This window comes from Populus alba, chromosome 5, assembly GCF_005239225.2.
Source record: "Populus alba chromosome 5, ASM523922v2, whole genome shotgun sequence".
Lineage (NCBI taxonomy): Eukaryota > Viridiplantae > Streptophyta > Magnoliopsida > Malpighiales > Salicaceae > Populus > Populus alba.
Window position 1 is genome coordinate 11,874,065 of NC_133288.1, and position 56,872 is coordinate 11,930,936.

The 56,872-nt window shown below is 31.3% G+C and overlaps 4 protein-coding genes and 1 long non-coding RNA gene across 10 annotated transcripts in view; 3 read left to right on the top strand and 2 right to left on the bottom strand.

Annotated features, from left to right (window-relative positions):
- LOC118045831 (floral homeotic protein APETALA 2) overlaps positions 1-2,890 on the top strand; it is a 3,714-nt gene extending 824 nt beyond the window's left edge. For 3 of the 5 annotated variants that reach the window (XM_035054552.2, XM_035054553.2, XM_035054554.2), the window contains 10 exons: positions 1-418; positions 526-551; positions 697-727; positions 866-953; positions 1,134-1,279; positions 1,381-1,425; positions 1,563-1,645; positions 1,731-1,900; positions 2,032-2,241; positions 2,344-2,890. The exon at positions 1-418 is cut by the window's left edge. In XM_035054552.2, the coding sequence (XP_034910443.1) occupies positions 1-418; positions 526-551; positions 697-727; positions 866-953; positions 1,134-1,279; positions 1,381-1,425; positions 1,563-1,645; positions 1,731-1,900; positions 2,032-2,241; positions 2,344-2,490 (1,364 nt within the window). In that variant the 3' untranslated portion in view covers positions 2,491-2,890. Of the gene's footprint in view, positions 419-525; positions 552-696; positions 728-865; positions 954-1,133; positions 1,280-1,380; positions 1,426-1,562; positions 1,646-1,730; positions 1,901-1,981; positions 2,242-2,343 lie in introns of all 5 variants that reach the window. The other 2 variants (XR_004687051.2, XM_035054556.2) reach the window with 2 other exon arrangements.
- Positions 2,891-23,096: 20,206 nt separating this feature from the next.
- Positions 23,097-28,336, top strand: LOC118045832 (CBS domain-containing protein CBSX1, chloroplastic). Its single transcript, XM_035054557.2, has 8 exons — positions 23,097-23,493; positions 24,114-24,201; positions 24,288-24,352; positions 24,995-25,043; positions 25,257-25,309; positions 27,496-27,611; positions 27,752-27,809; positions 27,897-28,336. Exons 1-8 carry the CDS (start codon positions 23,272-23,274, stop codon positions 27,969-27,971), a joined length of 726 nt encoding a protein of 241 aa, XP_034910448.1. The 5' UTR covers positions 23,097-23,271; the 3' UTR covers positions 27,972-28,336.
- On the top strand, positions 28,186-31,850 carry LOC140955613 (CBS domain-containing protein CBSX1, chloroplastic-like). The gene is made up of 4 exons (XM_073409305.1): positions 28,186-28,326; positions 30,728-30,840; positions 31,009-31,066; positions 31,154-31,850. The coding sequence occupies exons 1-4, from the start codon at positions 28,318-28,320 to the stop codon at positions 31,226-31,228; spliced, it is 255 nt and encodes an 84-aa protein (XP_073265406.1). The 5' UTR covers positions 28,186-28,317; the 3' UTR covers positions 31,229-31,850.
- Positions 31,851-32,770: 920 nt separating this feature from the next.
- Positions 32,771-34,017, bottom strand: LOC118045833 (ethylene-responsive transcription factor ERF011). Its single transcript, XM_035054558.2, has one exon. It carries the CDS (start codon positions 33,589-33,591, stop codon positions 33,028-33,030), a length of 564 nt encoding a protein of 187 aa, XP_034910449.1. The 5' UTR covers positions 33,592-34,017; the 3' UTR covers positions 32,771-33,027.
- A 14,299-nt stretch (positions 34,018-48,316) lies between these two features.
- On the bottom strand, positions 48,317-51,567 carry LOC118045811 (uncharacterized). Of its 2 annotated transcripts, XR_004687047.2 has the most exons (5): positions 51,448-51,567; positions 50,598-51,039; positions 50,414-50,483; positions 50,185-50,303; positions 48,317-49,685 (listed from the first exon to the last, which is right to left on the bottom strand). It is a non-coding gene; the product is annotated as an uncharacterized lncRNA (long non-coding RNA). The 2 variants fall into 2 exon arrangements; XR_012169796.1 differs by having other exon boundaries at positions 50,414-51,039.
- Between the last annotated feature and the right edge of the window lie 5,305 nt (positions 51,568-56,872).

Genomic DNA, 56,872 nt, shown 5'->3' on the forward strand with positions numbered 1-56,872 from the left:
AGGATGGATCAGAAGAAGAGGATGATTGTGGTGAGAAAGGGGATAGAATAATCAAGAAGCATAGCTTAAGCTTCAGCAGCAGCACTAGCAGCAAGATTTTCGGGTTCTCGGTTCCTTATGATCAAGACTCCATGGACACGAGTGATCCACCTGTGACCCGCCAGTTCTTTCCCTTAGAGGGTCAAGAAATGGGGTCCACATCGAGCGTTGGAGGTGGTGATGGAGGTGGAGTTGGATTCCCTCGGGCTCACTGGGTTGGTGTCAAGTTTTGCCAATCGGATTCATCACTTGTTTCTCAAAAATCCATGGAAGTCTCACAGCCATTGAAGAAAAGTAGGCGAGGACCGCGGTCCAGGAGCTCTCAATACCGTGGTGTTACCTTCTACCGGAGGACTGGCCGATGGGAATCTCATATATGGTTGGCGTTTTTTGTTTTGTTTTTTCTTATTGCAATGGTTGTGGTGGTGGTGGTGGTTTTGAAAATAAAAAAAATATGATATAGCTTTTTGTATGATATTGATGCAGGGATTGTGGGAAGCAAGTGTATCTAGGTATGATTTAGTCTAGTTTGAATGTTGTTTGTTATTACTATTATTTAGGCTTGGAAAATCATGGCTTATTTGTCATCTATTGTTCAAACGTTTCTGATGCGGGTAAGATTGGTTTCTGCTTCTTGCATCTTTTGTATCTAAACAGGTGGATTTGACACTGCACATGCAGCTGCTCGGTGAGTTCTCATAGTCCCTTGTTTGCTAAGCGTGAAAGTTTTGCTCGTCTTCTTTTGGAAGGCAAAATGGCCACTAATTTTCATGTCCAATCCAGACTGGGAGATTGAAAGAGTCCTTTTCTTCTCTTTCTTTTGCAGTGCATATGACAGGGCAGCTATCAAGTTTCGGGGAATGGAGGCAGATATTAATTTTAGAATTGAAGACTACGAGGAAGACTTGAAACAGGTGGGGGGGTTAGAGATTTCATCTTATCTTCAATAGTGTGCTTGCAAACCTTATCTCGTACAGTTTTGTTTTTTATATGCTTTTCTTTCCTTTGTGTTGCAATTGAAATCAAAGAAAAAGAGAAACATATCATCATATATTTGGGTTTCACAAAGGGAAGATTCTTGTGTATGGTAACAGATGACCAACCTCACCAAGGAAGAGTTTGTTCATGTGCTTCGCCGGCAAAGCACAGGATTTCCTAGAGGAAGCTCCAAGTATAGAGGTGTAACCTTGCACAAGTGCGGGAGATGGGAAGCTCGAATGGGCCAGTTTTTAGGCAAAAAGTAACCATTTCTTTCTCTTCCTTGGACATTTCATACATCAACCCCAAATCTCATTTCCTTGCTTCAATCAATATTTGTCGTGATATATTTTTTATTTGAAGGTATGTTTATCTAGGCTTGTTTGATACTGAGATCGATGCTGCAAGGTATGTGCGCGTGTGCCCTCGCTATAGGTTTTGTTTTGTGTACGCCTTGATCGGGCGATATAGGGCCAACGGGAAATCAATCAATGTTATTTGGTGGTGTTTGGTGGAGTTTTAAATATTCTTGAACTCTTTTATAGGGCCTATGACAGAGCTGCAATGAAGTGCAATGGCAAAGAGGCAGTGACCAACTTTGATCCCAGCATTTATGAAAACGAGCCTGGTAAGCAGTTTAATTCGGAGGATATCAATCATTATTCAATTGATTCATATTTACTCAACTAATTAATTATGTATGAGTTGATTAGAATCATCAGGGAATGCTGCGGCTCACAACCTTGATTTGAGCTTGGGCAATCCAGCTTCAAAGCAAAGTAGTATAGAATTTGGTCAGGATAGGCACAACGCTGCCATGGAGCAACTTTCAACAGCAATACCACTTGAACCCAATTGGCAAAATCGGGGGTTCAGGCCTAAGGTACAACATTAAATTGACACCATTTAATTTGATTGTTGCCTTCCGCATCCTATGCTTCACTTGTGTTTTGTTTTTGGTCAGGTTTTACTGTTTATTTTGCTCATGGTTTCTCATGTCACTGTAAATACCAGCTTGACCTGTATAGGGGTGACAACTATGGAAATGGAAGAGATGGGTATCGGGAGACTGAAACGACTCAGCTTCTTGGCAAAATCCACATTCAATCTCTAGCATCACTCAAGTCTAGTGAAATGCCAACATATGTGCAGCTCAGGAGATCGCATGGAGATGGTCAGATGCTTCGTGTTCTTCCCCCGCAGTTCAATCCACCAAATTATCAAGTGAGCTTCCATTTAGTTAAAGCTCATGTGATCAGTTCTGAAGCAAACAAAAAGTTAAAAGGTCTTTCTAGCTAATAAGTAGTCGTGTTTCAATTTCTCCAGGTCCAGTATCCAAGCAGCAGTAGTGGAGGCCGAATCGGAAGTGATCTTTCCCTCTCTTCCACCGAGCTTCATCATCGTCATCATTATCAGCAATGGCAAGCAGGACCTCCCCAGTTTGCAAATGCTGCAGCATCATCAGGATTCTAACAGCAGATTAGGACCCCACAAAACTGGCTGCAGAAAAATGGGTTCTACTGTCTCACGAGACCCTCTCAACCCGTCTATAAAGTAGCCGTTCATCTTCCTTGCGAATGCAATCTTTCAATCCTTACCATGCTTGCTCGCTGTGAGATGCAAAGAGCAGGTTTTTAACTATGAGGCATATTATCTTTCTTTTCACTGTCCAACCATTCCCAAGAGAGCCACCCCCGACAAACAAGAAATTGTTGGCCAAGAAAGAACCAAGAGATAACAAAGGTTGGTCATCAGGTTGAACTAACGAAGGGACGAAATCTTCAGCTAGATATAAATTTATTTCTGGGTTCTGACTAAAACTGTTGGCTTTGCTTTTCTTCATTTTTAATAATAATACTGTTTTGTTGCTCTTGCTTTGCCGCCCTATGTGCCATATGGCATTTCATCGCTGCTTTTCCTTCGGGGCTACACATCAATACATATGTGTGGTCTCCTGACCTCATCTTGGTCGCCTGATGCTATTTAATTTGAGTCCCAAAGAAGTATACATGGACTAGTGGGCATTTTTTGGTGTCTCTTTTTAGCTCTTTACCGTTCTCCTGGTCTGAAAAAACTGTTTCAAGACTAATTCTCTAGTTCCCAAATTGAGTAATGCCTTACAGAGAACAAGCACGATACAAGATATAGCCAAAAAAGTGAAACTGTAAGCTTCAGTTTCACCATCAAAAGAAGAGAGAGTAGAGAAGTAATTCGGGTATGAAAAATGGAAATTGTTTTTGTGCCTTGGAAATGCCACAGGATGGTGATGAATAGTCACAATCTTTCATGTCCTTGGAATCAGTTCTCTTGGCCAAAAGCAGTCAGACATGGCTATTATGACGAGAGGGACCTGTCAATATTAACCCCAATCAAAGGACAGAAAAGGGTTGAGATTATTTGCAGCATGTAGAGAGGGAGAGAGGGAGAGAGAAACCCAAAAAAAAAAAAAATAGTTTCTTACACAAGGGCACAAAACTGTTCTTTCTTCTTGTTAAAAAGAGAAGCTAGTGCAAGGTAAACGCAAGGTAAAGCCACAATTATTATAAAAAAGAGGGGGATTTATGGTTTTTTTTAGTCTCAAAGTGAAGAGTAGAAAATTCGACGTGCTAAATTAACGTGTAATAATAAAAATAATAATAAAAAAAAGGGCTGAGAGGACGTACTGTTAAAGTTGTGTGGCCTGACTGATGCCGAGAGGAGAAGGGCCAATGACTGCGACGGAGACTCGACTGTAGGGTGTTGGGTTGCTGCTGTTTTTCACACATAAATTAGAGATAATTGTACCGTTAAGTGTTAGATCGCTTTCATCATTCACGGAGCAAAACTGGCCCTTGGTTTCCCTTTCTGGACACCGACGCCCTTGCCTGTTTGCTACTCTCTCTCTCTCCCGACACCGACCACTCCTTGCCTTTTATGGCATTGCTTTCAGTTTCGAAATTGTAGCATCTGATTATATTTATATTTACTTGTTCGAACCTTTTCTTCTAACCTTTCTACAGTAAGCATTTAATTAAGTTTAGAAAGCGAGTCCCCACTTCCTGAGGATGGCATGAGTATCACGCTCCCGTTGTTTCTTTCCTTTTCTTCTCCTTTCTCCCTCTTTTTTCTTCTAATATGAAAGGTAAAAATAAGATAAATTAAAAAGATTAAAAACAAAACATTGTATAGCATGTCAGAAAGATAATCTGGGGATTAAGGGGTGAGCTGTATCATGTTATGCCCCTTAATATCATGCTCTAAATTATAAAATTAGAATAATTTGATAAAAAAATTAAAAAAAATTTACAAAGTCAATTTATTTTATAAAAAATCAAAGTCGAACAATGAAGTCACTAAAGAAAATAAGACAAAAAAAAAATAATGCATGGAAAAATCACAAAAACCAATCCAAAAAAAAAAAAATAATGAAGGATAAAATCAGAAAAAGAATCACACAAAAAAATTCAATTATATATATATATTAAAGAACTCTAAAAAGCGTGGGGAAAACACTGTAGCTTCCCCACGCCTTTTAATTATACTTATATATAAATAATAATAATAATAATAATAATATTATTATATTATAATATAATTATTTTTTGTTTTCATTTTTTTTCTGTTTTATTTTTGGTTTTTTATGCCTTTATGGGTTTTTTTTGGCTTTTTTCTTAGTTTTTTTTCTTTTAATTTTTTTTTGTTTGATTTAGTTTGTTAATTGATTCTAAGTTTGACGGGTTAACCTGGTTTGACGGGTTAACTAGACATTTTATTGTTTTTGCTTTTTTTTCTTTTTAATTAATTTTTTTTATTTAGTTTAGTTTGTTAATGTTAAATTTCTTTCTATTTAATTATTTGACTTTCATGACACGTATTCCAAAACTTGACAGGTTAACCCATCAATTGTTTTTTTTTCTATTTAGTTATTAAACTTTCATAATGCGAATCTAAGGTTTGACGAGTTATCCTGGTTTGAAAGGTTAACCCAGTTAATTCAGATTTTTTTTCTTTTTATTCATTAGTTCTTTTTTTCATGTTGTTTTTTTTTTTTTTAATTAATTTATTTAATTATCATACTTTTATGACATGATCTTGCAACCAGACTCATATTCAAGGCTCTTGAGTCTGGTGTTACAATCAGACTCACTTAAACTTGAGTCATGTAAGTTTAATATTATTATAAATATTACTCTTGGGTCAAGCGTTGTAGTTAGACCAAAGGCTCTTAGGTATATCTTTGCAGAAAGACACAACACTCTTAGATCTTATTATTTTTTTGATATTTTTTATGCAAGAAAAAAAAAAACTCGTGGCGTATGCCTTTGTTTTGTTTTTTTATTTTTCCTTTTCCTTTTTAAGCCTTTTACTGTGGACTGCACAATGTCTTCCACAGTGAAAAAGCTGATGCTTTATTTTTATTTTTTTTTTAATCTTTTTATCTTCTTTTTTTGTTTTGTAATTATTCTTTTAATTTAGTTTTTTAATATTAAATTTTTTGTGTTTAATTATTAGACTTTCATGACACGGATCTCAGGTTTGACGGGTTAACCTAGTTGATTCAGATTGTTTTTCTTTTTTCTCATTAGTTTTGTTCTTTCGATTTCATTTTTTAATATTGTATGTAGTCCACGGTGAAAAGGCTGATGTCTTTAATTATTATTTTTTCCTTTTTTTATTTTTATGCCTTTACTGTGGACAGTGAAAATGTTGATGCCTTCATTTTTTTTTAATTAAATTTTTTTTTATTTAGTTTGTTGATATTAAATTTTTTTTATTTAGTTATCAGACTTTCATGACACGAATCTCAAGTTTGACCCCAGTTAATTCAGAATTTTTTTTCATGTTGGTTTTTTTTTTGTTTTTTTTTTAATTAATCTATTTAAGTATTACACTTTTATGACACAACTTTGCAGCTAGACTCATATCCAAGACTATTGGGTTTGGTATCACAGCCAGACCCACTTAAACTTGGGTCTTTCAAGTTTAATGTTATTATAAATATTACGTTTGGGTTAGGCGTTGCAGTCAAATCTAAGACTCTTAAATATAACTTTGTAAAAAAACCTAATGCATTTAGATTTTAGTTTTTTTTAATATTTTTTATGCAAAAAAATTGATATGTAACTAGTATATATATATAATTGGAGCTTCCACCATTCCTTTCTCACGTGAATAAGGGTAAACCTCGTTATCTTAAATTAGGTAGTTATGAGGGTTCAAACCAATGATGGAAGATTTGATAAGCATTGGGAATGCGAGAGAAAGACTTTATCCTAAAATAATATCTGATACTTAAAAAAGAAAAAAAAAAAAAAGAGCCAAAGCAAGAGGCAGAGCTTCTATAGATTATATTGACCTAGTTTTTGCTGATGATATTTTCTATATTTATTGATTTGATAGATAATCATGTGATGTATTGTTGATTAATTAACTTACAAGTTGTCAATCTTCTAATTAATTTTGCTACTTGTTAATTGTTCTTTCTTTCTGTCATAACCCAATTCTGGGTTATTCCTAAAAAATCAATTGTTTTTTCAAAATTAAAAAAATAAAAATAAAATAAAGGCTAGCAACATGAAGAAAGCAAATCAGGGAATCAAGCTGCAATTTTGAAGGAAATTCAAGGCCTAATTGTACCTTATTATGCACAAAAATGAAGAAAAAAAAAAAGCAAATTCAAGGTCAAATTAAATGATTATTGAACGAATTTGCATAAAAATTAAGTCCAATGACATAATTAAATTTTTAATAGGCCATTTTGATTTAATCATGGGTCCAAATTAAATTTTAATTATGTTTAAGAATTAATTTGGGTCCAATTGAAGGATTTAATTAAGTGCAAGGACTTAATTATACTTTAAATGGGTCAAATTAATTTTATTTGGGGCTTAACTGGTGAAAAATTAAGTTTGGGAGCTTAATTTGGGTTTAATTGAGAAGATTGGAATTTTAAGAGACCAAATTTAATTTTTACCAAGATAATTGATTGAAATTAAGGGCTTAATTGCATTAAATAAAAAAGGTTTATGGTCAATTAGGGTTCAATTGAAAGCAATTGAAAGAGAAATGACTGAAATGAACTTTGGCCAAAAACAGATTTCATCACTGTTCATTATATATTTTTTTTCCTCTGAAAAAGCTGGTCTAGTTGACTACTTTATAGCTGCATTTAATGTACCTAATATCCACCAAATTTGACAAATCTTATACTAAAATGATCATCTGCACTTTTTCTGCAACACCACGTGATCAGTTCAGGCTAAATGACAATATATTAGCATTGGTGACAGCCTAAAAAGGCCTACTCAGTCAACTTTTATTTGCAGATTTGCAACTCATGATACCTACTTTGAGCCAATGGTTTGGATCCTTCCCAACTGAATCAGGGGCTGAAAATTTTTTCCAATATAGACAAGATTGCCCTCTTCCACCGCCTATGAATAGAGGTGGATTTCATAGCCTGAGGGAGGAGAAAATCGGGTCCAAAATAAGCCAAAAAATAAGCTTTTTCCCGGTTTCTGCAACTTTCTCAATGTTTTTCTCTCTCTCCCCGCCTCTTCCATAACTGCCTTCTTCGGCGAGAATACCAACACACCCGGCCTACACACCACCAAAAATACCAGCTCCACCATAGAAAGCCGGCACAACCACCAAGCAGTCATTGCGACTCCCTTTCTCTCTCCTATAGACCTGTTTCATCCTTCTTCTCTGCTACTGCAACCTCAACAGTAGTAGCAGAGGCAACAACCACCTCTTCTAGGGGCTTTAATCCTTAGAAACAACAGCAGAGGTGGTGACTCTCTCGTCATAGTGACGACTTGAACAACTCCAATCGTTAGCAACTCTAGCACCGACCACGGTAGCTCCTGTAATGTGAGCAGCAGCCACTCTTTGGAGCGCCACCAACTCGTCCACCGTCCTCAGCCGACGCCCCTTGAGCCACCGGCCAAACCACCTCATCACATCAGCCACGACCCCTTCAGCTAGGTGAGCCTCCATTTCCTTCTTCTTTTTCTTCCTTTCCTACTGTTCACTACATGAACAGTAGGCGTGAAATATAATTCACGTCCTACTGTTCATGCAACACATGAATTATATATATATGTGTGTGTGTGTGCGCGCGCGCGCGCGCGCGCGTGTGGGCGTGTGTGTTATAATATTTTTTTAAAAAATAAAAAAAACCCCAAATCATTTTTTTTTAAATGTGATTTTCTCGCATATTTTTCTACCAATTTTGCATAATATTGGGTTGTCTATTTACACTGTAAAATACATATCCGGTATTAAAATATCTAGTTGTCTCCCAAATATTTCATAAAAAATAAAAAAAATTCAAAACATTTTCAAAAGAAGAATATTTGGTTGCATACGGCCAAATCCTGAAATTTTTCTAAGCACATTTTTCATATAAAAAAAATTGCATCTTTTTCATGTTTAAAAAATAAAAAATGAATATCATAACCAGTTTATGATTATCCATTAGGATTTGACCAACATGTTAAAAATCTTTTTTCAAATTATTTTTTAGGATCCAGAGGTAGACTTTAATATTTGTGGGTTGTAAAATTACACGATGAAATACACCCTCAAGTATTAAAGATACAAGGTGTAAATAAATGCGATGCTAAAATTCAGACTTTAGAATGGTTAGGATTTAACCAGATAAGGTAGAGACTTTCTCATGAAGAGAGATCTGTCTTGAGCCTTAGAAAAGACCAATAGAAACCCGACTCAGAAAAAAAAAATCAAACAACAATGCAACTTACCTTAGGTAGGGTGCACTGTAGGTGATGCGTCTTCTCCTTGCATAACCAGTCCCTTACTCAGACTCTCGCAGACCATAGGTTCCTAGTGACCATAATACTAGGTGGCAACTCCTTAATCTTAATCATAATTTTATGATTAAATTCAAAAAAACATTCCCAACATACCACACCTCACACAGGAGGCATGATAGTAGCCTTCGCCGTCGCGTTGCTCATACCCCGCAACACTTTCAATAAGAAGAAACTACAACTAGGAATTGAATCTTTACTGGAGATATGTTACATTATAAAACTAGATGGAATATGGGGTTTGAAGATGTTAAACTTTAAGAAAGGTATATTTATCTCAAATAGCACCACATGAGAACAATAATAGGTAAAAAAGAACAAGAGTTTAAAGCAAAAAAGATAAATTAAGTATAAAAGTAAATAAGTACTCATAAAATAAAGCAAATAAAAGTTGTAAATAAAGGTGATATTGAAAAAAGGAAAAAAAAACTATATATTGAATAAATTATAGAAAAAATGCATATGTGGGGTTGAACATTGTTTCTAGCTATTGGATTGCCTACTCCTCTAAAGATGAAATAACTCATCTCATAAACCTTATATTCTCAAGCTATATACTCCTCTAGAGATGAAATAACTCATCTCATAAACCTTATATTCTCAAGACCCTTATGGACTGACCTATCTTAAAGGATAACTACTTTAATTCTCAATTCAACCATCCTATTTATAATCTCTCTAAACCTCAAGTTCCATCATCTTTAATATTATTAAATAGCTAAATAACCCTATTACTAATTATTCTTATCACTTGGCGGTGATGATCCATTTTTGGATATTGTCAAGATTTGAAAATCATGTTAGTAGTATAAAATATATTCTCACACATTTCCTCACGTGTTTACAGTCAATAAATGTCATTACTCTTATGTTTCACATAATTTTTTAGCTTTTTACTATAATAAACTCACTTTACACCTTTTACCACTCAATCTAGAAAACTCCAATTCTTTAAGGGGCTAATTCACAACAAATCAGAAAAAAGTATTAAGTTAAAGGTGCAATCCAAAATAATATAAAGACTCAAGAAGCAATAAAAAATAAAAAACTATCAATATGAAACCAAAAATACAAAATCATGAATAACAAAGAGAATTCATGCAAAATGAGAATGATATTAAGGTGCACAAGAACAATTATGAAATTATAAAAAAACTAATTAAATAATACTCAAATAACTCAAGCTAAGTAAAGATAATTTTTTTTTTTTTTTACTTTAGCTAAAACTAACAAAGAAAGAAAAATAGTAATGGAAAACTACCAATTATAAAATATTTTTATTTTATTTTTAGAGATATCTCATAAATAATGTCTAAATAATCCCAAAATCAAGATATGACACTAAGATACCCTAAAAATAAAGAATTTTCAGATTTGAGTTGTTGAATCCAAGATTTGATAAAAATTATAATTTACAGCTACACCCTAATTGTTCCTTTTGTGATTTTTTTCTTTTTTATCTTTGATCTTTTTTTTTTGTTTGTAATTGGGAACAACCATATCACAAATAATCTTTCAAAAAAAAAAAACGTTTTTTACAACTAGGTTTTAGATGATGACAATGATAAAATAACACGAAAACCAAAAGATAAAGGTTTATAACTTGATTTTAGAGTTTTACTTTGATACCAATTGATATAAGCCTTCTGAAAATAAAGATCCAAAAACTACAATTAAATCAACCTTTCCCAAAAACTATCAATTCGTGATTTTTTGGTTTATAAGACAATATAATGATAACTTGTACCAATACATCAAGACTATAGAAATTGAACCCCCGCCCAATATCCATGCAGAGGAAAGAATGAATAGTATAGAAGACATCATAAAGCTTAGTTAACACTTTAATAAGTTAGATTAGTTCATTGAATAACCAAAACAAGAGATTTCCTCTCTCACACACATAATATATGTGGCAATAGTGTATTAATCAATCTAAAAAAATATTGTCTTACAAATTAATATTTATACTTGAAATAAAATAAACCCTAGTTGACCTAATGAGTTAACATCAACCCAAATTAAAATAAGCCCTAAAGTATCTGGCCCTTTGTAATCCAATACAATTAAGGAGAACTCTTGGAATTAATTCTTATTTATTCTCCTATCTTTCCATATATAATAAGAATCTCTCTCGTAGTTTGAAATATATAAAACACATGGAAATACATATTATCATAGTTGTCACTCCTTTTATATATAGCCCATTATGCTAAAATTAATTAAGCCCATGAAGTATATGGATTAGACCCCTACCCCTCTTGTACATAGATTAGGTTAACTAAGGTCTAATCATCACTGTTAAAGTTATAGTCTTTTTAAAATTCATCTTCACCTAAATACTCTAAATAAGCCCATTGAATGCATTTTTGAGCTTTTTTGCCCTTAATCTTTTAATTGGCTCATCTGAGACTTCTGTTGGATCTTTCGGTGTAGTTTGGATCATATCAAGTTTAAAGTCGATGAACTTGAAATTTTGTTTATATGAAAAAACTCAAATAAAGGTTTATGACATTGTATGTCTTTATATGGATGATATGATAATTTTAGACAACAATGATTATATGATCAAGTGTATTAAAAAAATACTAACCAATAAGTTTGATATGAAATACTTGAGTGTTGCAGATGTCATACTACGAATAACAATTTCTAGGACATTTGATGGATTGATATTGTCTCAATCCTATTATCTTAAGAAAGTTCTTAATAGATTTTCTAAAAGTGACAATAGCACTGTTAAAATATCAATTGTATAAATATAAATATGTCTAAGAATAGAGGTAAAAGAATAAACCAATTGGAATATTCTTGAATAATTGAAAGCCAAGTGTACGTATGAACTGTATAAGGTCTGCTACTATATACTCGGTTTTCAAACTAAATGATTTATAAGTAATCCAAGTATGAATCGTTATAAGGCAATACAAAAGATACTCAAATATTTAAGGTACACCTTGAACTATAAGCTATAATATATTAGTTACCAAGTAGAACTAGAAAGGTATATTGATGTTAATTTAATGCCCAACATTAAATGAATATGTCTTAATACTTGGTGGAGTAATTTTGTCATGAAAATCCTCCAAACAAAGGTGTATCACAAGATCATGATGAAATAAAAGTTTATTTCTCTTGATAAAGTTAGAGAGAAAGCTAAATGGCTTTGAAATTTCTTAGATGATATTTTTTGTTGGCAAAAACTAGTGCCATTTATTTGTGACCATTATGACAATCAGTTAGAAATTAGTAGGGCATAAATTACTGTGTATAATAGTAAGTCTAGAAATATATAGCATAGATATAATATTGTTAAACATTTGCTCTTGAATGAAATTATTTTCATTAACTATGTAAAGTCAAAGAAAAATAGTGCGGATCCGCTAACCGAATGTTTATCGAGAGAGCTTGTGTATAATTCATAAAGATAAATTATTTAAAGCCTTTAAAGATAAAAGAGTGTAATGATGATAACCATACCTTATTGATTGAAGATCCTAAGATCTAGATTTAAATGAAAAGCTAAGTTATATAACAGTCTCATAACACTTAAAAAAAATTTATATTATTTCCTATTTATTCCCATAATGAAATAAGTATTAGATGCAACATGATGAAGGGTGAGTTGTGCTTTTAATGATTTTTATATTTAGTTATATCCTGTGTATTATAATAGAATACTTTTAATCAAAGATCACATATGAGTAAGAAATGTGACCATTTCTTTGAGAATTTTGATAAAAGTTGGATTCTCTAGAGCACTTATAAATTCAAGAGTTGCTTGGAGCCAAAATGAGCACAAAAATAAGAACCAAATGAAATCTTTAGGTAAAAAAACTATATGAGTACTATTATCTTGGTTGAATTATGTGAGTATACAAAAGACTGAATAGCTTAAGACATCATGTTTGCTATTTATCTATGTAAATCTAATGGTATTTCACTAAGGAATGTTCAAAGTCAAAAACTATTTATCCTGATGTAGTAATTTACCAAATTAGTATCTCTCAACAAATCTTCAAGAAGTTTTTAAATTAGTTAAACAATTTCCATTCATGTGGGGGTTTGTTGGAAAATTTGTTAAAACATGATTAATGGAAACAATTAAGACCAAGTTAACAGCGGGGTCCACTCACCTTTTGGATTAGAACTTTGTTGAAATCTAATCTCCAACATAAGCTCTTTAATATAGAATATTGACATAATTTAAATAAATTATGGGTGAATGAGAAATTGATCTGAAAGAACCAGTGGTTGAGAAGTTTTGATGAAACCCAAAACTTCTAAAAGAATTCTATAAATTGATCTGAAAGAACCAGTGGTTGAGAAGTTTTGATGAAACCCAAAACTTCTAAAAGAATTCTATCCCACATAGAAAAGATACAAAACTTTCTTGGTGATTATAAAGTGAGAAGTTAGAAAGTTAATATTGGGCTAAAAGGGCTCGTAAACTTTTAGAAGGTAGACGTCTTAAGCAAAGTGGAATTTAGGCTTAAACCCACTCACTTGCTCCAGATTTAGGCCAGGATGGGGTTTGGGTTCGGGTTTATTAAAAAATAATATTTTGGTACCTCTTAAAATCTGGACTTAGACCTAGTCCATAAAGAACTATTTCTTTCATCCCATTATGTGTTCATTCTAGCCTATGAATATTAAAAGTCTTTTCTAGAAGCTTTTGTTGTAAATCTAAATATTTTTTCAACTCACAAAATTTAGATTTATGGCCACCATGTTCAGATTTAATCCTTGATTTATGGTGGCCAATCAAATGTTGATAATAGTAGGAATTAATTCTAATTATTACCAAAAGTAATTCTTTAACTTTTTAGCTTCTAAAATCCACTATAATAATAAGGTCAACGAAGAATTTTACATAATTATTTTTCTATACTTTTACACTCTCTTTCTCACCCTATTTTAGTGTTTTTCCTTCTCTTTTTATGCTCTGGGTTTTCTCTTATATTTAGAGGTTATGTTTATATTTTTAAGAGATATTTGATTAAAATAATTTTTGGTTTAAAGACTTTGTTTAGAAGTGTATCTAAACTAAGATGAGAATATTAGAATCTTGGTAGGTATATTGCAAACATCCTAGTTGTAGTTGCATAAGGATGAGCTATAAAGCTTTAAGGACAAAGAATTTATCATTTACAACAATAAGTTTAATTATTTTAAAGTGTTTCAACAAGTAGCTTCATTTGTTTTAATTTAAATATAGAAATTTTTATTGTTAATATGCATGCTAGAAATTTAAATTAATATTAATTGCAAATTTGAATATATGTTTAGGATGCATGCTAGAATTCTATTATTATATTTGTATTGAAAGCATGTTTGTTATGAGTTTTTTATTTTTTTATTTTGCATGCTTATATATTTATATGTTTTTATGAACTCTAGGCTTTTCTTGAAATATTTTTATGTTTATCATGCTTCTTTTTTTTTTTTTTTGTTAAACTAAACAATCCTTTTTAATTGCTTAAACTTTTGGAATACAATACATTCTAGTTCAATCTCTTGTAGAGCTAGGTTGTAGTATAAATTTGCAGTAGATATTTGAAAGCATGCAATTACGGCAGCACTTGAGGGATCGAGTGAAGCTCCTGCTAGGCTTAAGGTTTATGATCAATTGCTTAATTGATTTAAGTAGTATAAATTTATTTAGTTTTTGTTCATCCATGGAAAACATGGGTAGTTGTCGTGTTTATCACCTAAATGCATAAAATTAGTCTACGTGGGACGTTTGCTTACACGTTCCCAAAAAGGATAGTCAGAGCCAGTAGAGTTTTAATTAGTTTACCAAAGCAGATTGCGTTCGTCCACCGCAGCTGAACTGCAAAACTTCCTTGTATTTGAGTGGTTGTTAAGAAAAACTGAGAGTTTAGTGTTACAGCTTTTAACGTTAGTGCTAGGCTGCTAGCTATCTTGATTTGAATTGTCAAACTCAAATCGTTTTCAAGGCTAAAGATGGTTTTTGAAGACTTTCCATCCTTTGGGAAGATAGCAAGGATCAAGCCAGCGATCGAGGTTAATTCCAAAAGCAATCATCTGTGGCCACTGGTCTGCTTTATAAGCAAGTGGGAACTTTAAGGGCAGCAACAAGACATTGAAGAATCAGAGGCCTGAACGTGGACGGCGTGATCTGCGAGTAGGATCGTTGATTCTTGCACAGAATTTGGATGCTTGAAGAATTTGTAGCTATTTCTTTTACTTCCTTATCAATCTTTACTTTCTTGCCATGGATGATGGTAGATGTTTTTGGAGTATTCGTTCCTGTAAAAAACGTTATGAAGACCCCTTCTTGCCATCCTTGATTAAGGAGAGGATATATCCAGGTTGCTCTAGTTAACGGGTAGAAATCAAATTAATAAAAAGAAAGACTTTTTATTAGTCTGCTGGGTATAGAATCCATGGTAATACAGACGTTATCGACGAAGCTTTTTTTTTTTTTTTACCTCTCGTCACGGTGCTTGTTAAAAGTGATTAGATTCTTCGAAAAAAAGGAGATTTTCCATTGATGAAGAGAGATGGATGGTAACGTAGTTTCCATAATGGGAAGACGACTTTGCTTTATTTCTTTCAAACGATAATTTTCACTTAAGAAAGGTCGGTGTCTTGTCAGTAATAGTCGTGGCAAGCACCCATAAAGGAGTAGTGCTGCGACCCACTTTTCCAAATTAAGCACAAGTGCTGGATGTGAGCGCGTCGAAGGGTTTATTCTAGATTGAGCTAATCGACTGTGATTGCACTCTTGCTTGCCATGGACTTTTAATTATTATTATTATTATTATTATTATTATTTTAAAAAAGAGGACTTTTGAGTTACACCCAAATGTGGAAGAAGCTTGGTGTTTAACATAGTCTTTTTATCTTAAAAGTAAAAATGCATATGGTTTTTAACTGCAACATTAGCATAATATTTTGATCTCTCCTAAAAGGGCTTAGGATATTTAATCAATTGTGGTTTATGTAAATTATTATTAAAGGTCGAATACTTGGACAGCTTATAATTTATGATAACCCATCCTTGAAGCAAATATTCAAAGCAAAAAAAAAAAACATTTGATCTTTAAATAATCATCGCATAAACCCTAAATAATTCTAAATCTATCTAATTGGATTCTTGGAACTATTGAAAAATTTTAAGTTCACCATTTTTATGGTGTATATATGTTTTGGAAAACCCAACACTGGGTTACAGTCCCGACCATTCAAATCAATTGGTTTTATTTGAATCATGTGAAAAAAGGCAATGGTAGCAAATGGACCAAGAATTTTTTTATAAAAAAATAGTGTTTGATTTTTTTGAAAGCTCAACACAAAAATAAAATATAAAAAGTGCTAAATTTTATAAAATGGCCATACTTTTAAAAAGAAATTGACCAAATTTAAAAAAAAAAAGCATTTAAAAAAAAAGGTTAGGAAATTAGGGCAAAAAAGGATGAAGACAAGTTACATTAATTCTTTTGATAGAATCACACACGTAAAGAACAACATCATATCTACCAGGTTTCCATAACTCTTAAAGCACACTTATATAAATTACAAGTGTAGGATAAACTTTGTGCTTATTGGGTCTAAAAATAGAACTCTCAAAACCTTTTCAAGTCCCTTTTAATCCCTATATTTGAAAGATTATGCATCATATAATGATGCTAAGGGGTGAAGACAAGTTACATTAGTTCTTTTGATAGAATCACACATATAAAGAACAACATCATATCTATCAAGTTTCCATAACTCTTAAAGCACACTTATATAAATTACAAGTGTAGGATAAACTTTGTATTTATTGGGTCTAAAAATAGAACTCTCAAAATCTTTTCAAGTCCTTTCTGATCCCTACATTTGAAAGATCATGCATCATATAATGATGTTGAATTAGTGGTTGTTTGGTGCAAGTGATGAAGATATCAAAGAAGAGACGGTTAGAAGAAAATATAGAATATGAAATTATCAACTAAATGAAAGAGAAGAAAAGGTTGGGGGTTGGTGGGTTAGGGCTTTATTTTATTTATTTATTACCATATTTATTATATTTAGCCTAGGTTATGAGTTGGTCGGGTCAACTAGCAAGTATATGGGTTAACCTTAGTATATCCCAAAATGACATCATCTTGGACAAAAAAAAAAGTTAAAAAACCCTAAAATGTTGTCATTTTGGATGAATAAAAATAAACAATTATCATTGGAGTTAACATGATTGTGTTAACTTGCCAGGTTGGACTGAGGTTAATCAGGTTATGGGTTGACCTACTAGATCACTCGAGTTTGACTGGATCAACTTTCTAACTGATTTAAATGCAAACCCATCCTGAGCTAGACTTCGAGTCAGCATATATTACGTTAACTTGCCATGTTGGAATGAGTTTGATAATTATATTTATTACTAGTAACTTGGGAGGGCTACGCGAGCCCTCTAATTATAAAATTAATAGGTTTAAGCCTAACTTGATTAGATACCAAATCAGGTTTGTGATCCAAATATTTTTATTAGACCTGTCCATTATGAGTTAGGTTCGCCCTTAAATAGTTTTAAAAGTCTTATACCATAGAATATATATTCACAAGTTATATTCCTTCTCACTTTGGAAAACCTATTTAATTCTAGTATTTTTAAAAGATTTAAGCACACTAAATTGTAAATCTATACCCTTTATTTATATACTTTTATTGAATGTATTTAAGTATCTAGGAATGAATGATATTTGGCATTATTGTTGGAAGAGTTTATGGTTACTTTGAATTTATATTTATTTTATTTATTTGATAATTGACATAGTAGGATGTGAGTTTGGTATGCATTTATAAATTTGTAAACTTTTAGAGTTAGTTTTCATTCATGGGTTTGGTTTTAAATTCGTGTAGTTTGAAGGATATTTTATTAAATAAATTTGGTATTTTTAATCTATCCTAAGTTCATGCATTATTTGCATATTTAATTTCAATCCTTATATATTAAAATATAAGCATATATCCATACATTTTATTTAATTAATTGAGAGACTTTTATAGTATACTCTTCATTTCATACTTATTATTAGTTGTCATATAGCTATTAAGATTTATGTGTTAATAATTATTTTTATAATTAACTCCAAAATATTTTTAAAAATATTTTTTTTAATATCTTATATTTTCTACCTTATAATTACTATACGCATAATTTTCCAAATGCCTTGCTGGTTATATTTTCTCATCTTGAAAATAAGTAGTTGATAAATTTATTTAATTATCTAATATCTTTTTGTATTTTAAAATTAATTTTTCATAATCTATTATCATCATATAGATTAAATGGTAAATTGGTTGATAGTATATTAGAGTATTTATGTATGCACGCGAGGGTTGGTAACTAGTACATGTTAAAGTTGAGACATAAGATGCAAACCAAAGGCATAAGATGTGATAATATGAAAATTTATTTGAGATAAATGGATTAATGTTGTGATAATATGAAAGTTTATTTAACCTATTATAATCAATGGGTTAATATTGTGTTGTTGCGTTCATATTGTATGCCCAAATTTTGCCTCACATATATATATATATATATATATATATATATATATATATATATATATATATATATATATAATGAATAACAAGATAAATCTAACTATCACTATCGGCAATTTTCCAGAGAATATTGGGGCTGTGGCTTTCTATTAGAACAAGAATTCGATACAAAAAATTGTAATTTGGGCTTCCAGTTAAAGAACATTAGGATTTTGACGTTGTGTGCATGGCCTTTGTAAGGGCAGTCAAGGTTTTGAGTTTTGACCATTATTTGTGGACAGAGCGATAAGGTCAATGGGCCAAACCTACAAGCACTCCTATAGGCTGAGTCTGACGAAGCTATGTTTTTTTTGCCACTTACACATGGGCTGATTCAACTAGAAGGTAAAATAAAGAAAACTACACAAGAATAGTGTAAAAAAACAATAAACTTATGAAAATAAATTGCATGAAAGGTAAAATAATAAATTTATGAAAGTAAATTTAATGAAAGATAAAACATAAAGTTATATAGAAAGATTAATTATCTAGCACAAAGCATGTGAAAAAAAATAAAATTGGAACAGTTTGAGAAATATTTAAAAACTATTAGTAGGAAAAGTACTTAGTAGGAGAAAATATTTAAAAATATTTAAAAATATTCTCTTCTACTCCTTTTTTTTTCTAGGATGTGTAATATTTTTTCCTCTCCTCTCTTTAGTAGGAGAAAGTACTTGGACGAGGAGTCAAGATTTTCCTCATCCACTTTAGTCCTAATTTTAAACATCAAAACAAGCAAGAAGTTAATATTTTGATGGTATTATACATTTATTGTTTCTTACATAATAATAGAAATAGTAAGAATAATAGATAACATATGTGCATAAAAAAATTTGTTACATGATTAAAAAACATAAAAAGACAAGTCATATGTTATTGTTGTTACCAAGGCTGTTTATTTGGTGCCAAAAACATTCCATGCTAATGGTAGGAAGATCATTAAAAGATATAATGAAATAAAATAAAGATAAGTGATGAAATATCATAAAGAACAACATAAGCAGATGGTTAAATGAGCAAAGAAAATTGTTTTCCCATTAAATAAATTTGTTTGAAATAACTTTTCTTAAATAAAATAAATTGTCTAAGCCATCAATAACATGGATGTCATGAATGAACAAAAAGAATTATTCTTATGAAACAAAATTAGCAACATTATAGCAAAGAAATGATAAAAAAAAAAGAAGAAGAAGAAGATGTGTTGGTGGTTAAAAAATAGACTTTGTAGAAAAAAAGAGAAAATTATTAACTTAGTGTCGAAGATTAAAAAGGAATCAATTAACAACTTCATAAAAGAAAAACATGGCAAAAAAAAAAAGATGGTTGTTAATTGAGTGAATGTGTTAAAAAATAATATTTTGTTCACAATCAAATATAGATAACGAATCAAGGGTCCATTTACTTGGATTATCATTAAATCAACACAATTTTGTCGAAAGAGAGTTTCGGTTCAAAACCAAACACTAAGATTAAAATACTTCAAAATATGTTATTAATGCATGAAGACCTTAGATTATTATCTAATGATGTCATGCGATTGTGAAGATGTAAGAGAAAGAAAGAAAGAAAGCATGTCAAAAACTCATGGCTAAGGTAATATTCTTGGGAAGAACATGAAAAAATATCAACCCAGATTTTTTTCCAGAAATGTATCAACTTACTGTCAAATCTAGAAATGCATACCAAGTTTCGAAATTGAATCTTTTTTATTCATACAATCCACATTGTCATTGTCATATATATTTGAACCAAAACAAACAACAAAAAACAACAAATCATGGAAAACATGCATGAAATCTCATTTTCCAAAACCGACAAATAAAACAGCAAGCTTATCCATGCAATTTGAATTCAAAAATGACTTTTAAAACAAATTTTGGTCATGGCCAAAGTCTTATAAACCCAAAATTAACAACATGGTTTATCAACGCATTAACCGAACTAAGAAAACTAAGAAAACAAAAACATTATTTTATAAGACAAAACATATATCACATATCACACTAGATTATTGTTCCATGTTGTTCTAAGGGTTAGATACTTTTTTCAAAGTAAAAAAAGGTATCCCAGTGTTGTTAACATGCTTTTTAATAATAATAAAAAAAAAATCTTGAATTCATAATATGATGCATATTGAACAATATCTTTTTTAAATATTGATACAGTGACATATTGGATGACATTTGTTTTCAAATACTGAGATGAAGCATATTAGATCTACCATATTTAACTTATCAAATCTGCGACATGAGTCATAAGACCTTAATGATCGTAAGCCAAATCATGATAAATTATGAAGATCAATTCTTAATTAACCTTGTGTTGAATGATGAAATTGAAAAACATTACAAAACCCAATTCATAAATAGCTTAATATTGAAGGATAAAATTGAAAAAGAACTAAATAAAAATAAGATTGAGTTGTTAGAGTATGCAATTAAAAGAAAGAAAAAATTCAATTAAAAAAAGGACAAAACAATAAACTAAATCAATTTGGGTTAACCTGTTAAACTCATGATCTGGATCATAAAATTAAGATAACTCAATAAAAAAAAATTTGAAAAAAATTATGAATCCCAATTAAAAAAAGACAAAAAAAAATTAACAAAGTTAACATGGGTTAACATTCCAAACTTGCAACTAGAGTCATGAGATTATAATAATCTTGTAGAAAGAAAATAAAAGAAAGATTACAAAGTCCAATTTCAAACCAAGCAAGTGTTGAAACATGAAATAAAAAAAAATTAATAAAAAAAAACCCAAGTCCTCGGGCCAACCTATTAAACTCGTGATCTAAGTCATGAGACCGAGATAATTTCATACAAAGCAACAAAAAAAAATCATGAAACTTCATTTCCAATAGATCCAATATTGAAGGTTGAAATCGAGGAAAACATGAGGTCAAGATAACTTTACAAGAAGCAAATTAAAAAAAAACATTATGAATCTTAATTTTTAAATAACATATTATCAAAGGATGAAATTGAAAAAAAAAATAAGATTAAGTTATTGCAAGGTAAAATTAAATGACAAAAAAAATGAATCAAGTTAACCCAAGTCAACCTGCAAACCCACAATCCAAGTTATGAGATTAGGATAATCACTTATAATACAAATAAAAAAATTTTACAAAAGTTTAATTTTTAATCAATCTAGTGTTAAAAAATGAAATTAAAAAATAATCATTAGAAAAAAGGTAAAAAAAAAACTTGAGTCAACTCAGGTTAACCTATTAAACCCATAATCTAGGTTATGATATCAAGATAAATTAATAAAAAAAATAATAAAAAAAAAACCTGAAGCCCTAGTTCCAACATATCATTAATTGAAAGTTGAAAATTGAGAAAAAAAAAAATTTAAATTCATGAGACCATAATATAATCCAACACCAAGAAAACTGAAATTACAAAGCACAATTCCCAAAGCAACTTAATATTAGAGAATAAAATTGAAGAAAAAAACTAAACAAAAACATAAACAAGATTGGTTTGTTGAAAGGTGAAATTAAAAGAAAAAAAACACAAGCACTATTATAGTAAATAGTATTTTATAGGTGTGACTATAATGATTTAGCTATATCTTTAGTGTTTTGTTAATAATACAATCTATACTATCTTACAAAGTTAACTTAATCTAACAACTCATATGAAATGAAGCACAAAAGTTCCAAAAAATACCAATACTTGATAATTAAAAGTGTGTAAGTGGTAAAATTTTCTAAACTCTCATCCTCTTGGCTTAAAAAGACTAGTGAAAGCTCTATTGAGAGGAAGTTCAAAGAGCTGAAGAAATCAAGCATATTTCATTAGTGATATGATCATTTGATCAATAATTAATAATTAAAGCATATTTTCAAATAAAAGGATCCAATCCATTTAGTATTAAGAAACCAATCAGCCAATTACAACATAATTAAAAATCACACCATGTTTCTATATAATTATTATAAAACTACATAAAAATCATTTCTTAAACACCAAAAATTATTTCCCAAAAAGTCCAATAATTAACAAATGAATTATAAAAACCAAAACAAATGATTAGGGAGATGAGAAGGAAAAGTAAAAATTCTAGCTCTAGTTTGAGTCCATTGCGATTTAAAAGCACTCTACTTCATGAGGAAAAAAAAAACATTTAAGAATCATATAGCTATGTTGTTGGTTAAGTTCTGAATTTGTTTTTTTGTTCTGAAATTATTAGTTCGAGTTTTATAATTTTAAAATCATTAAAAACTTATACAGTTATTTATTTTAGGACCTGTGGGATTAATTAAAGCGCACATAAGCTAGTCCGAACATCTATATTAATTAAAAAAAAACACAAATGAAAGAAAGAAAATTAACAAGTGTTTGGGAGAAATTATACAATAGAAAATACAATAAGATAAGAAATAAAAAGAAACTTCTAAAACATTAGACAAAGAAGACACGCATAAAACAAAAAATAAAATTTAACTGTGGTTGAGAGAAAGTACATATATGAAAATATCAAAAGTTAATTAATGAAAAAAAACCTCTAGAAACTTTGAGATGAGAATAAAAAAAAAAAATGGAAGCCGCAGCTAAAATAAATAAAAAATAATTATAAGTTAAAATAAATTATAAAGACATTTAAAATTCTGGTAACAGTTATTTTATTAAGTAACTTTTAATCCGCTCTAAAAAAAGTTTAGAAAAGAAGCCCAGTATGGTCTTAAAATATCACGTAAAGCGGAGGTCTGTTTCATTTATCTCTCCTCCAGCTCGACATCCACATCCAAAAAAAAAAAAAGACACTCACTCACACACTTCTCTCTGGTCTACTGTGTCTCTCTTCTCCGACCTCGCTTAAACGCTATCGTCGGTTCTTTCTCCAGAATTAACCATCCAAAAAGAGGCGACACATGGACGCTTCGATTCTACACTCCGAATCTTTCTCCCTCACTCGCCTGTGCTTTACCACTACCACCACCACAGCATCTGCTGTTTCCCTCACTTACCAGATGCCCTGCCTTCTCTTTTCTACTCCTCGACGGAAACTTGTATCGTTATCCTCCATTTCTTGGCCTCGCAGGTCTCCTTCCTTTATAGCAGCTGCAAGTAGTGGGACCTTGATGGCCAATTCTGTAACTCGCTCTCTCACCCTTGTTCACTTTGTTTAATCATTTTTTTTTAAATCTTATTAGTTAGCAATTCATTATTTTCGTTTGAAAGTTTATTACTTTTTTTTTTTGGTATTCTGGTTAATTTAATTGCATGTGGTGGGAGATAGGAAGAGAGCATGCATCAATTGGGTTTTGAGAAAGCACTTTTGGTACTTCAATTGATGCATTAAAGAAGCTAATTTGCCCCTGTACATGTCGGGTGTGTAAGGTTGTCTACGGAGAGGATTTGAATTTTGGTGTGAAAGCCTTGTGTGTTGTTGAGGGTAGGCGATGGCGATATTAGGGAATTCTTTACTGGAAAATGTCATTAATTTTGGTGCTGTGATGGAGAAAGAATTCAATTTGGTAACTTATTGTACTTCAGGCTGTTGGAATTTTAGCCAAAAGCCGCAAATGTCAAGATTGGGGTTTGGGTTTGAGATTGGTCCTAAGTTTGAAAAATACCAATCAAAGGAACGAGAATTTTATGTCTGGTTCTATCTGGTTTGACCCATTTGTAGTCTTTTTGCACCTTGAAGTGTGAATTTAAAGTTAACGTTCTTCTATATGTGATTCTTTTTCTATGACTTGCTGATGCGCAGCCAAAAAGTGGGGTATATACAGTTGGTGATTTTATGACAAGGAAAGAGGATTTGCATGTGGTAAAACCGACAACAACTGTAAATGAAGGTATTTGTTAGATTTCTATATTTTATCCATGGAGTGCACATAGTTTTTCCAACACCTAATGTGCTGTGTTTTATGCCAATTAACAGCACTGGAGACTCTTGTAGAACGTAGAATTACTGGTTTTCCTGTGATTGATGATGATTGGAAACTGGTAACCCTTCCTTGACTTTCTTTTGGTTATTAATAATGTCGATTCCTTCTTTCCCTTTTTTGGTTTCCAAATAAAGATAACAATTAACATCTGATTTCTGGATCTTATTATTTTTTTGAAGTTATTCGTTTCACTTTCTGAAGGCATTTCAAGATATCCGATATTGAATATCCAAATTGGCTCAGGGTCCCCCAATCTGAGAGTCTGTTGCAGTCTTTGCTGCTTAAACTAACAATTCACATAGATTTTTTTTGCTTCAGCTTTTTATCTCCTCCTAACAACAACCAGTTTAGGATGCTGTTATTCACTTGGAAAATCATTGACCAATTTTTTTTGAAAATGAAGAACGACAGCAAAACCTGATTTGAAAATTGTAAACGATCCTCAATCAGCTTGGGATGATGAAGAAATTTTCTGGATGCATCAAAACAAGTACTCATATGTCCTTACCAGCATTTCTAAGCTATTGCTTTTAATGTGCTGGTGCTATTGTATGAATGTTTATGCCTTCGTTTAGATTGGTTATAACCATCCCTTTCTGGGATTATGATTATAATCTATGGGTGCAATCTATTTGCAATTTTCTTAAGAGCTAACACAATTAAGTTGTGGGAATAACTTGAATGTTTGTTGCTATTGTAGGTTGGTCTTGTGTCAGATTATGACTTGTTAGCATTGGACTCCATATCAGGTGATTTAAAACAATTAAGCTAATCTTAACTTGTTTTTTCTTTAAAAAAATAAAAAGAAAAGGACAATTCATTTTGTCCTTTTATGTTGCAATTTCTTCAATCAACAATATAGATGAAGTTATATGGAACTGGCATCAAACTAGATGCTTGATATCAGAAAAAATGTGATTTATCATTTCTTACTTCTGGATCTCTCTCAATATTTCAACTAGGTGGTGGAAGAACTGAAACTAACATGTTTCCTGAAGTCGACAGCACTTGGAAAGTATGTGAGAACTTTCTCCTTTTTTCAAACCCAGACTTGCACATTTTCAATGCAAATACATGCATGTTTTGTTGCCCACCTTTTGACATTTTTTTCCCAAGTATTGTTTGTATGGAGCTTCATAAACCAACCTCTTTGCAACACGACATTCAGAAGGGTAATGTATTTGGAGTAGTCTGAATTCTGCATTTCTAGCATATTCCTAGGAGGCAAGGATGATGATGATGAGAGCTGGTCCACTAATGGGTGAATGGTTTAAGAATTGATTCCGTTAGCTATGAATGGATAGGGCTGGGAATAAATGGCAAAGTTCAAGACATCAACTGAAATTGACTTGAGCTGAGCTTGAGATCACTTGGCAATTCTTTACTGCATTGAATAACAATTGAGGGAATTTGTGTGACTGATGCAACTCATACTCATAGATGAAATCCCAAGGGTGCAGGGCATATGGTTGCTTTCCCGAATTGATTTAGAAGTATATTGCTAGGTTTTTATGAACACTCCTCGTCTGTTATTAGGAACCTTAGATATTATTATCAAAACACTAAAGATATTTTTAGGCATATCTTTAGTGTTTTGTTAATATCCCTATTTCTATTTAGTTTAGGAAAATATTTTCTTAATAGTGTTTTGTATTCTTCCTATTTAGTTTACGAATCATTTAGTTTATGCCTAGGACTAGTATAAATAGGGTTATTTAATTTGTAACTCAAGAGACTACTTGAAAAGAAAACATTGAGTAATAAATTTTGAATTAGGGTTTGTGTGGTTGCCTTATTCGATAGAACGTTGTGTTACTAGTGCTTGTTTTTCATGTGTTCTTTTCGTCTATGTTAGTTGATATCAGAGCTCAACAATTCTTGGTGGTTAGTTGCTATATATGTGTTTAATAAAACATGGTTGGAAGAGGTGGTCATAAAATAGGACATGTTCGTGTAGGAGGAGATGGAAAGGTTCTACTTCAGGAAAGAGACGTTTAGGAATTGGTGATAGAAGACATGTAGAGATAGATTGCAGAATTAACCTATCAATTAGCGGTGATAAAATTATGGAGACAATTTGAAGAATTATCACGTTGATTAACAAAGATGAAGAAGAAAAAACTTGAGGAGAGTGATCATGGATCAATGACCTATTTTGAGAACCCGTTTCAGAAGCATAAGCAAAAGAGGCACCTTCTTGATATGAATGATTATGATATTAAAACTATATATATATTTTTTATGATTCTAGTTATTTTATGGATTGAAATTAACCATCAATTTATGATGCTTATTTTGATAATGATTATATGTTGATAATGATGGAATAAACATTGATACAAATGACAATAATGATGTCATCAATAATGTTGTCATTATCGTTGATGGTTTAGAGGTTGAGTGCAAATAGAACATAGAAGGTGCTCAACCAAAGAAAATTGTTGATTTAGACTATGTTGATCCTTTTGATTACAATCTTATTATTTATTATCACAAAGGTAGATTTGTTTAAATGTTATATGGATACAACACATGTTGATGAAGCAAGTTCATGGTTTGCAATTCATTGCTCTAGAAGTCAGTGAGAGAGAAATCATTTGTTAATTGATGTTGCTTATGCAAAATTTAACATGAAGAGATTGATTGAAGTTAATATCTAAAACTGTTATACACTTGAACAAAAAAAAAAAAAAAAAAAAGTTAAGAGAGTCTTGATTGGATAACAACAAGATCAAGGTAAAAACATGAACTCGAGGATGAATTCCTTCCAGCCCAAGGAGAATGATGCAGGAGGATTTTTAGGATAAGTTATTTGTTTCATTGCTAAATCATTGTAGTAACTCTATTCATCAGAATATTGTGTTGCTTGTACTTGCTGTCCTTTTTTTTTTTTTTTCCTGTCTGCATCAAACTCTTTCCTTCTATCATATTTCAACAGTATTTTTAGGCATATCATATTTCACTAGAGAAGGCCTCTATTCAACAACTTGAACTTCTAGCTCTATAGTGAGAGTTTAAGCACTGGAAGTTACTCTCTTGATAGCACTTTTCTATCCTTCACATATTGGGTCTTCTTGATGAAATTTCATTCCAGAGAAATAAGTTGCAAATTCATGTGCTTTGAGTTGATGAGATGTTGCACATGATCCAATCCTCCAACCATGTAATTTGCTGATACAATATAGTAAATGATGATTGCAGACTTTCAATGAGGTACAAATGTTGCTCAATAAAACCAATGGGAAGGTTGTTGGTGACTTGATGACACCAGCACCAGTGGTTGTTCGTGAAACCACCAATCTTGAGGATTCTGTAAGGTACAGCAGCCCTTCTTTTCCTTTTTTTTTTAAAAAAAATCCAAGTTGATCTTTCTGAATATTCCCTTCACTTTGTTTATGTTTATTCTGATAAGTTGTGGCCAAAAATTAACTTCTGACTTGGTTTTATCTAATGCCAGATTATTACTCGAGACAAAATACCGTAGACTTCCAGTTGTGGATGCAGACGGCAAGCTTGTAAGAGATATCAGACTTTTGTATTGATCAATATCATCTAATCATGTTTAATGGTGGTTTAATCAGCCATTTTTCCTTCACTTGAAGGTTGGAATTATCACAAGAGGAAATGTTGTAAGAGCTGCTTTGCAAATAAAACATGCCATGGAAAGGAAAGCGTAGTATCCCCGTATTTGTTTTTCAAGGAAAAATGCAGCAGCCAACATGGCAAGCTGGGTCTGGTTTGTTTATGCGAGCTGTTTCGAGCTTGGCAACAAAAGAAGCTGGCTGCTTTATACATACAATTTTGGCACGTGTTTGTATCACATCATTTTCTACTTTTCCTAGTATAGTAATAGGAGTTACAGTTACAAGGATTAGTGGCGACAGGAGCCAATAATGGTTCATCTCAAGACGCTAGTATGATCATGATGGTGGTTTCTTCACATTCTGTTTTGCTTCTCTACTGTTCTTGGATGCAAATCTGACCTTGGCCAAAAAAGTGTAAAGAGTGCCTTAAATTTATTTGATGAATTGGGTTAGTTCCATTATCCTGAAACTAACACACACACTGTTGCATTTGTTGTTTTTCTTGTCATCATGCTACTCATTGTTGGCTATGGTTTTGTTACCCATGATTCGACCATCTTAGAGAGCTTCCCCAAACTTTTTCTTGTTTCCTAGTTGCTGGATATGCAGTTATGATGCAGGAGGATTTTTAGGAAAAGTTATTTATTTTCTTAGTTATTTTTATTTCTATTTAATTTAGAAAAATATTTTTTTTTTATAGTGTTTTGTATTCTTCCTATTTAGTCTAGGAATCATTAAGTTTATGAATTTTTCTTATTCAGTTTATGCCTAGGACTGTATAAATAAGGGACTAGTATAAATATGGTTATTTAGTTTGTAATTCAGGAGACTACTTGAAAAGAAAACATTGGTAGCCTTATTTGGTAGAACTTTGTGTTGCTAGTGTTTGTTGTTTTTCTTGTATTTTTTTTCATTTATGTTAGTTGATATCAGAGCCCAACAATTTCTAATAGTTAGTTGCTATATATTTGTTTAATAAAACATGTTCAGAAGAGGTTGTCTAGAATAGAACATGTTCATGTAGGAGGGGATGGGGAGGCTCTACTTCAGGAAAGAGATGTTTAGGAATTGGTTATAGAAGACATGTAAATATAGATTGCAAAATTAACCTATCATTAGCGGTGATAAAATTATGGAGATAAGTTGAAGAATTATCACATTGATTAGCAAAGATGATGAAGAAAACACTTAGAGAAGAGTGATCATGGATCAATAACATGTTTTGAGAATCCGTTTTAGAAGCACAAGCAAAAGAGGCATCTTCTTAATATGGATGATTATGGTATTGAAACTAATTATTATTATTATTATTATTATTATGATTCTAGTTATGTTATGGTTTGAAATTAACCATCAATTTATGATGCTTATTTTGATGATGATTATATGTTGATAATGATAGCATAAACATTGATATAAAAACAAATGACAATAATGATGTCATCAATAATGTTGCCATTGGTAAGTTAGAGGTTGAGTGTAAATATAACATGGAAAGTGCTCAACCAAAGAAAATTGTTGATCCTTTTGATTACAAGCTTATTATTATTATCACAAAGATAGATTTATTTAAAGGTTATATAGATGCAACGCATGATGAAGCAAGTTTGTTGTTTGTAATTCATTGCTTTAGAAGTTAGTTAAAGAGAATTTATTTATTAATTGATGTTTCTTCTGCAAAATTTAACGTGAAAAGATTGAAATTAATATCTAAAATTGTTATACGAATGAAGCAAAGAAAGAAAAGAAGTTGGAGAGTTGCTATTGGATATTGATGAGATTAAGGTAAAAACATGAACTTGAGGATGAGTTCCTTCTAGTCTAAAGAGAATGATGCAGGAGGATTTTTAGGATAAGTTATTTGTTTCATAGCTAAATTATTGTAGTAACTCTATTCATCAAAATTTTGTGTTTGTTGTATTTGCTGTCTCTCTTTCTTCTTTTTTGCATCAAACTCTTTCCTTCTATCAAGTATTTTTAGGCATATCATACTTTAATAGAAAAGGCCTCTATTCAACAATGTAAACTGCTAGCTCTATAATGATAGTTTAAACTCCAGAAGTTACTCTCTTGCTAGCACTTTTCTATCCTTCACATATCATACTTTAAAGAAAATTGTTGATCCTTTTGATTACAAGTTTATTATTATCATCACAAAGATAGATTTATTTAAATGTTATATGGATACAACACATGTTGATAAAGCAAGTTCATGGTTTGCAATTCATTGCTCTAGAAGTTAGTGAGAGAGAAATCATTTGTCAATTGATGTTGCTTATGAAAATTTAATGTGAAGAGATTGAAGTTAATATCTAAAATTGTTATACAAATAAAGCAAAGAAAGAAAAGAAGTTAGAGTCATGATTGGATATCGACGAGATCAAAGTAAAAACATGAACTTGAGGATGAATTCCTTCGAGCCTGAGGAGTATGATGCAAGAGGATTTTTAGAATAAGTTATTTGTTTCGTTACTAAATTATTGTAGTAACTCTATTCAGCAAAATTTTGTGTTGCTTATACTTGCTGTCTTTTTTTTTGTTCTTTTCCTGTCTGCATCAAACTCTTTCCTTCTATCATATTTCAACAGTATTTTAAGCTTATCATATTTCAATAGAGAAGGCCTCTATTCAACAACTTGAACTTCTAGCTCTATAGTGAGAGTTTAAGCGCCGGAAGTTAACTCTCTTGATAGCACTTTTCTATCCTTCACATATTGGGTTCTTGATGAAATTTCATTCCAGAGAAATAAGTTGCAAATTCATATGCTTTGAGTTGATGAGATGTTGCACATGATCCAATCATCTAACTACGCAATTTGCTGATACAATATAGTATATGATGATTACAGACTTTCAATGAGGTACAAATGTTGCTCAATAAAACCAATGGGAAGGTTGTTGGTGACCTGTTGACACCAGCACCAGTTGTTCGTGAAACCACCAATCTTGAGGATTCTGTAAGGTACAGTATCCCTTCTCTTTTCCTCTTTTTTTTTTTTTTTTTTTTTTTTTTTTTTTTTTTATCCAAGTTGATCTTTCTGAATATTCCCTTCACTTTGTTTATGTTTATGTTTATTCTGATAAGTTGTGGCCAAAAATTAACTTCTGACTTGGCGTTATCTAATGCCAGATTATTACTCGAGACAAAATACCGTAGGCTTCCAGTTGTGGATGCCGACGGCAAGCTTGTAAGAGATATCAGACTTTTGTATTGATCAATATCATCTAATCATGTTTAATGGTGGTTTAATCAGCCATTTTTCCTTCACTTGAAGGTTGGAATTATCACAAGAGGAAATGTTGTAAGAGCTGCTTTGCATATAAAACATGCCATGGAAAGGAAAGCGTAGCATCCCCGTATTTGTTTTTCAAGGAAGAATGCAGCAGCCAACATGGCAAGCTGGGTCTGGTTTGTTTATGCGAGCTGTTTCGAGCCCGGCAAAACAAAAGAAGCTGGCTGCTTTATACATACAATTTTGGCTCGTGCTTGTATCACATCATTTTCTACTTTTCCTAGTAATAGGAGTTATAGTTACAGGGATTAGTGGCGACAGGAGCCAATAATGGTTCATCTCAAGATGCTAGTATGATCATGATGGTGGTTTCTTCAGATTTATGATGTTATAAGCTACTAGCAGATATTTGTCTGGTCTTCCTTGCGATGCATTAAATCTGGACGGTGATTTAGTTGAAGGTGATGATGACTGCTCTATGTCCTTTGTTGTCAAACTGGTTGCTGAACCTAATAGTGGAGGAGCCTTACATGGTAAAAACTTGAAAGAGGGCGTGTTACTATTAGTTGTGAAGTGAAATTATGCTGATTGTTTTTATGTCAATCCCTTTCTGTTGGCTAAATGTAGCCTTCGTTGGAGACCACATGATATCTGTGAACAAACACCTAGGAATATCAGGTAGAACATTTGGACTAAGGGCAGCAAATCATTCACTTCCGAATTTGGAATCTTCTTACCATTTTTTGCTGTTATTGCTGAGCTGGACATCTTTTATACCTGGAAGTATTTCGAGCTCATTACAATGCTCAAGACTCTGCATATCTGTTGTTTTTTCTGGATATTTACTCATGGCAGACGTGATTCCTTTGAAGTCTAAACCAGGGCCAAGGAAAGTGAATGCACTGGTGAATAAACCTGAGCTGCCCTACCATGCTGTGGCCAAGAACAATGATTTGGCTTGGTTGTAATTGAATGTTGAGCTACCTGAAATTATGTGTCTCACAACTTGCAAATTATCTTGGAGAGGACAAGTAATTATCAATGCAGGGATGAATACACACTCATATCCGTTAATGGTGAGCTAGTTGCTCGTCCTCCACCGTCTAACAGTGGCAGGCAAGTTGTTTACACGATTCTCAAAAAGATCCGAGTGGGGGTTGAAGGCTTAATGGCGAATGCCAGATTTTCATGCTAAGTCGGGAGCGGTGATTTGACATCATCTGAGAGAGTAAAACCCATGAGGTTGGCCCCATGACCATAGTCAGCTTGCACTCGTACGATAGCAATCACTCTCACCTGTCTCTCTTCCCCCCAGGGGTGCCCACAACTCAAATTATGCAACAGTGCAGAACCAGAAAATACCTAACTCAAAATTTTATCACTTTAGTAGTTAAACTTTAGTGGTTAGCATGGCTATTTGCACCAACTGCAGGCTATGTAGGCCACCTCCTGTTCCCCAGCTCTGCGCTTCAACGTCTATTCACCCTCTCCCTCGCTCTCTCAAACAAAGAAAAGGAAAACGAAAGTTTTGCCAAGTCGGGAAATCCCTCAGACCTCTCTCTCTGTTGCATCCATTTCCCATGAATACAAAACAAGGAAAGGTTAACTGATTGTCCTTTAATACATGGTCCAACCTTCACAGAAAACAAAAGAGGCATCGAGTTCGAATCCTATGTTACTCTATGGAAACACAGAATAATATATATAAACATCCTTGAGTCATAAACCAAGCAATATACATTTACCAAAATTTGCTAAATTACCATAATCAAATAAGGAAAAAAGTTTAATCAACTAAAAAAAAAAAAACTAGTTAAAAAATTAACAAGGGGGCAACATAAACTACTTGACTAGTAAGTAAAATACTAGTATTAAAAGTGATTAATCCACATATAACATACCTCCTTTTGGCCATGTTAGCAACCCATCGGATTACCACCGGTGGCTAAACTCCTTTCCCACTCATCTCCATCGGAATCCTCTGGGTCAGGCACCTTATTCAAGTCAACCGGCAGTGATTTTAACTCTCTACTATCAACGACCGTTTCATTATTATCATTGCTACTGGTACTATTACTACTATTTCTTTGACGGTCATCGTGATGGCGGTGGTGGTGGTGGTTTAACGCTGTCTCAAAAGCGTCGACACGAGCTCCAACCTCGGTTGCTCTTTTCCTTATAGAAGCAGCTGACATGTCCCCATATGATCCACCGCAGCTAAAATTCTCTCCAGCCAGAAATTCAGGAAAATTCAACCTCGCCGACGGTCCTCTCAAATAAAAAACGGCGGTGTCATAAGCGCGAGCCGCCGCTACAGGTGTTGAGTACGAACCCAGCCAAATCCTTGACCTTTTGTTAGGCTCTCTTATCTCAGCCACCCATTTTCCCCACTTCCTCATCCTTATTCCCTTGTATTGCCTCTCACTTCCAATCCCTCCTCTCTTTCTTGTCGCCATCTCCTTGTCTACCCCGCTTTCCATCGATCTCTCAACACACACACACAAAAACCCTTCACCCCAATACTTGTTTTAAAATATGTATTCCTTTTGTTCTTTCAAAAGGGTATTCAGGGTTCGGATTCTTGACAAGTTTTCATGGAAGAATTAAGAAAGCAAAGCAACTAGTTTTTAGGATTGGGAAGAGAGCAGAGAGGAGATGTTGTGATGAGTCTTGGAGAATGAGTCTTGGAGAATAAGGGGTGTCATTTGGGTGAGCTAACACGTCGATTATAATTCCTTATGGATGGAAAATTTTCTTTCTCCTTTATCTTTTTTTTTATATAGAGGGGTGATAGCTAGAAAGAAAATCCATTTTCACCGACACGATGTTTGTGAATATGTTTAAAAGAGAAGGGGTGGGAGCGGCTTTGCCGTAGATGTTGTGAAGTGGAGAAAATAAATAATTTATTAATTAAAGGAAAAGAAAAAACGTAATGGTAATTAGATGTGGATGCTTCTTCTTTCCATCCGAGGTTATGTTTTTGGGCTGTGCTTGCCACTTATTGCATTTGCCACTAGTATACAAAAACCTTAAAATAAAGGCCGGTAATATAAGTAAATAGACTTGGAACCGGAACGCAGTCTAGATAGTATTTTATAGAAATTTAAATTTTTTATAAAGTTAATTTTTATTTTTAAAAATTATTTTAATGTATTAATATCAAAAATATAATTTATAAAATAAAAAAAATTAATTCAATACATTTCTAAACAATAAATACTTTAAAAAATAACAATTATCATAATAACTAACCGCCAATATATTCTTCATCAAGATTAATTAATTAGTTCCATAATACTCCCTAAAATACCTCCTTTTTCTCATCAAAAGTTTCTACCTTTCTTGCTTCTCTTGTATTTATTATATTTTTTGAAAATATATTTTTATCTAAAAAAACAGGGAGAAAAATATTATGAAGGAATTAAATTATAAATGAACTTATGAACACAGAAATTAAATATATGGTTTCTAAAATTATAATGAATAATTAGTAAGTATTATTAACATGTAGATACAAAGTTATAATTATTATACTACCAGAACAATTAAGGTAAAATCTTAAATTATTTACTGTTTATAATGACAATGAAGAAGGAGTTGCTCTCAATTTTTTTTTTTAATTCTATCTTTTATTTTTTTGATTAATTTTTTTTTCAATTTCATCATTAATATTTTATTAATTTTGAATTGGTTATCATAATTCATTTTTTTTTTCTATGAGGTTATTATTATTTTAAGCAAACATTTCGATATTTGGTTGATGTTCAATTTTGTGAATATCTATTTTTGTTATTATATCATTAAGTAAAACATAGTTAAAAAAAAAATTGTTAAACCCAATAGAGTTCATGATTTGAATCGTGAGTTTTGCAGGTTATGCGGTAAAGCATAGGTCGATTCAATATGTCATCATCTTAATATTAAAAAAGATATTATCTTGAGTTTTTTTTAAAAGCTAAACCATGATTTTTAAAATTCATCTTGGTTGTTTTTGGACCCACCAAATCGACTGGGACATGTTGGGGTACCCTTATACAAGTTAATTTTAAATTTAAATTAGGTAAGGAGTTGAGTCGAGAGGTTTGAATGTTAACCTGCTAGGTTAGCCTATTTTTTCCCCTTTTTTAAAATTCCAACTTTTAATTTTTTTTCCTTTCGCTTAAATCCTTTTTTGTTATTTTTTTTTTTCTGACTTCACCCTTTAATATTTTATTGATTTTGAATTTTTCTTTATAATTTGTTTTGGTTTATTTTCTATATGAAGTTATTGTAGTCTTAAACAAATGTCCTCATATTTGATTGATACTCGATTTTACGAGTGTCTATTTTTTTTATCATATAATTAAGCAAAAAAATACTTATTTTTTTATGTTGTTCTAGAATTAAGACAGCCACAACACCTAGATTCAACTAGCCTTACATTCACACCTCAAGTACCAAACCATACTTGAATATCTTATTCCTTTACTAGTCCAAGTCAAAAGGTACAATTGCCACTTGATGAATCTACACCAAACTTTTTACACTACTTAAAGATGTTCCTTTTCAATATCAAGAGTTTTTCTCAAGCTCTAAAGGGTTTACAAATATGATTTTATTATCATGGAATTACTCTCTCAATAGAGTGGATTTTACAATTGAAAATCTAAATATCTCTATATCTCACTAGATAGCACTTTATGGATTGAAAAATGTTTAAGTGTTGTGAGAATGAGAATGTATACTCTTGTGTAAATATGAGTATGATTGAGGATTGATGATCCTGAAGTGTTTTATCTCTTAAAATATCTTGTATATGATATATGTTCGGATTCCCTTTTTAATTCTACAATTAGAAAAGTTATATATATGTTTCTAGCAAAAATTAGTAGCTTATAGTCGTTTATACCTATTAATGCTTCTCTGACAGCTAAAATGATCGACTGATTCAGATTGGTCTAGACAATCGATCAATTAGTTCCTATAGAATTTCCAGATGTTTATCATTGATGAATAAGTGATCGACAAGTTTATTTGGTATTACCAAACAATCAACTAGTTCATGCAGAATTCTAGTTTTGACAATTTTAATCCTGATGAATTATTAGAATCATTTTATTAATTCTTTTAAATGCATGTAAAACAAAGTGTGTGAATTCATTTTATTTTATGCTATCAAATAGAATATAAAAATTTAAATTGAGCACTAAAAATAAATACTTAAACTAATTCTTCATTTTGTTTTTTTCTTGGACTTCTATCATGCTTTGTTGACGTGTTCTTTACATAAAACCTGTTTAAAATTTATTCTCAACCAAGCATATTATTAGTCCAATTTTCATATTATTCTTTATCATCAAAATATATATAAAAACATAAATTTATGACCTAAAGGTCAACAATCCCTTTTTTTTTTTTTTTTTATAATTAATATGGAATTTAGATATGAAATACATGACCCCCTCTGTCTTTTGCAATGCAATATATAAGAAACATTTAAAAAGTCTATCACTATCTAAGTAAATGAGATAAAATTGTATTTTCAATAAATACTTATACATAAAGAAATTAAAATTTCTCCCCCTACATATATGCATATATTATTGAACTATAAATCGCCTTTTTTTTGCAATGATTCAATTCATATCCATTTTCCCCCTTTTGACATCAACAAAAACATAATATGGAGAGATAAAAATATACACAAAAATATAATGGAATCTATAAAAGGGAATAAACTATACATTATATAGTCTCAAAAAATAATCCAAGATTCATTATAAAATAAAGGAATAAAAACATAAAAACATCGAAACATGCATATGTTCATGGTACAACATCTAGGATGGTAGATAACGAGAGAGAGAATTGGTCATCATCGTCTTGATATCTTGTAAGTCACTGACCATATTCTTTTAATTAGCTACAATATGCACTTAAGTATCTCTAAGATGACACACATCTATCTCAATGTGTGTTAGTCAGTTTTCCATCCTAAATTGCCAAGGACTCGATGCATCTTCAAGCAAGGAAGCAAGTTGTAGTGTTTCAAACATAGCATCAAATTCATCATCATTACCATTGTGTTGATGTTCTTCCTCATCATGCTATTCCTTAGCATGAACCTCCATCTAGTCTCTAGAAACCCATGCACCATCCTCATTTAACACATATTTTATTTTGTTTAGTGTTTTATTTTTTATCTTTATTAATTTTGAATACGATGTCTTATTTGTACCCATCAATAAAATTTTAAAATGCTCAACTATGGTAGTTAGACATTGACCATAATGAATATATTTTTGTTTTTGATCATGTGTCATGATTAAATTCCTTATTATAATATACGATAGGTTAATTGATCGACCTCTAATCATACAATCAATGAATCCATGAAAGTCACCTCATCATAATGCCCTTTTTTAGGCAATATGTTGGGTGTTATAATCCTATAGATAATTCTAGGTCGTAAAAGCAAATCTTGGTTCTTGATTTTTTCTCATTTAGTAAAATTGTATCTACCCATATGTAGTACCACATCTTTATCATATACAAATCCCTCTATGGTGGGTATTACTTTACCTCAAATACTCTAGGACTTTAATTACTTATTCCTAAAATATCACCTAGAATGTCACAATAAAAAACAATTAATTTATCTTGCAAACTACTAAAGACGTAAGGTTCTATATTGATCCTTATATTTGCAAAGAACATCCTTATTAATTTTAGGTAAGTTGGTTTCTTAATATAAAATAAAGTGCTCCAACTCATAGATTCAAATATCTCATTTAGACTAAAAGCACATAAATCATCTTATAAACCTTTTTCTATAGCAATTGACCTATTTGCAAAAGAGTTTAAGAATTATTTGATATTATCACCTTGGTATGAAGTTGGATCATTTGCCTTTTTGTTATGTAATTCAACTTTTTTTTGGCGTTTTCTTGGAGCCATTTGACTTTAATCTTCAAGAAACAACTTAAAAGGTTTTCGATTTGATGAAAATTTAAAAGTATAATAGGTTCGAGTTTTTGCTGGAAAATGACAGGTGTGTGTGTGTGTGTGTATACTGTTAAGCAACCGGTCGATTGGTTGCTTTGAGTTAAGTTAAACCAGTTGACCGATTAAAACCCAAAACAACAATTCATAAAATTCTCTTATGATCTATTCTTGGCACTTAAAATGGAACATTTCCATGTAAAAATTATATAAAAAAAAACAAAGGAATTGAGAGTTGAAAATTTCAAATTTTTTATAGTATCAATATTATCAATGCTCTAACTTAATCGATCAGTCGGTTGATTCAATTATATGAATTGATTGATTGGTTTACACAAGGTTCATATTTTTATGAATTTTCTCTTTTACATATGTTTTATGAGTCAAAATATACATTTTTTTTTTGTCTAACTTATAGGCTAAAAAAACTAAACCCAACTCAAAACTCAAAATCTCATAAATTTATCAGTACCCATCTTTTGTTTTTCTTGCTCAACAAGTCAGCCGATGGAACTAGCTATAATGAATTGGTTGACTAGTTCATCTCAATCCTATATAGTTAGTGAATTTTACAGTGGAGCATATATTTCATGCTAAGAGGATATACATTTTACCACTTTAACATATCTAACTTATTTCTAATAATGTATACACGTATAAATAATACCTCAAATATATTTAGCATGAATAAAGCCTAAATTTCTCCTCATTTCACAAAAACGATCTATACTTAAAGGTTTTATGAATATTACTGTTAATTAGTATTTTATGCCCACAAACTCAAGTACAATAATTCATTTAGTCATGTGATCTCTTAGGAAGTGATGTCTCACTTCTACAGTTCTACGTGTTTGTATGTGAGTGTTGTATAGGATTCTTAGATAGACTTATTGCACCAGTATTATCATACTTAATGATTACATGATTAAATACAAGTCCAAAGTCTTTTAAGATTTGTTTCATCCATGAGATTAGAGCACAATAACTACCTGTCGCTATATATTCTATTTTAATTGGTGATATGGCTATTGAGTTATGTTTCTTACTAATCCAATATACTAGTGATGATCTTAGAAAATGATAAGTTTCATTAGTACTTTTCTATCAACTTTACACCCAATAAAATTAACATCCAAATTGCTAATTAAACTCAGCTCGTTTTATTTTAGATACCAAAACCCTAAATCAATTGTACCATGCAAGTAATGAAAAATGCATTTGATAGCAGTTACATGAGATTTTTTAGGACATGTTTGAAAACATGCATATAGATAAACACAAAACATAATATTATTCAACAAGTCTAAATCCACACCTCTAGTAGCAAACCATACTTGAGTATTTTATTTCTTCACTAGTCCAAGTTAAAGGGTACAATTGACACTTGATGAATTCACACCAAGCTTTTTACACCATTTAAAGATGTTCCCTCTTCAAGATTTTCTTTAGGTGGCAATACCTCACCAATACCAATAATTTTTTTCAAACTCTCAAGGGTTTATAGATGTGATTTTGTTATCACAAAATTACTCTCTCAATAGAATGGATTTTACAATTGAGAATTTAAGTATCTCTATATCTCACTAGATAGCACATAATGAATTGGATAGTGTTTAAGTGTTGTGAAAATAAAAATGTATACTCTTGTGCAAGATTATGATGGTTTTAATGCACAAATATAAGCATGATTAAAGATTAATGATCTTGAAGTGTTTTGCTCTTAAAGCAGCTTGTTAATGATATATGTTCAGATTCCCTTCTTAATTCTGCAATTAGACAACATATATATATATATATAAATATATATATATATTAAAATGATCGACCGGTTCATGCAGAATTCTAATTTTAGTAGTTTAAATTATGGTGAATTCTTAAAACCGCTTTATAAATCATTTTAAATGCATAAAAAGTGAAGTGTGAGCATTCATTTTAATTTGTGCTATCATGTATAATATAAATTGAGCACTGAAAATGAATATTTAAACTAGGTTTTTATTTTTCTTCCTTTTTGGACTTCCGTCATACTTGTTAATGTGTTCTTCGTATAAAACCTATTTAAAGCTCGTTTTAAATCAAACATATTATCAATCCAAATATTATATTATAGTTATCATCAATATATATATATAAATATATAAATGTATGATCTAAAGGTCAATGGTTAAATATAACAGAGTTCATGATTCAATCATAAATTTGATGAGTTAAACCATAAAGACTGAGTCCTTTCAATATACAATTGAACCGCCAATACAAAACATTATTTAGAGTCATTTATTGTTTTATACTATAAGAAAACTATATACTTTAGAAGAAAAGAAAAGAAAAAAGTGTAGTGATGGGAGGTGTCGTTTTGTGGGCAAGTGAGGTGGAATTCAATGGCTGTGAAAAAAAGAAGTATCATTGTGTCATGGTGGCCAGGAGAAGATCGATAGGTACAGTGACATTTGTATTATTAATTACTTTTGGGATTTTATTTTGTCTTTGTTGTTTTTAGGAGTAATAATAATTTTCTAAGGAAAGAAAAGGGTAGGTCGGAGGTCGGCGGTCGGTGGATAGATACCGTTAGGAATTGACTTTCCTCCACGCAATAACGATATGAATGGATGGGCTTTTTTGTCCTTGTAAGGCATTGTTCTTATCTGTCAAATTAAATTTTAAATTTCTCATGGTCCCCTCCGCTTTGGGGTAGTTAATTATTTATTGGATATGCATAAAATAATAACGTATAATTGTTTTTGTTTTTGTTTTTATTAAATAAAATGGGTATTTCCAAAATTGAATGCAAGTATACCACTCCTACCATATTTTCTTAATTTAAAACTTGAAGATAATTTTTTTTTTTTTTACTATGTAAACCAATCCAACCCATGGTCAGTCACGTACAATAATATTAAAAGATTAGATACTTTATTTTTTAAATCCTAAGTAATATATGATTTAATATCGAGTCAAATATCAAATTTTTTTAAGAATTACTTGTTAGTTGTTGCATCTATTTTAAGCAATCTAATAAACCATGCTTTACAGGGTACATAAATCAGTTCTCTTAATTGTATTATGCAATATTTCTTTCTCATCCATTTTAAATTATATTTTATATTTTTACTTTCTTTTGTATTATATATGTATATTATCATCTTTTTAATCGTGTATATATGCATGTGACTTTTCTCAAGATTTGTATTGTACAAAGTATAGTTATTAAATTCGACTTGAAATTAATTCAACTAAGAAGTTAGGTTATAAGAATTAACTCAGGTTAACAAAAAAATATATATATATATATATATATATATATATGTTTAAGGTTTTAATAACTCACATGTAATTTTTTTGAAACAATAAATGTGAATGTAAGGTATATATAAAAAATATAAAATGTAGTATAGTATAGCTATTACACATTGAAAAGTTAAAAAAATAACTAATGTGGATGTATACAAGTTTTAAATTTTTAGTGTGTAATAGGCTATAAAATTATCCCACATCAAGAAATTAAAAAACAACTCATGTGAACGTAGGCTATAAAAAAAGATATGTGAAGCTAAGTATTTATAAATTAAGTTTTAAATTTTTAGATTTATTTAAAAAAAAAACAAAAAGAAAAATATCGGATCACTCAAGTTTCAGTTTGATCCAATGGATCGCTTGGGTTTGATCGAGCCAATTACAAGCCCAGATTTTTGTGATTTAAAACCCTACCAAGACTTCAAGTCACTCGAATCTCAGATTAATCTATTGAACCAAACGAGTCTCATAATTATGCTATAAAATAGGGATATAATCTGTTTAAAAAACAACATCATTATAAAGTTTTCAAAATATAAAAATATTGCAACAAAAAATTTGAAATGAATAAGAAAACTCTACTCTTCTCTCTCTCTCTCTTTAACAATTTTTTTTTTAAGAAGTACATGTTTTTAGATTGTTGTCCATGAAAATTACTTTCTTTCTCTCCTTTTATTTATTTATACTAGATCTGGTTATTAAATCTATACTTTTAACAATTCAAATAATTTCATGTGTTCTTGTTAGGTTTGTTTCACTCAATCTTCAAGAATTTTTCTTGTTATTTATTTGTATCATTTGCAAGTTTATTCAAGGATACATATTGATGAATCAAAGAATGAATTTATAATTAGAGTGACCTTGATATTTGATTCCAATCTCAATTATTTTGTCAATGGAATATGATAGTACAGCCTCTTCACACATTGATTACCAAGAGATTCCTCGAATTGAAACACAGAAAAAAAAATAATTTAATTACAGACAATCTAAAAGGAAGAAGTTTAGAATCAAACTCCTTGGAAAGTTACTAAATTAGAGAGGATGAAAAGCTACTCAAAATTTCCATAGTTTTTTCCTTTTCTTTTCTTAAAGTACATTAATTAAAACAGGTTAATGTTAAGAAAAAAGAAGTCAACTTCTTCCCTCTTATGATTGCTCAGAAATACGTACCTACCTGTAAGAATTTCATTCAAAATACTAGGAATATTATTCATATGTATAATCGTGTTAGCTTTTGTCTCGGGCTATGCTTCCATGGTGACATTTAGCTGGCAGGAACATATGGTGCCAAATTATAATTCAGCCGTATATTATTAAAAAGGGACCACTCCTCCATAGCCAAGCATGATAAGGGCATGCACGGTGTGTTGTGAAATAATATTTTTATTTTATTTTTTAATGGGGTTGCGAGGATAATTTAATTGGAAGCAATCTTTAGGAGATCCACAAATGATCTATCTAGCCATTGTTCTAATGTTGTATGATTTGAGATAGCTTCTTCTTTGTTGATATACATAAGCATGCAAGCCCTGACGAGATCAGGAGCTCGGGGAAAACAATAAACAAACGAAAAGCTAGAAAAAGAAGAAAAAAGATTAACCGCATTATTGATATAAAGTAAGCTTTAATAATATCTGTAGGCTCATATATAGAGTTATTGCCCCTCTAGCCCTAGAAAGTGGGAACCCATATCATATGTCCAAAGCCAGAAAAGCTAAACAACGCATGGCCAGTTTAGTGGGCAATCGACTATTTTCTATAAACAATTCATGTTGTTGATAGTTGGTATAAAGCAAGGTGGTTTCTATTATTTTAGCCACTGCATATTCATGTGCAAAACAAGAGCACTTTTTTGTGTCATGTGTAAATGTGACTCTCGTACATGAACACTGAAATTATATAACAATAGTTATCAACTTATCTCATGGAAAGTAATGATAGAGAATAATTACTTTTTTCATTTTATTTTATAGAAAGTTAACTTGTTGGCTAATGTGCATTTGATGGAAATGTTATGCTCATGTTTATTTGTGATGTCTCAGTATCTTAATGATAGAGAGGCTGATGCTTGGAAGGTATTTTTTAGGGTGACGTGCAAGAATAAAATACCAATTGGCTAGGAAATGTGGTTATCGTACTAACAATTTATGTATAATTCCAGAGAGCATTGCAATGTCATATTGACTTTCTTAGAACTTGTTACTTTGCATTGTGGTGTGTGATGATAGCTAGACTTTAATAAGTACAATCCATTTAGACTGGTGCAATTAGTTGATTAGTATTTAAAAGTGTATTTTTATTAAGGTTTTATATCATTATTTTGCACTTGAAGTATCAATAACTCCTTAATGAAAGCAAGTTTTATAATAACAAGTCTGATACTATAATATACCTTTAATTTATGGTAAATGTTCATCTTAAATGCAGGTCTATCACATAAATCAAAAGATTGATTGATGAGTTTAACTACTGAAATTTAAAAAACAAAGACAGGGCCAAACTTAGAAAAGAGATGCTGGTTCGGTCCAAACTGGAACACTTTTCGGTCATTGGATCATATCTGGAGTTGTAGATCTTGGATTTAAGTCTGCTATATATGGATGGAAAGCTAAGACATAGGCTTAAAAATTTCACGGGAGTCCAAGATTTAAAAAGGTCATTTTCAAGTCCAAATTGTAGCAACAACGGAGAAGTCCAAATCTGTCCTGCAGTCAAACACTTTCAATGTTCAACCCATATCTCAAATTCTAGAAGTCCAAATGACCTCAATTTGTTTTGGTGGAAAGTAGAGACAATTTTCTAGAACTTTCATGAATTAAGTCTGTTTAAATTATGACGCTATCAATGACGTTTTGTTCAGATAAGAAGATAATGATTGTCACCACATCAAGATATGACTACCTATTCAACAATTAGTCATCAAATCAATAATTCCAAATTCTGACCTATAAAAGGAGGCATTTGACATGCATTTAGGCATCTTGGTTTTTTAGATCAAGATCATGCTCTTTATTTCTTTCTTTATATTTTTGTAATGTTTAAGTTTTATTTCATGTTATATTTTTCTTAATCTCGTGTTTATGCTTTTCATTTCCTTTACTATACTTATATTCTTAGGTTGTTTATTTATGTTTATTTTCTTTATTATGTTTAGCTAAGTTTATTATGTTAAGGTGAAAATGTTTCCTTAATGGTGTTAGAATAGATATAATATAAACTCAACATGAACTTTAATGTTTATATCCAAGAAAGTTTGTTATTAACATGTCTTATCTTTTTATCTTACTAATTCTTAATACCTTGTTTGTTAAATGGTTAATTTATATTCGTGTTGTATAACACTTGGTACAACAAATGCTTGTCACTTTCATAGCCAACCGGATGGTATAACCTACACATGTGCTATGAAAGGAACTTGATTTGTTGTTAACATAAGTTAGCATCATGAATTCATAACAATATTTAAAAGTATGGTGTTACTTAAATAAGATAATTAATATGATCATGTTAAAAATTTATAATGAACTATTAAGGATAAATCATCCGATTGGAACCTCCTTTGTATGTGGTTTCTAATTGATTAATAAAAAGAGTTTATACTATACTTATTTCCAATACTATTAGTGGATCCTCTAACCTTGACAATTGTTTTATTATTGTTTAATCCTTACATCAATATCCTATAAAATTCTCATAAACTCTTTGTTTTATTAAATATATATATTATTTGTAATTTATATAGTTCATCTCCCTGTGGTTTGACCCCGGTCTTGCCGGGTTATTTATTTCTTCGACACTCCTACGCTTGGGATAAGATATCAATCTTTTGGTCGTGTCACTACTACAAGACTAAATTTAGACTGAAATGAAGAGAAAAAGAAAAATCAGCTAACTCGTGTAACATGCACTTGAAAATTAGTTATGCCTCGTTTTTTTTAAGCGGTGTTTATGGCTCTCTCAAAACTTTGATAGTGGCTTTTTTTAATGTTGTTAGATTTGTCTCATCAAAATCTTTTTAATGAAGTTGCATATATGTTGTTCAAAGCTCTAATGTCTTTAACATCCCATTCTTTATTTCTTCATTTTCTTTTTTGCTTTTGTTTTCTCTTTTATCTTAAAAAGCATACTGTTTTTAATAGCTTCACCTATTTTATTGGTCATTTTTTAGTAGGCCATTTTTTTTTTACCATTTCTCTTTTTGTTGCTTAGTTGGTTTAGGTTTCAACTTAAACAGATTGGTCTATTGTTTGTTAGTCTATTTAAACTAGCTCAATTGATTGATCACCTATAAAGGCACATTTGAGCTGATTTAAACCTTTTTTATATATATACCATCACTTCTCCTCCTCTTATAAGTTTTTTAAACATAATTTTTGAAAGATTTAAGTAATAGAAGTTGGAGGAAAACAAATATTTTCATATTACCATCTTATGGCTTTTATTAACATGCCATGATGAATGTTTTGAGAACTCAATATTTGAAGATATAGAGTATGTTTCAGTTCTCTCATCTTCTCGTTATGTGATGGAAAAAAGTCCAGTTGTACTTTTATTAGTTGTATGCTTATACTGAAGTATGAGATGAGTTTGGCACTAAGTTAGTAAAAGTAAAAAATGGAGCAAAACTCAAGGTTATGATATCACACCTAAGTATATTCATGTAATGTTGTCATAAGAATTATATACATAACATCGATGTCTTGGTTTACAAGCTTTAGGATGCTTCACACGTTTTGCATATGCTTTCTTAGTTTTATATCGCCATTACAATTGTTTAAGTTGGTCTTCATAAAGTCACAATCTATGGAGAGATAAATATGTAGCATTCAGTGACAAAGTAGAGAATTTTTCACTTAGTGTATGAGATAAATATGTCAAGGTTTTTTTCAATAAAGAGTATGAGAGTGAGACTTAAAAAGAGATCGATGATGGCAGTCACTCCTAGAGCATCCAGTATGGGAACACTCTTTATACGGAGGCATTTCCTTTGGAGATTTGGAGTATGAGTGTGTCTTGTATATAATTGCATACACGTCATTATATCATATTCCTTAAGAAAATTAGAGTTATTTTTGTGCATTTAGTGGTGCAAGCAATGAAGGTAGGTGTTATGTTTCTTATTAAGAGAGTGAAAGAGTGTGAAGTTATTGTTTTATAACTAGAACAACATCATTAATCACCTTCACTTAACAAGAGAGTTAGTAGAGATCTAGAGGAACTGAAGTGCCTATGATGGGGAGGTCAATTACTCTTTCATGTCTTGGAGTTCTTAAGTTGTCAGTCATGGAAATAAATTTTTAGGTGAGGTATAAGATATCTAGCCTAAATGGACTAAGTAACAAGAAAAAAATGGAAAAAAATGGCATGTCCCAAAAATAACAAAAAAAAGCAGGAGAAACTAGCAAAAGCAAGGTGTTTTTAAAGATATGAGAGAGACAAAGAGAAGAGAAAGGATGAAAAAAGAATGGTATGTTGAAGATTTATTGGAGCTTTGATAAACACACATATAAAATCATCAAAAAGATCTTGATTATATAAATCTAATGACATCAAGAAATGCCATCATCAGAGCTATTCGTAAGTTATAAGGGTCGCTTAAAAGCAATATGCCTAGGCCAACTAGTTTTTCTCCCTCTATTTACTTTAATTCCTCAATTTCAATCCAAACTCAGCCTTCCACCAGTTATACTATCCCAAATGGACTGGTATTTACTAGTTTGTGGGTTGTCAAAAATGGATTGACCCAGTTGTTTGGGCCAAGCCTAACCAAACTTTCCATTGGATAGCGACCCCATCCACAACACCTTAGTCCTTCCAATAGCCATTTTTAGGCTCAACCAACGAGAATTCTAGCTACTAGTACACACTGTAATGCAAGATGACAAGTTCTAAAAAAATCAATACAACATCGCACTCTCCTCAGATTATACACAAGTTTTTAGTATAAGACCCATCTTCTTTAGCCAATGGCTATTTCATGCTGCATGCTATCTTAAATGGTACTTACTAAGTACCAACCTTTCTACTAATAGCATAATAAGACACCACAACAAATGACTTAGCTTTTCATGTTACATGCAAAGGAAAACAACTATTCTTCATTATTACTCTCCTCAAGGTAAGTTGACATAATCGAAGTCTATAAATATCTTGGTTCACTAAATAAAAATGAATTTAAAGCATTTGAGAAATCCCATAAGTTCATTCAATATTACAAAACTTTATTCAGGGAAACATAACAGATCACACAACACCACTAAGCCACATTGCTCTTCCTTTTATCCTGCTCCCCTCATCGCACATTTTTCTTCTACTCAACATACTCTTATTCTCCAACATTTACTAACTTAAATATCAGAGGATCATTTATCTTGATAAATGACTTGTTTTTGCAAGTGAGAGTGAAAGTCATCTTGTCAATTCACCAACCAATGATCAAGCTCAATCATTTTTTTAGTACACAGTTATGAAAAACCGAATCCAATCTAAAGTTTTCATGATTTCATCACTTGTTCTTAATTTTATTAATTTTAGTTAGAAACAATAAGAGAGTTAAGACTCGAACTTATAATTATTTGATTATTAAAGTTATGATATTATATTAAAGAATTGTTTCAATTTATAAGCTTAAATTATTATATGTAACTTTATATTGATTTTATATTACTTTTAAGACGCCACAACTACAACAGCTTCTTCATTACCATCATTATCCCATTATCAATATAATCAATAATTCCATTACTAATATATATTTTTAACATCAATGTTTAATATCCTAAAAGTTTTGTATAGCATATAAAACATTTTTATATGGAATAAATTTATTAAAAAAAAAAAAACGTCCGAGATAATCAAAGAAATTGTCCGGCAAACAAAACTTTGGGGGAGCCATTTCCAATAATTCTCGTGGCATGCAATGGCGTGTGGAAAAACGTATGGGTGACTGAATTGATGTTTTCAAGAGTCATAGCTTTGGCTTTCCAGGAAATCACTAGTTACGTGTAAGGTATTTATTTGCTGTAGTAGTCAAAAAATCATTCATCAGCAATGCACCTGATGATGAGAGCGCATGGAAAAATTTACTTTCTTGGTACCAATATGAGGTCGTCTGCCTGCCTGCCTGTTTCTGACTCGAAGAAGTCAACATATCAGTTAGCTGAAAAATCTTGGTATCAACGCCACCAAGAAAGAACATGTCCCTGTTTTTGGACTGTGATGTAAACGTTGCAGCCGGCTCATTTATTGGGCTCTAAAAAAGTCAAAATTTCGGTGGTGATTGCCATGACAATTCAATGCTGTTCAACTCAACGCCCTTTCCTGGTGGTGATAGCAGGGTGCATGCATCCGTTGTATACTTGGGTTTTTGCGCAAATCCCCACCCCCCACATAAAAAATAAAAATTAAATTAAAAAGAGATTATGATTCAATGGTGATGCTCCATATTTCATGTTGTCAGGTTATAAAGAATTTGAATAAGATACGAGAAATATAGTAGAACTTTCAACTTTACTGCAGACGACTTGGTTAATAATTGGTTTCTATAGTTTACTTTACTTTCAAGAAAATAAAATTTATATACCCGAGACAAAATAAAAACAGTATATTGATATTCCCAACAAATTTAAGCTTCCGCGGGACAAATTGTGAAATCAAGTTCAGAAGTAAAGCAAACTAAAGATACTGCTTGTTCAAATGCCAAGGAGGAAGCAAACAATCCAAAACCTAAGCAAGATAGAGCAAGATTTCATTACGAGAAGCATGAATAACGAGACTATTCGTTCGTTACCTTGAAGCCAAACCTGTATGGATAGTTACAAGTTACAGGAAAATTCATTCAAATTATTCCACTTTCCTTTTTCAAAAGAAGGCCTTTTCTGTGGTTACTCGATGACATTCTTACAAGTATTATTGCTCTTCAAGTGTATCTTAACTGGTTAAATTTTAAGTTTGTTTTCTAAATATTATTAATTCAAGTACCATAAACTTCAAGATAACTAAAGGTTTAAATGATCGTTAATTTCAGGGACTCGGAGAATTAATCGAGATGCACGTAATATAATCCAGACATTCATTGTTACCAAAATAATAATAATAATAATATTGCCCTTCAAGTTACTAATCATCATGTATTTTTAGTTGATTCTTTTTTTTAGAAAAAGAATCAGCAGAATATCACACCTGGAATGAGTAATGCTTCCTTGCCTTGAGAATACTTGAATCAGCTCTTGCTCTGTACAATTTTGCCCAGATTAGCCACAAAGAGTGTTGGACATGGGGGTGCTGAAGAAATATTCTGTCAATGTAGGAAACATTAGTTTATCATCATCAGAGACTAAATGCTTTTGTACAGATCACATCCTGTTATTTTGATTAGAAAACAATCCAGCAATAAATGGGCTCATAATAACATAAAGGATGTGCAAGAACTCTTACAGGAGTACAATCTACTGTAAGTACATTTGCATGTCATGTTTCTCTATGGTAAATACTCCAGCATTCTACGACTACATACAAGTACAACTTATCCTATGAACTAAACTGAACAATTTTAGTTCCACAAGAGAATTACAAAAAATCCAGATCTAGAAAAGAACAATTTCTCAAACAATAAGAACATGATAGCAGTTCTATTTCGAGGAGATAAAACTTGGGATAGAAAAGAAAGATGCAGAACTCATGGGAGTACTGATATTTGCATAAAAACAAAAGCAGTGAGGTAATCCAACCAGTTTTCCAGCTTTTGACTCATTTCTAGCTCTATAATAAAGATGTGCTCAAGAAGTGCAAATGACCTTTGTGCAGATGGGAATACCAATCGTGTTGAAAGCAGAAATAGTCATTCCAGGCAAGTGAACGCTGCCAAAACCTGCAATGTGAGCTTTTAGAAGAATATGCCCTCCATGTGATTGATCTGTATTCCAAGGAAACCACAAAGAAAATAACCGTGAGTGCTCAGTCCAAAACATAAACACAGAAAAAAGTGTTGTAGCTGACATTAGCAATTTTAGACAGTGGTCTTACCTGAATCAGGAGAGCCATCAAGAATCCAGAGGACCCTCCAGCCTTCTTATCCAAACCAGACCATTCATCGCTGATCCTCAAAATAAAGTAATATACATATAAGATTTCGAGTGTTGAAATAAGAAGAAAAGTCACGTTACATGGAAATTTAATGCATGATAATAAGCAGGCATCAGATACAGACTTGTCCTTGAGTGCTTAGATCTGGCATTACATTTTGCAAGATCAATATATAGGGTTGATCCCTTTTCAAGATCGAAAACCATCCCCTGCAACAAAGGTTCAGAGCCAAGAGTTTTCAGTTATTGGTGGCATGTCTAACACACACAGCATTGCAATTAATCTAAATATGACCCTGATGCATAAAAACAACCCAGTAACTGGATACCAGCCACTGCAGCATGGGAATTTTTCTCAGACTTCAATTTGAAAAATGAAATTGACATCGCCTCAAACCACAGCAGCAATATATAATGTTAGCCGGGACAGAGCTTAAGTTTCATGTAAAACAAACACTACAGCAATGCAGGGCATTTTACAGGAGCAGGGCAAGATGTTCTTGCATTCAGTGCATGCATGGCTGGAACGGCGGCCGGCTGGTCTGCAAACGAAGCAAAAGCGAATGGCTGCAACAATCACAGTACATCTGAATAAATCAACTCAACAGAAAAACATATTTATTTATCATGCAAGGAATGAATAAGATACGCGCTGTCATGATTCTAAGATTTTAAACGCACCGCATGTTCACCCCATAACCGGCATTCTCATCTCTTCTCTCACTGTTTCTCTTTTCTCTTTTCTCTATCTTTCATGGAAAACATTCTTTTTTTTTATTTAACCTAATTTTACTTACAACCTCGTAAACACATGTAAGAAAAAACTCCCAATAATTCACCACCAAGACTCTGGCTTCACTGATTAAAAACAAGCACAAAATATTTAATGTTCCAATCTTATTTAGAGCATCAATTGAATTTTTTTAAAAAAGAAAGAAAGAAAGAAAGATAGGAAAGGAAAGGAAAGAAAGGAACCTGTGAATTTTGGGAGGGGCTACGGAGATGAGAAGATTCGTAGCCAGGGAACTCGCGGAATAAAGAGTAGATTTCGCGGGGCTTGATGTCATCAGGAAGGCCTGCAACATAGAGTATACGGACCTGATCATATGAGGCACAAGTAGGAACGGTTGCGTAGGATGTTGTTGGCATGATTAAAAGTGTGTTCGTTTTTTTAAAATATTATTTATTTATTTTTTATATTAATATATTAAAATAATATAAAATTTTAAAAATTAATTTTAAATAAAAAAAATTAAAACTTTAACCGTGTTTTTAAACACCTACAAGAGATGCTAGTAACTTTATTAGTGAGTTATGTAAGGGAAATAATGAAGAGGTGGAGATACAATAAGTGACACCGTTGGTGTTGGAATAGGTATTACCATTTGTAGTGATTCAACTGTGGTAAGTAGGCTGCTTTTGTTTTTCATTAGTTTTTTCTGTTTGCACTGAACAGATATAGTAAGGTGTTGGTAACACATTAAACTATATTTTATATTACAGGATTCACTAAAAAATTAAGTTTAAAAGACAGTTTTTATGAAGCAATTTTTATATATTTTTTTAACTGAGTTTTGTAACATTTTATACATGTTTTTTGCTACACATAAACTTCAACCATAATTTTTATCAAACAAGTATATAAATCCAACTAACTATATTTTTTTAAAACTTATTTTTTTTTCAAATCATAACCACAAAAATTACTTTAAAAACAAACACACTCGTAATATCTGGCCATTTTATTGTCCATTGAGTGGTAAAAGACGGTGATTAAGCCCTTTGATTTTTTTTTTAAAAAAAAACATTTAAGTGTTGTGTGTTTGATATTATCGCAAACACATTATTTTTTAAAATATATATTTTATTTAATCTTTAATTTATTTATTTTTAATTAGAGCCCTAATATAATATAATTTTCTAATCAGATCCTTCTTTCGCTTAAGTAATTACTTAAAACTCATATAATTTTTCTCTTTTCATGAACAACAAGTGAATTTTCTAAGATTTTCGCTTTGAATCACATGAAACTCACGTGATAGACCAAACTTTATGAAGAAATATAAAGCTCTTTCATTTATTTAAACAATATATTTTATTATGTAATGTGGAATTTTTTAGTTTTTTTTAGAAAATTAATGGGTTTTAATATAATAAAGAGAAATTACATGATTTTTTCATGACTACCTAACCATTACATTAACCTAAACTAACAAAAAGATTTGACTAAGAATCTATTGATACATTGTGGACTTAATTGATATGAAAAATATGTTGATGACCTAATTGGGTTACCCCTATAAGTTAGGGGCATTTTGAGGTTTGTTTAAAATTTTAAATTAAATTCAATATTTACTTTGTGAAAAAGATTCAATAATATATATATATATATTATAATATTTAATATTATATGGATATCTTATATCTGAACATTTCGATTTTGATAAAGAAAAAAAAAAGAATTTGATTATAATTGGCGGTTAAGTATCGTATGAGGAAGTGAAAATCAACTTTAAAAGGATGCTTAAGCAATTGACGTTGGCATGTGTCGCGGGGCACAGGCGACGCGATGTTATCTGGCGACGGCAAAGGTTCTTTGTCGTGCCTCTAATGTGAGGTGTTGTGTTTGGAAAGGGTTTTAATCATAAAATTATGATTAAGGTTCAGGAGTCGCCACCTAGTATTATGGTCACTAGGAACCTATGGTCTGCGAGAGACTAAGTAAGAGATTGGTTGTGTAAGGGGAAGACGCATCATCCCTAGTGCACCCTACCTAAGGTAAGTTGCATTGTTGTTTGATTGTTTTTTCTGAGTCGGGTTTCTGTTAGTCTTTTCTAAGGCTCAAGGCAAATCTCTCTTCATGAGAAAGTTTCTACCTTATTGGGTTAAATCCTAACTATTCTAAAATCTGAATTTTAGCATCGCATTTCTTCACCTTGTATCTTTAATAGCTAAGGGTGTACTTTATCATATAATTTTACAACTCATAAATATTAAAGTCTACATCTGGATCCTACAACAAAAATTGAAAAAAGATTTTTGACATGTTGGCCAAATCCTAATAGATAATCACAAACTGGTTACGATATTCTTTTTTTTCTTTTTTTTTTTTTAAATATGACAATAATGCAATTTTTGTTTTTTTTTTATGAAAAAAATATGTTTGGAAAAATTTTAGGATTTGACCATATGCAACAATTTTTTTTTTGTTTTTTTTAAAATGTTTTGAAATTGTTTTATAATTTTTTGAGAAATATTTTGGAGAAAACCAATATTTTAATACTGGATTTGTATTTTACAGTGTAAATATACAACCTGATATTATGCAAAATTTGTAGAAAAATATGCGAGAATATCACTTTTTTTTTTTTAAAAATGATTTTGGAAATTTTTTATTTTTTTTAAAAAATATTATAATACACACACACACACACACACAAATTCACGTCTTGCATGAACAGTAAGACGTGAATTATATTTCACGCCTACTATTCATGCAGTGAACAGTAGGAAAGGAAGAAAAAGAAGAAGAAGAAGAAGGAAAGGAAGGGAGGCTCACCTGGCTGAAGGGGTCGTGGCTGCTGTGATGAGGTGGTTTGGCCGGTGGCTCAGGGGGCATCGGCTGAGGTGATGGTGGTCAGAGTTGGCTATAGGAAGAAGAAGAAAAGGTTGCAGAGGAGAGAGAAAAGTTGGAAGGAGAAGAGAGAGAAAGTCACGGTGGCTGCTCTGCCACTGATTGAGAAGCTGAGTTGATGGAAATTATGGTGGTAAAACTGGTTGTGGAGGTGGAGGTTGGCGCTGATGTTGTTATCACTGGTGCTGGAGAAGGAAGAAAACGACAACGATGGTGCTGATGAGCTGCTGCCGCTATGAAGGAAAAGAGAGAAGCATCAGTGGAGAGGATGGTTGTCCAGCCGGCGGTGATAGTGGTGGTGGTGGCTGAAGGCATGGCTGAGAGAGAAAGAAAAGAGAATAAAACAGAGAGGAAGTGGCAGAAACCGGGAGGAGGCTGAATTTTTGGCTTATTTTGGACTCGATTTTCTCCTCCGTTAAGCCATGAAATCCACCTCTATTTATAGGCGGTGGAAAAGGGCAATCTTGTCTACATTGGAGAAAAATTTTAGCCCTTGATTCAGTTGGGAAGGATCCCAACTATTGGCTCAAAGTAAGTATCATGAGTTGCAAATCTGCAGATAAAAGCTAACTAAGTAGGTCTCTTTAGGCTGTCACCAATGCTAATATATTATCATTTAGCATGAACTGATCATATGGTGTTGCAGAGAAAGTGTAGAGGATCATTTTTGTATAAGATTTGTCAAATTTGAAGGATATTAGGTACATTAAATGCAACTGCAAAGTAGTCAACTGGATTAGCTATTTTAGAAGAAAAAAGAAAAGAAAATAATGAACTATGATAAAATCTGTTTTTGGCCAAAGTTCATTTCAGTCCTTTCTCTTTCAATTGCTTTCAATTGAACCCTAATTGACCCTAAACCTTTTTTATTTAATGTGATTAAGCCCTGAATTTCAATCAATTATCTTGGTAAAAATTAAATTTGGTTTCTTAAAATTCCAATCTTCTCAATTAAGCCCAAATTAAGCTCCCAAACTTAATTTTTCACCAATTAAGCCTCAAATAAAATTAATTTGATCCATTTAAAGTATAATTAAGTCTTTGCATTTAATTAAATCCTTCAATTGGATCCAAATTAATTCTTAAACATAATTAAAATTTAATTTGGCCCATGATTAAATCAAATTGGCCTATTAAAAATTTAATTATGTCATTGGACTTAATATTTATGCAAATTCGTCCAATAATCATTTAATTTGACCTTGAATTTGCATTGTTTCTTCATTTTTTGGCATAATAAGGTACAATTAGGCCTTGAATTTCCTCCAAAATTGCAGCTTGATTCCCCAATTTTCTTTCTCCACATTGCTAGCCTTTATTTTATTTTTTGATTTTTATTTTTGAAAAAGAAATGGATTTTTTTGGGAGTAACCTAGAATTGGGTTATGACAGCATGGGTAGGTATTTTTTTTTTTTTTTAAGGATGAAAACTAGTATCCATAGATGTTTTTTTATATTTATTCTTTACTTATTACCCATTAAAGAAAAATTTTAGATATTCGTACTTTATTTATCAGGTTTTAAATATCCACATGAATATTTATTATTTAATTAAAAATAAAATAGTAATATATATATATATATATATATATATATATATATATATATATATATATATATATTGGGTTAGGTTTGGATCGAGTTTTGGATCGGGTTTGACAATATTCATATCTAATTCATTATTCATCAGGTAAGGTAAAAAAAAAAAACCTCATTTATTTAGGTTGAGTTGAGTCAGTAACCATCGAGTTTGGATTAAATTGTCATTTTTTTTTTCTCTTTCTTTATTCTCTAATCTTGAAACTTGAGTTTTGTTATTTCAAATTTTAATTTAAATTTACAAGTTCATGATAAAATTAAATTGCTTTATGTGTTGACATACATAAGTACAAAAAAAGAGTAATCATACTTTTGAAATATATCAAAGAATTATTATAAATTTTGAAATTAAAAAAAATTAATATCAAATACAATTATTCATAATCTTCAAAGTATAGTATAACATAGACTCAAACCAAGATCCAATTTGTAGATGAAAGTAGTGGACTATAATAATTTATCGGTAAAGATGCTTAATCAAAAGGATCTATTGGAAAAGAACTCTACAATCAAGAACTAAATTCAATCTCATAGAAAATTGAGAGATCAATTCAAGTATATGTATCAATTAAAGGTAGGGGTGAGCAAAAAAAACTGAAAAATAAATTAAACCGAGAAAACTAGAAAAAAAATAAATGAAAAAACCGAACTGTAAAAAAAACTCAATTAAACCAATTAAAATATTTAAAAAACCAATCGGTTTGGTTTGGTTTGGTTTCGGTTCCATAAGCTTGAAACTAAAAAACAAAACCGAACCGAAAACAAAAAAAAAATCGAGCCAAACAAAAACCAAACCCATTTGAAATTACAAAAAAAAAAACCCAAAAAACTAGTTTTTGGTTTTTAATATAAAATAACCGAACCGAATTGAAACCCATCAGTTTGAACTGGTTTTTTTAAATCAGTTTGGTTAGTATTATAGGTAAAAAACCAAACCAAACCGCAAATAATCACCTTTAATGAAAGGTCAAAAGGCACTTTGCATTCAAAAACCAGTTTAATATAAATAAAAAGTAAATTAGATGTTATTGAAAAACTAAGATTCATTCCAGGTTTAAAAATTAAAAGAATCGAAAAGAAAATGAGGTCTCAAGGAATACTATTCAGGGCATTGTTTATTGTGCTAGTCCCTTTATGTTTTATTTTTTCATTCTCTTTGAATTGCCT

Bases quoted from the DNA above. Each gene is read 5' to 3' on its own strand.
- LOC118045832 (XM_035054557.2), top strand. From the start codon at position 23,272: ATGGACGCTTCGATTCTACACTCCGAATCTTTCTCCCTCACTCGCCTG. The intron at 27,612-27,751 runs GTACAGCAGCCC...ATCTAATGCCAG, and splicing joins AATCTTGAGGATTCTGTAAG to ATTATTACTCGAGACAAAAT. The intron at 27,810-27,896 runs GTAAGAGATATC...CTTCACTTGAAG, and splicing joins TGGATGCAGACGGCAAGCTT to GTTGGAATTATCACAAGAGG.
- LOC140955613 (XM_073409305.1), top strand. The intron at 30,841-31,008 runs GTACAGTATCCC...ATCTAATGCCAG, and splicing joins AATCTTGAGGATTCTGTAAG to ATTATTACTCGAGACAAAAT. The intron at 31,067-31,153 runs GTAAGAGATATC...CTTCACTTGAAG, and splicing joins TGGATGCCGACGGCAAGCTT to GTTGGAATTATCACAAGAGG.
- LOC118045833 (XM_035054558.2), bottom strand. From the start codon at position 33,591: ATGGAAAGCGGGGTAGACAAGGAGATGGCGACAAGAAAGAGAGGAGGG.